We start from the raw sequence: 69,022 nt of genomic DNA on the forward strand, positions 1-69,022 counted from the left end.
AAATTTAGGAGGAGACAATGATTCATGTCGGTAAGGTTTCGCACACCAAGCCCGCCGTGTTCCTTATTCAGACACGCACTCTCCCAAGCCAGCAAACATTGCGAGCCGCAGAAAAATTAATTTTAAGGTCGAGTTTCAAGGTATCTGAACACACTATCATTATTTCACTTCTTTAGCTCCACACAAGGAATGTTTTCTGCGGGTTCTACACAAGGAATTATGAACTCAGACTCCTCGAAAAAAGAGAGGGAAATGGACATGAAGACTAGAGACCGATAAGGCCCATCAGTCCGACGTCAACTATAAGGCCCATCAGACCGGTTTGCCACGGATAGATAGAATGGGCCTCAGCCCAATTTGTACTTACTGGGACACAGTTAGCAAAACTGGTAGAGTTCGCAAATTTTGCAGCGCAGAAAAACCTTCGACGAGAAGGCGGTCTCCCCCATGCCGTCGGCGTCGTTGTCGGCGATGGCGTCGCAGCATCCGCCGCCGCGGCAGGAGCTCGACCTCGACGCGTTCCTCCCCTCCTCTCCAACCTCCTCCGCGGCCTCCGATGCCGACGCCGACCACCGCCGCGCCGTCGACGACCTCCTGCTGCTCCTCTCCTCGTCGGACTCCGACTCCGAGGAGTCCACCCCCATCGCCAGCACCAGAATCCGAGCCCCAGCCCGCGTACAAGCCCCGGCGCCGCCCGCTGAGCCCTCGCCGCTGCGTTCCCCGTCCGCGTCCTCGTCCCCGTCCCCGAGGAGATCCACATCCGCCTCGCCGTCGGAGACCCTCTCCTCCCTCGTCGCGAGAACCTTCTCCAGCAACAGCGCCTCCTCTTCCTCGTCGAAGCCACTGCCCTCGCTCTTCCGCGGCGTCCGCCCCAGCCCCAAGCCCGGCGCCGCGCTGGCCGCCGCTGCCGCGGCATCCCGCGCGGTCCTTACCCCGCACGCGGCTGCAATCAAGTCCCGCCGATCAGCCTCGGCGTCCATCGGGAAGCTCCTGGAGGAGGGCAGTGGCTCCGAGGCTTCCGAGGAGCTCCCTTCCACTGGAAGCTTGGAAGCAGAGGTAGAAGAAAAGGGGAACTCGGAAGTGGTTCCTGAACCAACAGAGCAGACTGTCAGCGGGAATGTGACTGATGAATTTGAAGACGAGAAACATGGAAAAGTGGAAATTGAAGAGAGCTCTGAGTCTATGAAGCTGGTGGAGGCGAGTACCCTTGATTCTGTAGTCCCTGACGATTTCAGCGAGTATGAGCAAACGGCTGAAAATGGCAATTTGGTGGAAACCGACAAAATTGAGAATAAAAATGTGGTTGTCTATGAGGGAAATGCAAATGACCAAACTGGAGATGATGATTATATGCAATCAGCTCAAGGTATGGATCCAGCTGGATCTGTTTCCGAGGAAAGTTTTGATGATGACCAGGAAGCTGACAGGTCCGTCGAAGAGCAAGTGGAATCTGAGAGTTTAATTGATAAGGTGATTGAGGAGAGGATGGAGCAGCTGGAGATCGGCAGGAAGGCTGAGAAGAATACAGAGAAGAAGCAGAAGGTGTCAATGAAACCGTTGGAGTGGGCAGAGGAGCTTGAGAAGAGGCAGGCCTCGTTTGGTCAACACTGGGAAGAAGGAGCAGCTGCGCAACCCATGCAATTAGAGGGGATTGGAAAGGGCCCACCAGCTATTGGTTATATGCAAATTGAGATGGACAACCCAGTAACTCGTGCCATGTCCTCCCCGTCATTTAGGCCGGACCATGGTTCTCCCCAGGTGCTGGCAGTTCATAGGAGCTATATAGCGATGGGTACGTCTAAAGGTGCTGTCATTGTCATTCCAAGCAAATACTCCATTCATCAAGCTGATGATACAGACGCAAAGGTTAGTCACCGGTGTTGATGCGAATAAGGCATGTTTCATTAGTACTATGGTATAGTTGCATATTTTGACTTAAAGATGATGTAATATTATGTGGTATTTGTAATGAACTTCGAGGTGATCATTTCAAAACATTGTGCACTATATATCACTATATTAGTCCATGTTAATTTATCGGTAATTTTAGCTTTCTTGTCTTAAGGAGATAACAGGAAGGCACAGAGAAGTATGGTATATTTTTGTTTCTATAACTACTCTATGTTGTATTTGTGCATCATCATTCTACAAATGAGTTCTTGTGATCATAATAGCACTTGAAATCTCGCTGAATCTGAATTTAGTTTGCTGGCAAACATATGGAGTCAGTCACTACACCAGAATCTAGTACAAAGACAACGTTTAGGTAGATTTTGCAGAAATACCTCAGATTCTAGATCTGGAGCAGAAAATGCAGGAAGTCCTTGTGAGGAAGCTGATTAAGAAACTCCCTTGTTTTTTTTTTGAGTAAAGGAAACTCCCTTGTTTGATGTACCCTTTTTAACATCAAAGGATTGCTACTTCATGCCATGCATCAGTGAATCATTGGAACATTGATCATTGTTTTCTCTTTCTTTCTACCTGATTGAAATGCTATTACCCCCCCCCCCCCCCCCCCCCCCCAAAAAAAGTTGACTTGATTAGCTGCTATATATTTGCACATGTTGCTCCTGCCATGTTTTTAGCCATAATATGTTCGCTTGCAATACTTCAATTGCTATTTCATAATTGGGCCAATGGCTGCACATATATATATCTTAGGAACCAATATGCAAAATGTTTTTGGATACTTGGATGAACCTGGATAACAATAGCTGTTCTAGTTTGGTCGTGTTGAAGTTCTATTAATTATGTGTATTGGCCTTTGTGGCTCTAACCATTGTTTTTAAAAAAAAAAAATCAGATGCTGTTCTTTTGGAACCAAGGTGAGAAGACTCAATCACCAGTGACTGCCATGTGCTTTAACCAGCAAGGGGATCTTCTACTAGTAGGATATGCCGATGGTCATATGACAATTTGGGACGTACAGAAAGGTACAGCAGCAAAAGTCATATATGGTGAGCATATGGCACCAGTAGTGCATGTTTGTTTTATCCGCCAATCTAAGGCCATCACTGGGGATTCAAAAGGGGTAGTTCTATTGCACACATTTTCCATTATCCCAGTAATTAACCGTTTGACTGTAAAGGGCACCCAGGTATGGAGAAACACCATTTCCCCCTCTATGCTGCATGTATTATATCACTAGCTTTCGTGTTGAACATGTGGTCTGACAAAAGGTATCTACTATTTGCCAGCGACTTTTTGATGGAAATACTGGAATTGTGCTCTCAGCCTGTCCTCTTCTAGTGGATGAATCCTTTGGTTTTAGCAACTCATCTGCCCAGGCAAACCAAACAACTTCCTCCAGTGGTAGTGGTCTTGGAAGCATGATGGGTGGTGTTGTTGGAGGTGTAGTTGGAGTAGATTCTGGATGGAAGTTTTTCAACGAAAGCTCCTCTACAGTGGAGGATGGTGTTGTGGTCATGTTTATTATGTATCAGCATGCTCTTGTGGTACGTACCAGTTATATTCTGGAAACATTTTCTTCGATTTTGGTAGCAATCAGATATGCCATGAATTCTTGGACTGAGCATAGTGTTCTACTGTTTGCCTGTTAGGTTAGACTCCGTACCAATATTGACCATGTTGACCATATTGAGACCTTCTCTAGACCAGATGGAGCACGAGAGGGCTCCATCGCTTATGCTGCATGGAAGTACACATCATCCTTCAGTGATTCATCATCATTAGGTAAAAGTAGGCCTCTTTTGCGAGCTCTTATTGGTGCTTTCTTTTTCGTGTCTTTTGAATTATCATGGACTAAACGGATGATACTATAGATGAAGAACGAGTATCATGGCTTGCACTTGCATGGGACCGTCAAGTGCAAGTGGCAAAATTTGTTAAATCAAAGATAGTTAAACACAAGGAATGGAAGCTTGATAGTGCAGCTATTGGTGTTGCCTGGTTAGATGACCAGGTATGCACTAGGTTTCATTTCTGTAATTCATTTAATATCTGTTCTCTACTTGACACTTGGTTATAAAATTAAATTACTGTTTTTTCCCTCTTCAGATGTTAGTTGTCCTTAATGTGAGAGGACAGCTCTGTTTGTTCTCTAAAGATGGCAGTGAGCTTCGCAGAACTACCTTTGTTCCGGATGGCCTTCTGTTTGATGACACTATATTGCACCATGCACATTTTTCTAACAAGTTTGGTAACCCAGAGAGGCATTTTAACAGTTCAGTAGCAGTAAGAGGTGCTACAGTGTATATCCTTGGGCCAACCTTTCTCACAGTTTCACGGCTTCTTCCATGGAAAGAACGAATTGAAGCACTAAAGAGAGCTGGCGATTGGATGGGTGCACTGGACATGGCAATGAGGCTTTATGATGGTCAGACACAGGGTGTTGTTGATCTCCCGAGAACAGTTGATTCAATTAGAGAAGCCATAATGCCTTACTTAGTAGAGTTGCTTCTATCATATATAAGCTATGTCTTCGAATATATCTCGATTTCATTGTCAAGTCATACTGGAAAGGGGGGAGAGACAGATGCTCTAATTGAGGCTGATAGATCCCTGCTGACACAAAGAGAGGAACAATATGCTCGTGTAGGAGGGGTTGCAGTTGAGTATTGTGTCCACATTGGGCGCAACGACATCCTTTTTGATACAGTATTCTCTAAGTTTGTTGCTGCACAAAGTGGAGGTAGGCTTATAATTCTTTCATAACAAACAGCAACCTTTTTTTTGGTTGATGCAAGCCCCCATTCTGCATTGGTTAGATCCTACTAGATCATTCTTTAGTGTATCATATTATTTTCCTTGAATTTTACCAATAAAACTAGAGAACCATGCAAAGATATTTCATGCTTCTGATCTAAGCTATCCACTTCCGTTGGATCCCTTTATGTTTTCGTGATCCATTAATCTTCCTTTTTTCCGGACTTTGTAATATTTTGGCTTGTGTGTTGAACTTTCATAGACTTATGTGTAACTGTGGTTGTAGAATCTATTTTAGATACATATTGAATATGCCATGCTGGCTTATGGGATGTTGCATGTACGCATATCATATCATTGTATCTTTTGCTAACTTGAAAAGTTTTAAATGACATGATAATAGGCATGTTTCTGGAGGTACTAGAGCCCTATATATTGAAGGATATGCTTGGTTCTCTCCCCCCTGAGGTGAGCAGCATCAGGATCTACCAGTGTTAGCACACCAATCTATACATGAATATGCATATATTTTATTTGCAGATTATGCAAGCACTAGTGGAGCACTATAGCGGCAAAGGATGGTTGCAGCGAGTTGAACAATGCATTCTTCACATGGATATTTCTTCATTGGATTTTAATCAGGTATAGGCAATATTTGTTCCGGTAATCTTCTGTATCGTCTTGTCAGTTATATTCTGTTGACTAGATTGACCGAGACTGTAACTTTTTAATTTGTTATTGGATTTCTTGCGGTCCCATTTTTGTAGCTTGAACTACAGTATTGTTTGAGGTTGCCAACACAATTTGTTATTCTTGTTTTGTGTGCAGGTAGTCAGACTGTGTCGTGAACACGGGCTATATGGTGCACTAATTTATTTATTTAACCAAGGTCTGAATGATTTCCGTACACCTCTAGAGGAACTTTTATCAGTCATTCAGAATAGCAACAGAAAAGATGCTGCTTCTACTGGGTATGATTCTGGCTCATAACAGTTCAATGTAACTTTTCCAGATAAGCTAAAGACCCCCAAAGCTGTTTATATATAACCAAATCATGGTTTCAGTATTCTAAAGTTCTTTCTTCTGGAAAACGAACTAATGTGAATCCTCTGATTTAGCAAACACCACCCCCACATATAAGATGATACAATATTTTGTCCATAAGTCGTGGGCTGTGATTTGGTTATGATTTCATTGTTTTGAAATTCTGGATCGAAGTATGTGTTTTAGTCTATTTTCATTAAACAGACTTCAATTCTAAGCAAACACCATTGTTATTCCTTACGTGGCTCTCATTTTTATTTGAAAAATAGACCAAATGAATCTTGGTTTCCCCCTCATTCTTGAGTGTCCGCATATGGACGATGCTTAATATTTTTGCTAGGTTTTAGTCTAATATTAGCATCGTACAGACATCTTACCCTCTAACGCTTTGTGTGAAACAGATACAGGATGCTTGTTTATCTGAAATATTGCTTTCAGGGTCTGGCATTTCCCCCAGGTTAGTGCCTTCGCCATTTGTGGCATACTTTGTTTACCATTTTCCATTAAATCAATGGCAGTTTAGTATGTAGTTGGACCCCAAACCTTGTTTTTCATGTGGTATGGCTTTGTTAGAAAATACTGTAGTGGAAGCATACTTGATTTCATAAAACTGGAGACATTGAATTTACCACATGATTGATGTGTTGCCAGTCAATATGACTATCGGCAGGTTCTTTTTTATAACCAGAAATAGTACATATTAGAACTCAGAGATGTGCTGACATGATTTCTTTTTCAGGGCATGGGATAATTCCCCGATCCCGCCTTCATTCAGTGAGGGAAGAACTTCTGCAATTTCTGCTTGAAGAATCCAAGTCACTTACTTCTGAAGTATTTAAGGGTTTTAGTGCTTCTTGTGGGAAGTGCCCAAACATATGCTATCTTCTTTGGATGGATACAGAAGCTACCTTGGAAGTTCTCAAATGTGCTTTTGCACAAGACAGCATTGAACCTAGAGATGAACTTTCTGGTACTGCCAACGCACCTGCCTCAGAGGATGAAGATGGCATTGTCGCTGGAAACCCAGGGAGTCAAAATAATATGGTACAAAATGTAATGGATGCTATCGTTGACATTGTTGGTTTGGAAAATGAGGTGATTCGGTCTGTTGTTATGGGTACAGCTGACTCAGAATTTTGGCCTTCAGAGAAGGAATTTGGTTATTTAATCGAGTTTGTGTCCTTTTTTGTTTCCCACAAAAGGGCTATTGCATCTAAAAGAGTTGTTATGCATATTCTCACTTATCTCACTTCGTCTTATGATGACACAAGAACAAGGACTCAGAAAGAAAAAGAAGTTATTCAACTCTTCAATGCAGTTCCCCAAAATGACTGGAATTCTGATTTTGTCTTGGACCTCTGTTCAGATGCTCATTTTCATCAGGTTTGTTACCACTGTTCTGTTTGAGTCATTCCTATGAAATTTATGTAGCACTGCTGCTCGAAAATACCACTTGAAAATTTGTGTAGTAACATTCTTGTTACTGTGTAGGCCTGTGGCTTGATATTTACGACCAGGAATCAGAATTTAGCTGCTCTAGATAGTTACATGAAGGATAAAGAGGAACCATTCCATGCTTTTATCTTCATTGATAAAAGGTTATTCAAATTGGCTGATGATGAAGCTTTGTCATTTCGTACCACAGTAATATCTCGTTTTCCTGAGTTAGTCAAGCTAAGCAGGTAAAGTTCTTTTATCTTGTACCTTAGTAATTATTTATTAACCAGATCATATTCTTCTCTTCCATTCTTCCTATCATGTTTATCTTTCAACTGAATCAGTATCACTCACGCCTGAATGCTGATAATCTTCATGTTTATCTTTCAACTTTATCAGGGAATGTGCATTTGTCTTAGTCACTGATCATTTCTGTGATAAGGTCCAGCAAATATTAGCAGAGCTTCAGTCTGATCGACACAGCCTCTTTCTTTTCTTGAAAACTGCTATTGAAGTGCACTTGTCAGGAAAACTTGACTTCAGTAAGCTTAGTGTAAGAAACAATCAAACTGTTGAACTTCAGTACTCTTCCACTGACCTTGAAGATTATCACCAGAGGTTATCAAATATCAAGTTAGACCACAATCCTGTTTCTATTGACGATGAGTTAGTTGAACTATATCTGGAGGTATGTGTGGTGACAGATTATTGAACTCTGATTCCTTTTAAATGGTATGGAGCATTTGATGATGACTGTATGTTTAAGTGCTAGCCGCTATACTGTACATGAATGTTATAAGAAAATCAGGCAGCTTATATAGTTAATTGCCAGAAATAGTAGGTTATCACAAAGCAATATCCTTTTGCATAGCGTAAAATTATGGGTTGTCATCTACAATTTTTTTTTGTAACTGTTGCAAATTGGTCTTTTTGAAAAATACATAAATAGGAAATAAAAATTATCACAGCATATTTCTCATGGTCTTCTTCTTCCCCCTCTTTGTTAATCTAACACATCTTCTTTCACAGCTTTTGTGTCAGTATGAGAGAAGGTCGGTTCTGAAGTTTCTGGAGACTTTTGACAGTTACAGATTAGAACGGTGCTTGCATCTTTGCCTAGATTACGGAGTTACAGATGCTGCTGCATTTTTGCAAGAGAGGGTTGGTGATGTTGGGAGTGCCCTTGCACTTATCCTGGCTGGACTTGATGAGAAAATCAGCGTATTCATCTCTTCTGTGGAAAATACTTTATCTGATGTTGCAGCAAAAGGTACCTCTGAGACTGAAATTGTTCTAGAAATGAATGAGGTATATTTCCCATACCCATTTGAATTCTCTTGGTTTTTAAGCTCTGCTGTATGGGTATTAACATTTCCCAAAAAAAATTTAAGGCTCATCCAGTTCTTGATGCATTACATGCCTCCATTGGGTTGTGCCAAAGAAATTCACAACGCTTGGACCCAGAGGAATCTCAGTCTCTTTGGTTCCAACTGCTTGACTCGTAAGTTATGCTAATACATAACACTTGACTCTTAAGTTAGCATTATAGTGTTACAAAAGTATTTTGTACGATGAATCTATTGACATTGTTTCCATCTGGTTAGTCACAGGCAGTCTTGCTACTTATGATCATAGTTAGAAAACATCAATGGCCCTGTTCTCTAAAATGACAGTATTTATGAGCAGAGTGCTCACGCATAATACCTATTGTTAATCCTTAGTTATTGAAACTTGTGATTAAGAAGTAAGAAATGACAGAAATATTTTCCAGGAAATTATCTGTTAGATTCAATAGTATATTTGGAAAGACAATATGAACCTATTGCTCTATGATAATTTGTGGAAGTTTTTTCCAAGCAGTTCTCAACTTTGTCATGCTCTTGGCTTGCTGAAGTCATATTTTTTAATTAGTCCTGTGGGATAGATACCATTTACTGCTTCCAACATTGTTGTGTTATTGATTCAGCTTTTCAGAGCCACTGAAAAAATTGTATGGAAGCAACGATGTAAATGAAAAAAGTGCCAGGTCCAAGGGGAGCGAAGCACCAATTGAACATCTGAAGGGAAAAGCACTATCACAGCGAATAAAGATTTCAGCTAAACAAAGGTGCCTAAATGTTCTGCGGAAAATATTTTCACAATTTGTTGGAGAAATAATAGAGGCAATGGCTGGGTATATACCCCTACCAGCAATCATGGCAAAACTTTTATCCGATAATGGGAATCAAGAGTTTGGTGATTTCAAACTTGTGATACACAGAATGTTATCTATGTATCTTTACGAAAAAAGAATACTGGTATGACTCTCATTTGTCTTTTACTTGTAGGCTGCAATTACTGGCTTCATTTAATGCTTTGTGGAACATTGTAGATGATCATTGGCATTTTTTGAATGGCACGATTACATATTGCAATAGAGAAAGGTTTGAAAAAATGCACTATATGCTGGTGCCTGGTTGTGTTGACTTGTATTCTCATCCTAAATGGTATATTTGTTACTCTGTTACTAACTGGCCTTGATGAATTGTCATTTCTTAATGCTACTGCCTCATGATGACTTAAATTAGATATATTCGTTCATGATCTGATTAATGTTCCCACACTGGCATCTTGAACCAATTTTGGAGGGAACATCTTGAACCAATTGTTTTCTTTCGCTTCAGTAAATCTAAAGTTGTTCCTTAAGTGTTGAGCTATCTACAACAACAACAACATAGCCTTTTTTCCCAAGCAAGTTGGGGTAGGCTAGAGATGAAACCCGAAAGAAATAAGTTCAAGGTTCAGGCACATTGATAGCTAGAACCTTGAACTTATTTCTTTTGGGTTTCATATTTCTTATTACATGCGAAATATCAAACAACTTGAAGGCCTAGTGCAACACATCACTGCTTTTATTTGGTGATCTTCCATAATTTGTCTTGATAAGAAAGAAGGCTTAGCTCGCTCTGATATCTTACGTACCTGTCTGCAGGAAACAGCGAAGTCAGTAATTGAGGACGACTCGTTTTATACCTTGAGCTTATTGAAGAGAGGAGTTTGTCATGGATTTGCTCCACAGACTTTTGTATGCTGCATATGCAACTGCTCACTTTCTAAAGAAGGTGCTATTTCAGCCATACGGTTGTTCAGTTGTGGGCATGCAACACATCTTCAGTGTGAGTCTGAGCAGAGCAGGTCATCCAGTCAGGAATCTAAAGATGGATGCCCTGTCTGTCTCTCAACGAGTAATACACAAGCCCGAAACAGATCGCATATGGTTGATAATGGACTAGTCAAGTTTTCTGGGACTGAACAGGAATTGTCACATGGCATCCATCAGACTCATGAAGTCGATCATGCTGAGAGATCTCGCGGGCTTCAACATATGTCACGGGTATAACTATCTCAGATAATCTCATTTTTTAGGCTGCATCCAATCCATAAATCTCTTCCCTTAAAACTGAATGCCTTTCTGACAATCGAGAAGTGAAATTGTACCTAGTTATAACCTTCTATTGTGTCTCTTCTCATCAATATGTAATCTGTGGATAATATTGCTTTTTGCAGTATGAAATACTGAGTAATCTTCAGAAAGAGCAGAAGTCCTTCCATATAGAAACTGTACCTCCATTGAAACTTGCACCACCAGCTATATATCATGAAAAGATACAGAAGAGGACCACTTCGGTGGGGGAACCTAGCAAACATTTAGTTAGAGGACAAAACCCCCGGAAAATATGGCAAATGAAGGAGCAAAAGTCAAGCGTATTCCGTGAGTTACTCCCATCACTGACATCATAGGCATCAATTTCATTGTGCTGATTTAATTATGGAATTTTGTTTGCCTGCTTACTTTCATTGATCCTCTGCAGGTTAATATAAGAATCAAGTGCTCTACTGTTTGTATGGTATGTAGTTCAAGATATACACCTTCAGTAATCCTGCCTGTATAGTGTTTCCCTTGTTTTAACATCTGTTACATCTACTGAGAATGTTCTCTAAGTTCAGTACTACATGTTTTGAAAAATGTTGAATCTACTCTTTCAAAATGTTGTTATAGATTTTGATTAACAATGAATTTAGTTCTCCCTCCGTTTTTATTTACATGTCGTATTAGGTTTGTCTTAAGTCAAATATGACTAACTTTGATTTAGTCTATAGAAAAATATAGCAACAACTATACTATCCAACATATGCAGTATCAACATATACTTCATGGTGGATTCAATGAAACAAATTTGGTATTGTAAATGTTACTATTTCTTTCTATAAGTTTGGTCAAAGTTTGCTAAGTTTGACTTAAGACAAACCTAATACTAATGTAAATAAAAATAGCGGGAGTACTTGTCAAAATGTTGAAAATCTATTTAGATGTTAAATCTAGTTTTTCCAAAATGTTGAATACAAAAACTCAGATCCATAGCATAAGATCGTTTATTTAGTGCACGGAACAGGTGTATGGCAGGGACAGAGATACTAAACATAAACAATATCCAATGCGCATTGGAATTTTGTCTATTAATCCTCTAGCCTAAATATGATTGAATGCACGATGAGACTGAACTTATCATCCAATAGCTGTTCAAAAGTGGCACCAAACCTCTGCCATTTGAATCTTAGGCTCTTAGCAAAACACCTGACGCCACTACACAGTTACATTTTCCTTGTCTCCTGACTTGGCACTGTATCTATTTTCCAAAACTATCTGTTGACTTATTATTTCTTTTATGCTACAGTATTTGTAGCAACAAAATTATACCTGTAGGGAGTACTTTTTAAATCTTTTTCCAATGAGATGAAAAGGGAAGCATGTATACTCTGAATAAACTTTAGAACTTTTACCGAACTTCACTTTCTATGATTGATTGGTGGATAGTGCTTCAAATTTAGCATCTAGTTTTGTTTGCATTCTCAATTGATAATGAACCTACTTGAATGATGTTTCTCCTTTGCTGGCTCATTAATAGTAAGGCTACCAACATTTCTTCTTGTTTGGCGCAGGAACCAATTCAAACTGATTGTTAATTTGCTTCATGACATCACCGCAATAGGATCTTCAAAGACTATTAATTTGCGAGCTGCTCATCAGTACATAATTTTCGTCTTTGGGATGCGTCTTGTCCTTTCGGAATCATGCAATTCTCCCACTTTATACCTTGATCAAAGGTAGCAACTTCGATTCTTTCAGTTTGGGACTCTTATCTTTGTTGCCTAAAAGTGTGTCATCTTTCTGTTATTTCAGGTTTTGTGGAGTTAGGTTGCTTTGAGCTAGGGAGGGATTCTCAACACCGATGAGAGCATAGAAATTAGATCCTAAAGTGAGGCTGTTACTTGGAGGTAGAGTTCCTATTTTTTTCAAAGACGAAGTTGAGTAGTTCGTGATAAGCCATGCAGCTCATCATGCTTACTTCCTGTACAGAAGCATACGCGTGGTGACAGGAGCCTTGTATAGTCTGTAAAATAGTCTAAACTCTGAAGTAACACAGGAGCGCTGGCATGTGTATACAGCACTAGAATAATGCTTGTACGCCCACATGAACTCCAACCAGCTGAGCCGCTATACTATCGGTTCTGATGTAAAGTCACATAATTTTTTTTTAAAAAAAATATCAATGCACGCAATAGCCTTTTTCTCTGTTGCAAGGGGATACAGAACTGAATCTCTGTTGCATCTTGTGATTATACATCTGCGAGTCTAGCAATCTGAAACCAGAAGTGTCTGAAGTCTGAACCGACTATGGGATCTGCTAGACTCAAGATCCTGAAAACAAGCTTCGAATTTGGTAGTAATCCAAAGCCTTTGGTGTTTAGGGTTTGCATTACATCGTTCTGTTCAGCCAGCAACATGCTGCTGCTCTGCTAATCACGATCAGTAGCCCTAAGCCGTAGATGATGACACCAAGATCGGCGAGCAATGGGCGATCTCGTCGAGCTGTGTCGGCCCTCAGAACACGTCGGGGCCGCGGAAAACCAGAACACGTCGGGGCCGCGGAAAACCTGGAAGCGGCAGCTGTCGGCGGCGCGCGCCTGGACACCGAGCGCGTAGTTGGCCGCCTCCAGCTCCGCCGCCTTCTTGAGCTCCTCCGCCGCGCGCTCCGTCTCCTCCTGGCACCGGTGCAGCGTCGCCACGCCGCGCTTGAGCACCCCGTTGTCGCGCTCCAGCTCTTCCTGGCGGCGGTGCTGCGCCGCCACGCCGCGGCGCAGCACGCTGTTGTCGCGCTCCAGCTCCTCCGCCCGCGCCCTGAGCGCCGCGTTCTCCTCCCGCAGCGCCTCCTCCGCCGCCGCGGCGCGGTTGGCGACGGCGCCCTTGACCAGCTTCAGGACCAGCGACGCGAGGCCCCTGGCGTCGGCCGCGTCGGCCGCCGCGGACATCTGCTCCACCAGGACGGCCGCGCACTCCTCCATGCCGCCGCCGCCGGGCCGCGCCGCGGCGCTCGCGACCCGGGCCGCCGCCGGGCGCGGCACGCCTCCACGGCCGCGTGCACATCGCGGCCGGACGCGGCGAGGCAGGCCTCGAGCTCTCCCGGGCCGGCGTCCGGGAAGACGCGGCGGAGGGCGTCGAGCGGGTCGAAGGCCAGCGGCGGCCGCTGCGCCGGGGCGGCGCACGCGGGGCACGGCGAGAAGCGGCCGCGCTTGGCGAGGTGCGGCGGCGCCGGGAACACCTCGTCGAGGAACGGGGTCGCGGCGCGCTTCCGGCAAGCTACGGCGGCGGCCATCGCGTCGGGATCGCCGCCCCGCGATGGGGGAGCTGCTCGTGTTTGGTGCTTGCCGCGGTATAGGGTCGCCAATATTTATGGTGGGGCGCGGTGAGCGTCCTAGTTCGAACCAAGATCGAGTTCGTGTCCGACCTGAATTCGAACTAGAATGGCCTCCGAATCAAACAGATTCATGCCCGGAATATCCGACGACGCCCCGGCTGGTCCCGACGATCCGTCTTGTTACGGACAGGATCGGCTTTCAAGGTAGCGATCCTCTCCTCTGGCTCGCGCCAGGGTTCCCTGTCACGTACGATTTGCTGGGCCGGAGCTCTGGCGGGCCGCCGGCTGCCGGCAGAGTGAGGCGTGTTGGGGCAGCGACTGACATGGAGACTCGAGAACATGGTCTTGCTTGCATGCTAGTGCCATCTGAAGGGAAGATGCAGAGGCAGGATGCGCTCTCGTACTCATGCTTGGCTTGCGCCACGGTGGCCATCTGAAGTGGCGGCCTGTCGAGCAGAGGAACGCTTCGGCGGACAGTGGCCTGGCGAGCAGCCGGACGGCGTAGTCGAAGCTCTGTCGTCGAGGCAAGTGTCGAGACCAGTGTCCACGGGAAATCAAAGTTCGACCAGAGCGCAATTTGTTTCACAATTTACCAGCATAGAAACAATTTACCAGTATCTATGCTCAACTGAATAAGGCAAAAAAAAACACTTATAATTCCATCTGCGTAGTCCTCTCTAGTTTGACCTTGAGATAGAAGGTTACATGAAACGAATTTATACATATATAGTTGGAATTCCTTCCCCAAATGTAAAGTACAATGATTTTTACCCTACTCCCTCTCATATTCGTTGACGGCCGGCAGCATATATACACATCAAAATGCTTTGCATCCGCTCTCTTCAGTCTCGATGGCATTTGCCCCAATTAACCAGGCATTGAATCACCTCTCCCTCCAATCTACGACAGTGAATCAGGGCGAGTCCAATAACCATATTGGCCAAGGCGGAGGACGCCCAGAAAAAACAGCAACTCTACAATGTCTTCCTCTGCCCCACGAATTTCCGCGCAACGCCAAAGATGACAGCCTTCGTCATGAGCCCTTGATCAAGGGTGCACGCCAGAGCGACTGCCCCGCCAAGCACGAGGAACCTCGCCACATTGCTTCTCACAGGTTTCTCTTCTGCTTCCACAATTTCTGATTCATCGCTGTTGGTCTCCAGTGACCGAACAAAGTTGTCGCCAACCTTAGTATTGATCCGGGCCATCAAGGCACTCTTCGATGCTGGCTCCCCAGCAGCCCTGGCCTCCTGATAGGCCCGGAGTCCAGGCTCAATTTTCTTTACACATCCCCACATTCCCTGCCGAATCCCAAGCTTTGCAATCTCGTACGGGATACCCATGTCCTCATGGTGAAACAGGAGAATCTCACAGGCTGTCAACCCTCCATTCCCTCTCTTTGATTCCACTGTTCCAATACCAGCCAAAAGAAAATTCTGAATTGGAGAAGAGCCCACAGAAACGGAAAGAAAAGGAATTTCCTTGCATTCAGTTCTAATTTTTCTGTTATGCAACTTCTATTGTTTCCCAGTCTCAACAATAATAAGCAAGGAAAATGATTACCTGCACGGATGCACCAGCTTGAATAATATAAGTCAACTCGTCTAGGTTTGTTGCGGCGTGGGATGGATGAGCATGGTATACCCTGCATCAAGTTACAAATACATCAATGGCTAGGCATGAACACATGGTAGTGATCTGAGCAATGCCAGCAGAACTAGCCTCAAGACTACCCCTCACTAACAAGAATATAAACAAATTCTTTCACCTGGCATCGGTGTAGAAAACATCTCTGTGTAGAGAACCATCCTATATTAACCACTGTATATAAATGCTCATACTCACGAAGCTTCGGGGTTCTTGTTAGATGCCCAAGGGAGAATAATTTAGGTCTAAATTGTAGTGGAAGCTTCGTGAGTAGCCTCAAATTATTTTCTCCCTTGGGCATCTAACAAGAACCCCGAGGGGCAACCATCACCCATAATTGAATGATGGAAGAAAAATAATAGTGACTTGTTCATATCAACTAACAGAAATTTGATGAAGAAAAATAGCGAAAGCATTTATATCAATTCAGTGAAGAATGATACAAGGAGTAAAATAAGGAAGCAGAGAAGTATACAGGCAGTCAAGAAAAATAGGAATGAGATAACATTTATTAATGGGTAGCTACTACTAAATGAAGGTTCCTTCAATAGTTTGTTTTCAGAGGAATAATGATGAAAAGGAAGAGTTGGAGACCTCCCTGTCAACAACTTAATATTAACATCAAAACTTCAATGATGTTAAAAGCCTGTCTAAGTAAGTGTACTCCAATGGTGGCCAAGTGGCCTCTGGTCGGTATCATTACATGTAGCCATCATGAAATATCAGGACTGGAAAACAGCCGCTGAACTTCCTATCAGTTACCACCAGGCAGCATGCAAAACTATGATTGCCTAGCCAAGCAATAAATCCATATAACCTTATGTCTGTGCCTGTTCCCAACTGAGTTAGTTGAAGGGCAACAGCATAAATTCTGTCAACATTACAGTGTGTATGTGGCAAAAGCTATATAGACCAAATTCACTCGAGAAAAAGGATATATTAGGGATCAAGCATAAGTCCCATACATCCTGGGATCAACCCCCAAAATAAGGAAGAATCATCAAAGAACAACATGTATTAGTTTTTCAAGTTTGCTTTACCTTTGTGACACAATAGTAGGCGCCCCCCAAGTTCCATATCCGACGAGCAATTATGTACTCTCTGTCACTGCAGAAGAAGGGGAACTGCAACAGCACGAGATCAAAGCATAAGCTGATAACTATAAAATCAGGAAAAATTATAGCAAATATACCATCTGAAGACCCCACTTACCTTCCGGACCCAATGCACTTTCATTGTCCCGGTTGTGTGGCACTCCTCCAGCGTCTTATGATAGATAAGCATATCATCCCACTTGTTGGACATCCGGAACTCATCGTCCCCGAAGAAGTCCCTCACTTCCTCTGGAGTTGCATTCTCAAAGATAGTACTACTCTGATATTGTGGAGGTCCAGTCTAATTTCATCCAAACAAAATTCAATCATTACACAAACATGAAATTAAGTAAGCAACTAAGCACATAAACACTTCAAATTTTGCAACAGAAAAGCTCGTGAAGATTCGTTCACCTGGGCATCCCTCCTCCACGCCTGGTAGGTCATGGTGGGCAGCGACTTCTCCATCATCTTGATCCAGGACGGGCCGCCGTCCCTGCCCTCCACCAGCCTCCATAGGTTCACCAGGTCGTCCTTCCCCACAGCCATCTCCTCGTTTGCCATCTCCGGCGACCTGCCAAGCACCACCATTCCGTCAAAGGCGGGCTCCCTTTCACACGCCAAATCCACCAAAGAAAACGGCTTAGACCACAACCCAGACCAAGAACCACAACGCATTTCTCCAAACAGTTTTCGCGAGCCTGCATACCCATGCGCGGTTGCCTCGTCCTCCTGCTGCTGCACGGCGGTCTCGGAGTAGCCAAGCGGCGCCCGGAGGCGGGCGGGGAGCTGGGCCTTCCAGAAGTCGAGCGTGGCAAAGGGCGGTTGCGCCGGCGCCGGTGCAGCGGCGTTGCCGTCAGCGGTGGCGACCAGGCCGGCGGCCCAGCGCGGGCGCCAGGCCCAACCGAGCAGGAGACCGAGGAGGGCCGCCGCCCAGAGGGGCACCGCGAGGAGGGACATCTCCCAGACCGCCCCCCACGCGGTGGGCTGCTCCAGCACCCTCGCCACCGCCGACAGCACGTACCCCATCGGAGCCGACCCGGCGGGCGGCGAGGCGTGGGGGGGCGGACGCGGCGGTGCGGGTGGGGTGGGGGGCGGAGAACAAAGGGAAGGGAGGAATGGGGGCTTTGCGCCAATGGAGAGGATTAAAGACTCGATTTTTTTGGATTTTTTTCTCTCTTTGGGGAGGGAAAAGGTGTGGTGCACGAGTAGAGACGGGGTCACTGGGGTGTGGTGTGGACATGGTGCATGGACCATCTCACTCTCTGCATATTTTATTTGTTTTCAAACATTGTTTTTAGACTTTGGAGGCTTTGGGATCCGAGTAGCTTCTTTTTTTTGAACATTGAGAGTTTTGAAAGTTGAGCAATCCTCTCTCTTTTTTATTTGGACTTTGAGAGTTTTGGGGATGCGTTTTTGCTCTTCTTTATAAGAAAAATGAATTGATGTGGTGGCAAAAGCAAGGAGTTGGGTGAGCGATTTGTTTGTTGGCTAGGAATGGTAGCATTTATGTAAAGGTGTTGGTTGCTGCTTTGATGTTCTAACTTAGGTTTCTTTTAGTAGTGTTCTTGTGTGCTTTATCACATCATCTGATTAGTTGTTGGTTGGGAAGTTGTTTTCTCAAGAGTTTCATGTCATCATGGTGTTCCTTAAAAATACAAATTACAAAAGGTGCTCTAAAGGAATCTAAACATGAATGAATAGAACTAAAGGATTGCACTCTAGGCTTGCCTAAAACTACGATCCATGTGTAGATGATCAAAAAAGGGGGTGCAAATGAATGTAAGCCCGTTTCTTTGTAGAGTAAGAAAATTACCATACAAGGTTTACATCAATTCCTACCAAGTCCGCACATTGAAGCAATTAATGCATGAAACTCGTTGCACTTGGAGTGTGTTACACCAGCAGGCTAGAACTGTTGACCGGTCAACTTGGTAAAACATATGTGCGTGCATACCATTGCTAGTTGACTAAACACATATGAGTGAACTTTGGCTTTCTTCTTTTCCTTCTCTCTACCAATAGTTTTTCTTTTAATCACCTCTCCCAATAGTAGTCAGTTTATGGGGCTGTTCGGCTGATCCAATTTCGACTTGTCTCGGCTTAAAAAAAATCAGTCAAAGAAAAACAAAGTTTGGCCATGGCCCATGTGAGGGCAGCTGTGTCCTGTGTGCGCGCCTGTGGACCGGGCGCAGTGACGTGGGTGGCCGCGCCCCAAGCGATAAGGGGATTTGGGGGCTGAGGCTACTGGTGGCGCGTATCGATTCCGGTGGGGGCCCAAATCTCCTCTCCGGCCAACCGCCGCGCGCCACGTCGGCCCGCGCCCCGGCCGAAACCCACCGGCGGCGACGGCTTGCCCCTATTGGCTCGCCGTTCGTGGGCTCGGCTGGCTCCTCTCCGGCGGCGCCACATCACCACCACGAACCAGAACCACTAGCTGCCGGTCAGGTCGGCATCGTGGTCAGGTCAGCTCGCCGGAACGGCAGGCAGGCCGGCGGCCGTGTTTTTTTTTTTTTTTTGCGTCCTTGTGGGGCTCTTTTCGAGTTTCTCTGATTTTTTTTTAATTTTGAGAAACGAGTTTCTCTGATCTCCTTTTTGTGCGTTTTCCCCTTTTGCTATGATACTCCTCCTAACATGCAATTTTTTTTGTTTTGGGATAAGCTAGCTGCTGCACGAGTTGACACTTGGCCGGGACTAATCCTAACATGATCTTGCTTGGCCAATGGCCATGGGTCACTTGTAATTGCAACCAATGAGGGAGTTTGACCCCATTTCTGCGCAGCTAGTTGCTAGGACTAATCATAATCTCTTTCTCTTTTTTTTTTACATTTTGCCAATGTGTTTTTTGACATAGATACTATAATAAATATGTGCACAAAAAGCAAGAAAAACACGTCTGTTAGACAAAATTACGTTTAACGTTGTCATCGAAAGAACTTTTATTTTTTAGGCATTGAAAGGAAAAGGTCTATAGAACAAAATTGTTGTCATCAAAGTTTGTCGCATGCTTAAAGAAAAAGAAACAAAATTGTTGTAATAATAAAAGTTAGTTGGTGAGGCGCATCTGGATGGATGCATGTCTGAGGTCAAAGGGACAGCTGCTGAGCTTCGCTGGCTGGCCGTGAGCTTCGTCCTCGTGTACTTGCTCCATCCTTAGGCCTCAGCCCGTGTGTTAAACGTTTGGGTCAGTTGGATCCATGCCACTCCAATTTCTTGAAATTGGATCTCATGTTGAAATCCATGTCATTGAGTGGCATGATTTTCAACATGACATCCAATTTCACGGAGTTGTGGTGGCATGAATCGAATTTTCCCTAAACGTTTGCCTTGACACACGAAACCGACGGCCACTGATGCTAAGCTAGCAGGACCACCATCCACTAATGTAATGATAATGCTTGCTGCCTTTTCACCGAAAGCATATGATATGAATATGATTTGACGATTTGCATCTCGGATGACATGATCTACTAGAAGCTCGCAGTCAACCAAAGCGACCATGTGCTTCTCTCCGTCTCCTCCGCTCAATAAATAAATAAATAAATCAAACCACATGTGCTAGATAGCTGCTCTCACACTCATAACGTTAACATCATTTTCGTGTCGTTTTTATTTGCCTTCTCCTCCTTTTTACCTAGTGCTACCGTACCCAAGTTTAACTACACACCATAGCTACTTTTTTTTTATCAAAACAATGTCGATCATGCATGCATGTATATATACCTCTTACCATCTTCCTCAGAGAACCAGTACCTCGTGACATACTCCCTCAACTTAATGTTATAAAGCTTAGTCGTTTCTTCATTATGACAAGTTTTTAAGTAACAATTACCCCTATGTGTCATTTATGCTATATAACATAATAACCTTTTTTAATAATAATATTAATTTTGTATGTCATAAAATTTATGTAACAATTGTAAAGGTCTTATCCTAATAAAACAATATACTCCCTCTAGCATGGTAAAATAAGTCGTTTAGGACATCGACACAGTCTCCAAGAACAACTTTGACCACTATATTTTTTCTACAAAAAATATAAAATATAGTTAATATATACTTTTACGAAACTACATTTCAAGATGAATCTATTTACATCACTTTCATATTTTCAAACTCAACCCGAAAAAAATTATTTATAGTCAAAGTTTAAAATGTTTGACTTCAAACAAACTCAAAACGACTTCCTTTACCAACACGGAGGGAGTACTTATTTCTATTTTAGAAAGAAATTTGTTGCGAGTATACACAACTAACATCTCTTCATATAGTTCCCCTTTTCCCTTTCTCTGAGGGGAACAACATGATTTGTTGGGAGACAGGCCTTTAAACAAACAAGTGAAGCTAATAATCTCTATGCATAAGTTCAGTGGTGACAACTAATACATGTACTTTCTTTCTCGAAAGAAAATCATACACGGATATCTTATACCGTACCTATAAAGCACACGTACCTTTCAATCATAACCACTTGTGATTAACTATACAAATGCGTGTGTCGTCTTCTATCTGCTTTCCCACAAAAACACAACGAAATAAAAGATCAACCAGTAGCCCGTCCTGCCGATCGATCTGAAAGCATATGCATACATCGGTCGATCTTATCCTCTACGGCCACCTATCATTAGAGCAAAGAATTCATATTTTCAAGCTTAACTTATACTATTCCATGATACAATAACGCAAAACTGTTTAATTCAAACAACTTTATTTATAACCATTTTCATCAACAATAACATCAATGGCAGTTCGAGTCCCACTATTTGCCCTAAGAAAATGTTGAAATCTAGGACATGCCCATTATTATTTTGGCGGGGAATAGGAAAACATTTTTTCACACTTGTGATGATGTTTTAATCGCCTAACATGAATCTAAAGCATTATTTACCATTACTCATAGATACTCCCTCCGTCCTGAAATAATTTACCCTTATTCATAGAGAATAAGTTATTCAGACAGACCTTTATGCATGGCCTTTTAAAGTTTCGGCACGAGATTATGCATGCTTCAGGAAAGCAGTGGAGCTAAGCTAATGGAACATGAAGCAAGTGGGCTCAATTTTGCCGGCGCCGGCCCAGCCCGATTCTTCTCTCCGGCCCAGCCCCCGAAGTTGTCGGATAAGCCGCGCGCGGCCGCGCCGTCGCCGCAGAAGCAGAACGCCGTCGCCATGGCGTCTCCCTCCACCGCGTTCGTCCCCCGCGCCGGCTTTCCCCTTCTCCGCGCAACGCCGCTATTCCGCGTCATCGCCTCTACCTCGGGCGCCGGGAGCAAGAAGAAGGGCAAGAAGCCCAAGAGCGGGGGTAGCAAGAGAGCCAGCCAGGACAAGGATAGCGAGGCGCTGGAGCCTCCGGCCCCCGTGGTACGCCGCGCCCCGGCGGGCAGCGCGTCGATCTTCCAGCAGCAGCAGCAGGCGGCGTCCAAGGCCGGGGGCGCCGGCGGGAAGGGGCCCACGGAGGAGGAGCTGCGGCAGCGACAGGCCAACGAGAACGCCTTCCTCCTCGCATGGCTGGGGCTCGGCATCATCATCCTCGTCGAGGGCATTGCGCTCGCCGCCTCCGGTAATATATTATATATACAGAAGCAATTTGGTCTCAAACTTACAATGCTGCATTCGCTTTGCTTATTGGTGCTGGTGGATGGTGATGGTAATTGGTAATTATAATTCAGTTTAGCACTCTGCTTGCACCTGCTGCCAGGGCGCATTACCTGAATGTAGTATTGAACATCCCCAAATGAGGAACTGTAGTTTTGAGCTCTGTGAGTACATAACTACATTAATAGACGATTAAAGATTTCATTGTGGCAATTGTTGATGAATTGAAGAAAAACTTTCATGATGCATTTTGGTTGCTTTCCACTCCACACCATCATTCTGTGCGCTGTCACGTGGCCAAACTTTATAACCCATCCTAGAGTAGATACTCGTTCAAATGGGGAACACCTAAATGAAATCACAATCTAATACTCCTGTCTCGAGAATTTTTCAAGTGGAAGATGTTGGTGCAGGAATGATCTGAGGAAGTGTAGTATGAAGCACAATAGTACCAAAGAAACCATTTAGCTTGCTCATCTAAATGAGAGAGAATGTCCAGCAACAGAAGCAATAATTTAGTTATGTTCGTGTCACCTAACTAGTAACTACTAGTTGAGTTGTGAGTTTGACTTAGCCAGTAATTATATGAAAAGGATTTTGATACTGCAGAACTGTTGAGCCAAGTTAGTCATCTCTTAAACTTGTACATGTTATATGCAGGCTTTCTGCCGGAGGAGTATGACAACTTTTTTGTCAAGTACCTTTATCCATCGTTCACTCCAACAGTTGTTCTATTTTTGGCGGGTACAGTTGGATATGGTGTCCTCAAATACTTTGAAAGTGAGAAAAGCAAAAGCTAGGTGACAACACAAAGGTGGGACTAGATATAATCATCTTGTGAATTTCTGTGATTTACTTATCCTAATTTTCTTCACGCTTTAATCTACATTTTGTGATATGCTATGTACTTCCTTGCCGCAAAAATGCTATTTTTTCCCTATAACTTGTTTCATGCGTGGAATACATAAATTTCCTAAATTAGATGGGATGTATGTTGAGGTATCAAGCAATTATAAATCCAGCACTTGATGAAGACTGAAATAAAGAAGCGATAAATGAGTACCATTGCACAGTAAAGTCCTTTAGAGTTAGATTCTGGATGCTACACTAGGAGCCAACTTTTTTAAGCAAAAGGAGGTTCTGAGGTTTATTATCATTACTATGCCTTTTTGTATTCATAGGTAAGATTACAATTACCTAAACTAGAGTTGTGACAATGTACTTCTTTATGGTTTCCTGACTTCCCTGATATAGTAATGCATCCTTGCAGTTTTCATTTGTCCAAAAAATCCATGTTCCATACTAAGTTTTTCATGTTTTGTCCATAGACCACGGCATATCTCTTTTGAGTCATTTCTTGCCTCTGTTGGACCTGCTAATTTTATCTGATCAGATGCAGCATAGCATGATAAGCTTTTCATGTTTTTGTTTTCTAGACCATTATATATGTAATCCTGCTAATTTTATCTGATATAATGCAGCATATATTTTGAACAAAGTTGAGATGCACGCTATGTATGAAGTATTACGGCAGAAGATGGGTGGCAGAGAAGTAGACTGGTGTTGTAATTTGTATGAAGTTCAGTTGTATATCGGTGTTTGGGATTAATCAGCTTGTAGAGGTTTTGTTGTGGTTGTGGATAGCATTGCTGTCAGAGAGTTTAACTTGATTAAATCGATCTATCGATGACATTGAAGGAGCATTTTCGTGATTATGCTCCCTATATATAACATGTATGGGTTTTTTTTGTACATTGTTACTGAATAAATGTGGCATATATAGTGTTTCAGGTCAGTTTTCTTTTGCACCAAATAAACATGAAAGCAGGCTTGCCATTTCCCCGTCACACTCTATCTCATATCAAATTTTGAACCATTCTAGCTTCATGAAAAAAAATTGGATATAAAGGCATCATACAGGAACCAATCTGAATATAATACACTGTCCATCATTGCCAAAACCCTTATAAAGAGTGTGTTGTAATGCGCCTCAGTCTTGCAACAATTTATGCATTAATTATCATATATCACAACACCAGAAGTGCCTGCAGTAACATTGAAGAGAGGTCATCTCCATCAATGTGTAAAATATTTTGATAGCACATAGGACGCTACTTCTCCGAATTTAGTTTGATCTTTGCATAAGAGGATGAACACAAAACCCCAACCATAAATATTTAAGTAGCTTACAATGAAATCGTTTTTTTTAATAATGAAATCCATGCATGGGATATCACATGTCGTCAGGGAAATGTAGATATATATATTTACAATAATTCAACATCGACGAATCTTTAGAATCCAAACCAAGAACTGATAATTAATAGCCTACAATTAATTATATTGTTTTTGGATGTCATTGACCTGTGGATATATATGTACAGACATCCATGAAATTAGCATAGTCTGGCGCCGGCAGCATATTGGAAATCTTCTCTTTTAGTACCTTCGTCTCCCTCAGCTTGACCACCTTCCTGTGGCGGTTCGAGTGCTTGTCACTCCGGAAGCTCGGGCTCGTCGACGGCCGGTACTCGGGCAGCAGCTTGTTCATCGTGTAGCGGAGGCCGCAGGCGTTGCATAGGGTGCCCGGCCCGTCCGGTCCCGCACGCCATTGCGGCGTCTCCGTGCTGTCGCAGTGCGTGCACGCTCTCTGGGTCCGCCTGTTCCTCGGCCGCGCCCCGAGCAGGCGCTGGCGGACACCGCCGTCAACGCTGCGGCCGCCGTCGTGGTCCCCGTCGCCGCCGCTAGCGGTAGCGCGAGACGCGGGGACGCTTGGCATATCCAGCGACCACAACCGCTTGCGGCGCTTGACGGACATGTCCCGTTTCTTCCTCGGCACAACGAGCCGCGAGACAGGCGGCGGCGGCGGCGACTCGGTCTCCAAACTGGACGTAGTCGTCGTCCATGAGCTGTCATCGTCCGACAGCGCGGCGCGCACCGGCGGCGGCAACCGTGGCGCGCCGTCGGAGCAAGCGCCCCCGTCCCGGTCACCAACGTCGTCGTCGGCAGCGTCCACGTCGAAGACCTCTTTGCCGCCCCCGGTGGGCAGCACTCCCCATCCCCGGTGCGGCGGCGGTAGCGCGGCGGCTGTGAAAAGGTCCTCAAGCAGGTCGGCGTTGAATAAGTCGGGGTTGGTCATGATGGTGTCCAGCGGGTCGTTGGGGCAGCAGAGCCCGGCGTGGAAAAGGCACGGGCCGCCGCCGCCGCCGCCGCCGCCGTACTCCGCGGCATCGGGAAAGTCGTGACGGGAGAGAGAGGGAATCCCGAGTTCACTCATGTTACGGATAGCCGGCCGGTCCAGTTATTAGGGTTTATGGACGGAGATCGGAGGAGGAGATAGCAACCGACCGCGTGAAGTCAGAGTTCAACATGGAACGGATAGAGTTCAGATATGTGCACAGTATAAAGCACGTTACATTGCTAGGGAGAGGCCGTCTCGAGCCAATCAGGACTCTTTGTACATATATCCATTGTATATATAGTAAGTTTGTAAGCTGCTAACAAACAAGTTCTGCGAAAACTCTACTTGAGTGCTGATGTGCACAATAACAACCATGCATACTGATTTGAGACTAACAGTTGCTGATGTGGACAGTAAGAACCATGCACAGTGCATACTAATTTTTGAACTAAACAACCGAGAGAAATCTCGTGACGGTGATCGTTCTCCCTGTCCACTTGAACGCATAAGTAGTGTTTTAGAACTAGAGGTAGCACTACACATAGGGGAGAAAAGCTGCTGCTGCTGGTATGTAGATGAATGCATTTTCCTTCTGTAACAATCATGTTTGTTCTTGGTAGTACACTGTAATAATGCAAAACCATGTGCATCCCGATTTGCAGTCGCTAGCAAGAAAAAATGCTTATTTCTCATCCAGAGACACGTCTAAATTAAGGTTCAACATAAAAAAAAACAGTACTAATACAGGCATTCTGTTACATCATGAACTCTGTGGTTTCAAGGTCGTTACATGAGGAAGTCCCTGGGATCTGTGACATACCCCGTCAGGGCCGAGGCAGCAGCGGTGTACGGGGACGCCAAGTAGATCTGCCCCTCCTTGTGTCCCATCCTGCCCGGGAAGTTCCTGTTCGTCGTGGACACACAGACCTGCATCCAGATCATAATAAGTTGTTAAAATATAATTCATCATAATTGTCATTGTTGACAAAATAGAATTTTGAGCTTGATGTTTGCCTTCACAGACTGACTTCAATCAATGATAAAAGGTTCCAATGCACATGTAGTTTCAACTGACGCAAACAAAATCTGTAGGGGGGGGGGGGGGGGGGGATGCAACCCCCCCGCCCGCCAGCCAAAGGAAGGGTCTAGTACCGAACTACTAATGTATTCTAGGGAGGAGCTCAGGCCTACCAAGGGAGCTTTTTTGTTTAGTGTTTCCAGCCACAATTATTGGGTTAACAACATTAGAACAGTGACTTAGCACGTAACTCAGACTATGGTAGCAATTCTGTACCCAAGTAAGCATAAGTGGGACATCAGGTAGCCAGTCAATGGTGTGAGATTTGTATGGGCAGAAGATAAATTATTTTATATTTAAATATTTAAGTTATCATACTAATTTATGGACATAAAACCATAGTAGCCTTGCCCCAGGTATACATTAAGTACCAAGCCTATTTTACACAAATTCTTCAAGATGTGCATAAGATTCTTACCATCGGTTCATTCATGCGTGCATATGTATCGCGAGGGCCACCTAAACAAGCACCACAACTAGGGCTAGCTGGTGTGTCGCATCCAGCCTCCTCAAATATCTGGGAGCAAGTTTTGCCACCAGATCCTGGTACAGGGAGGCTATATACGTCCATCCACACCTGTAAAGATTTCAAATTTTTTGTCAGTAAATATGAACAAGTCTATAGGATGTTACAGTGTTACTTCTGGATATTTTTACTCTAGATACGTAAATTTACCTTTTGTGTCGCAGGGACAAGGAACGTGGGGACTTTAACCTTCTTCCCCTAGATTAAGACAAAAATTTGCAGTTAGTCAAGTCATCATGGGATAAAATGATTTTAAAGGTAGTAAGTACATGCATTAAGTACAAGTTTCAAGTACACAACGGGTATCATCAGAGTATCATCCAACATGCATGCACACCATGGTAGGGTTCAAGATTCTTACCGAAGCTAAGAACACCTTTGCAGCAGCAAGGAAGTCCTCCGTCTTACCACCAGTGCAAGAACCAATATAGACTCGGTCAATCTTGACATCTTTGCATTCTCTTGCTAGAGCACGGTTGTCAGGTGAATGTGGCTGCAGTTCATGAAGATTATCACTTTTTTAAAGGAAAACTAACAAATCCAAGACAAAGATTTCCAATAGACTACATTACAAACCTTGGCAACTACTGGCTCCAGTTTGGATACATCAAATCGATAGTCACTAAAAAATCTGAGGAAGAACCAAAAAAATAAGTCGATCAAATTAGAGAACCAAGGGATCAATAGCTTATGCACATGCCATATCAAAAAAATCACACAGAGATAGAAGCTCAAAAGTTGCAACAGGAAAACTGTCTAGCTGAATGTTTGGTGCTGCTACTGTTAGGCAGTGGTTTAGCTGAATGTTTGAGATAGGAAAATCAATGTTTTTTGAAGTTAGGCAATGGCTTGGCTGAATGTTTGGTGGTGCAATCCTCAGCTGGTGTCCCCAGCAAAAAGTTGTGAAGGAAAACACTCGGCAACAATCTATTTCTTGTATATATATGCATAACATAATCAACTTTTCACTTTTCAGAACACCACCTGAACACAAGGACAAACTTGTTGAATAAGTATCATTCATCCATTTAATCTTGAATTTCAATGCTGTCTAACAAGGAGTCAAGTTTATACAACAACAACAACAACATAGCCTTTTGTCCCAAGCGAGTTGGGGTAGGCTAAATTTTAAAACTCTAATATGCAAATTAATGCATAGCATGAGCTAAAGGACAAGAAAAAGCAAGGGCGGTCTATAATCACCTGGCCTGAGCATCACTGTAGACAGGTTCATAATCAACGGATGTCTTGCCCTGAAATATACCAGTATGATAGATATGATGTCAGAACTATCATGAAAAATCATTTGCAACTTGTTTTGAGCACTCTCTATCTCATAGACTCATATGTTATTGGAATGTTATGAAAGAAAAGCACATCGCCTCAGTTTTATCAATAGTATTTCGGAGGTTAGTTCTGTACCTCAAGGTACTTAAATGTAGTTTCATCAGCAGGCACAACACCATTCTTTCCACCAGCTTCAATAACCATGTTGCACAATGTCATTCGCTCTTCCATCTAGCAAGTGTGTGAAAAGAATTAGTTCAATGTTACATAGTGTATTAGTGTGGGTAGGTATTAAGCTAATCTTGAGCTAGCAACGCACATTTAGACTTTCCACAGTTGATCCAACAAACTCCATGGACTTGTACGTTGCACCAGATACAGATATCTCACCAATAATCTGTAAGTAGCAATTAACAAGAATAAGAAATCCCAGCTACATGTAGATCCGACGAGATGAACAAAATTAACATAGCTTGTAGCCTTACTTGCAAAATCAGATCTTTTGCGAGTAAATAAGGTGGCATTTCTCCATCTAGTACAAACCTTATAGTTGGTGGCACCTGAAAAATAAGATTAACATATCAAAACACTGTGTTTATTATCCTGGAAGTGGCTGAAGTGCATCGACAATGTATGAGAAAGCAATAAGAGGGTGTACAATACAAAAATGGAACACATAACTGATACAACAATAGGGCTAACTGGATACTACACTCTGACTTTTCTATGACTGTTGTGTTTTGAGGAAATGCAAGTCAGTGCAAACGATAATAACATTTTACTGATTCAAGGAACCTATCTTTAATTTTGATTTATGTGAAACCAAGTTTTTTGGCTGATAAAGTCTCATTTCCTGAAGATAAATTTATGCAAGTATCCTGACACATCAATGAACTATAGAATAGAACGACACTTCAGCAAGCAACTGGACCTATACCCCACAAATAAATGTCTTTATTTTTTTATTTTATTTGTTCTGTAAGAGTGGTTCTCAAATTTATCTTGAGGTAATGAAAACATTGGGCATACCTTGAGAAGAGCCTTTCCAGTGCCCAGTACAAAACCTGCATCGGTGTTTCCAATTCCTGTTGCAAATTGGCCAAAGGCTCCAGCGTTGCACGTATGAGAATCAGTACCAAGGAGAACCTAGACAGCAATTGGAGTCAGTCATTCCTATATGACAAATCACAGATTAGCTGAACTTGGTACAGCCAGTAACAGCAAGGTACCTCGCCTGGTCGGCAGTGACCTTCTTGAGCAAGTGCAACGTGGCAGACGCCTTTGTAGTCTGGATTAGCCTGCAAAAAACTCGAAAATGTAACTTCTGCAGGAAGAAAAACTTCAACAGGAACTTTAATTTGATACAAGGCAGGCAAGCTAAGCTATCAATTGAATGAAACGACAAGCAAATGGGCTTCCATACCTTGAAATTGCTGAGATCCTTGATGTCATAGAAGTACTTGATGTTCTGCTCCATACAGAAGTCCCTGAGGATATCAACATTGCGGTTGGCCCGCTCGTCGCTGGTGAAGATGTAGTGGTCCGGGATGATGACGACCTTCTCGCGGTCCCAGACCTTGGCGTCCTCCCCGAACTCCTTCTTGAAGATGCCGATGGTGCCGGGGCCGCAGACGTCGTGCGTCATTAGCACGTCGACGTCCACCCACACGTTCTCCCCGGGTTCCAGGCCCGCGCGCTCCGACGCCCGCGCCATGATCTTCTCCGTCATCGTCATCGCGGTCTTCACCTGAGGCGAGATTCGGGAGAGGCGGCGCGTAGGTACAGTACATCAAGCGCGACATCGGGAGCAGCAACATTCAGAAGAGGCGCGTTAACAGTCGCGGGGATGGGATTCAGCGGGGCGTACCGAGCCGGTGGACGCCGGGGCGCGGGGCGCGCGCGCGGGTGAGGCGACGGCGCGCACGCGGCATGACTTGCTCCGGCGGCCCGAGCCCGCGCGGTGCTGCGCCGGCGACGGCGCCGCGGCGGCGAGCTCCTTCTGCGACAGGGGAGGGAGCCGGTCAGTGACGGGACGCGAGCTGGGAGGTAGGGAGGGGGCGGAAGAGGGGACAGACCTTGTGGGCGAAGGCGGCGGATGCCTTGGCGGCGGCGGAGACGGAGGAGGCCATGGCGTGGCGGCGCGCGGGTGGGGCGAAGCGTCGAACAGCCTGCGGGGGCCGGGGGCAGTCAGGTCAAGGAGGAGGGGTCGGGGGATTGGGGGTGGTGCGGCGCGTGTGTTTGGGGAGTGTCGTGTGCGTGTTGGCCGCCGTGGGGCCCCCGGGTGAGAGGAAGGGAGGAGGTGATCGAGCACACGAAGGCGAGGCGGCGGTAGCGGCGTAGTGGGACCCATTTATACTGGGAGACAGAGAGGTGAGGAGTGTGACGTGGAGCCTTGGATTGAGATCGGCGATGGATGGGTCTGCAAAACGAGCACGGCTTTGTTGTCGGTATGATCTATCTCATCTCAAGTGCTTAGGCCTTTGGTTCCTTTTCTCTCGGGACTAATTTCCTTGAGCTAAAAATTTTACTCTCTTTCTGTTTAAAATTAGGGACTAAAAGAGCTAAAAGTTATTAAATTAATTGTACAAAAGACCATGTTACCCCTACAGGGGAAGGTACAAGTGGAGCCAGCAGGGTAGCAACCGGAAAAAATAGGCCTTTAGTACCAATAAGTACCTCCAAGAGGATCTAATGGATTTTAGTCCAACATGCACTTTTAGACCCTTTTAATTACTTCTATTTAAATTCTTAGGGACTAAAGTGCAGAGACTAATGCATTAGTCCCATGAATCAAATATGGCCTTAAGCTTTCTTGCAGAAAAAACTGTTTAAGCTTTGTTTTGACTGAGGGGGAAAATGACACATTTACTAAGGATTTTCTAGCATCTAAAAGTGCATTTTTATAAGAAAGTCTTTATAAGTGTAATTTGATCTTTGTTTTTTTTGTCCATTGCTAGAGGAGCTCTACATGCAAATCTATTAATTTTATTCACTAAATTTGTGTATAACTTGATAATTGTTGGTAAAACATGGCAACATTTCTATTTCATCATTCTAATCAGCAATACTTTTTACAACGCCACTACACAAGTAGTAGCATGCATGCTATCTAAATTCTTAGAATTAGACGTCTGAATCAATGCCGGGGTTATGGTGAGCCACAAGTTGTTTTAGATGGCTTTAATTCCAAATTTCACTAAGAACTATACTAACAAACTTTACTCAGCTATTGGTAATATAAGAATGACACTCCTTGGTAACTGCCTGATTCATTTTTTGAGCGCATGGTTGCTTGGGCGCTACTCTCGAGGAGTCGAGTCTCTGATTGTTTATGTGCCCAAGCAAAGAAACCAGCCACACATGTTGATATTTCTTGGGTTTTCCTATATTATGTTTGGAAGAACGAGACAGGCATGAATGACATTTTTTTCAGCTGTGTGACAGTCTGGCCAAGCTCTAGAGCCATTTTCCAACACAAACACCACCAGATATGGACTACTCCTGGACAGCTTTTTCAAACTTGGCCCCTACGTTTGCTCATTTGTCAGCCCGTGAATACGCGACCAACTTGGCAGCCCACGGACGACCGGCCCAAATAAAGTGGCAATGACGGTTTCGATGGCCCGCTTTAGAACAGAAGCCCAGAATAAAACTAGGACTTGTTGCTTCTGAGGGCCTCCTCCTTGTACCGAAAGCAAGAATTCCGCTGGAATTCCACGAGAATAGAACAAGAAAACGATGCGATTTCATCTCGAAGTTGTGGAACTTCCGTGTTCTACCAAAAAAAAGAAGATTGTAAACCATATTATTATATATTATATTATTATATACTATGAACTTTGGATTTTTCACCACCACCGGCGATTATCCTATCCTAAGTATCACATTTGTGAGCTCTAGAGACAAAACAATCAAAACAAAAACAAAAAAAAAATCAATATTTGAAATTGCATGATTCCATAGGGATAGTCAAATGAAATAAAATATCACAACTCTCAATTTATTATTAAAAAAACAGCTATTTTGTATGGAGAAAAAAATTATAAAAGATAAGGACGTTGGGTAGGACTTATCTGATACATGCATCGGGGTGTAAACTAATGGGCAAACAGGAACACGTCATGTGGTCATGATTTTAAAAACCCTTTTGGCAGTGAGAGGGGTAACCATAACACGCCAATCAACATCATTTCCTTTGGAAATAATGTGATATACTATTACCACGTCACCCTGACTACTAAAGTTATATGAAAAAAAACAATATAATTTGCACCACCTAGATCATCCAAATCCATAATTCGCGTAAAATAATATACTGCAATATTGTCCTATTGATCATATCAAATTGGTCAAAATTTGTCCCCCACTATAATATAATTCAGTCAAATTAAGCCTCCATAGCTTAGCATTTTTTATGATGTGCTGGTTAGCTGGTATATATAATTTGGTTGCGAGAAATTGGGCCCAGATGCATGTGAATACTTTGGAAATCGTAATTAACTAAGCGCTTCTACACCCTTCCCGAATATACATAAAGAACTAAAAATATATAATAAACATATGCATTCTAATATTTTTTTTCAAAAATATTAAAAATCATAACATGATATGGAAGATGATACATATGGTGTGGTTTCAAATAAAATGCTTACTTTTGCCCTGATTGTTCGTCACTGTTCTTGCCGCATTACTACTTTTTCTTAGCTGGGAGTTGAGATGCACTCTGGCATGTACAGATGTACGTACTATGATTTGCCACTGCAATGGATTTTGCCTGGATCTAACTATGCACTATTGACTAGTTTGCACTGGTCAAAAATAATTTTGTCTAGGAAAGCACTTAACATACCTGTGGAAATAACTAGCTAGTTAGTGTGAAGTTTTGATTAAAAGAGTAGAACACTTAAATGGTCTCTCCTTTAAGTTTCTTTAACCAAAAGATTCAACTTTTCTTTGTGGGAATGAACCAAACTAGTTAACTATTGTAAAACACTTGAAATCGATGTGCTATTGAAATATGGCCATCGAATAGGATAATCTAATCATTGCCACTTGCGCTAAAGCTAGTTTGGCATGTACTGACTTTTTCGTGTGCAAAGATGATTTCTATATTTATCGGAAGGTGTTATCATCGATCCAAGCTTAAGATACAATAATATCATCATTTCCAACTGCCTCAATGATATATCTTGTAGTCATAACCAAGTAATTATATATTAACTCCATTTGGTCAATAATATGTCGATATTGGATAGGGAAATGAGATGATATTTTACCATATGATTATTGTCATGCAAAGCAATAATGATTTGTGACCAGGAATCATCTTATATCGATTTTTTTTTTGCAAATTACATCAATGTTATCTTTTACATAGATCATCTAGAGTGTGAAACTCTCAAGAATTTAAAAAGGGTAAGCGAGCACGGTAAGCCAAGATGACATGAGAGTCTATGATAATTAAATAGGATAATTAATTACTTCTAGCCTTCTTGATTGCCATCATTTTACACAATAAGCATCTGTGGTGCCAGCAAAAAGTTACCTATTACCAGTATTATTTTTTGTTTAGATAATTAATTTAATAGCTATCAAGTCAGATAAGAAGTAGTTAAGTGGTGGGCAAGAGCCTCTTTTCCACCAAAGAAACTTCACATAAATTATTCGTATAAATTTGTTTGGTTAATAAAAGTCATCCTTTTGCTTTCCACATATATGCCCTTTACATACATATATCTTAATGTTTCCGTCGCTAGCTAGGCTATAAATTAGAGCTTTAACAAAAGAAACATCAATATAAAGGGCTATTTTGCGGAAACGCACTTGTCTTTGTGCAATTTTAGGGAAACGTCAATATAAAAGGCTGTTTTGCTGTTTTGCAGAAACTGACTTGTCTTTGTGCAAGTTTAGGCCATGAAAGCAGTAGCCTAATTTTTGAACACCGGAATTAATTGCAACGGATTTGCGAATCATTTTAACTGTGAGCCATGTATCTGTTACGGTCAATATGGTTGAAAGACATATTGTGCACTTCAGTGCCTAATACATATAAATTAACACTCTTCAAAACACCATGGAGTGCACAAATTTGCTGTGAAATTTGAACTTGAAGCCTATGTGAAATCCGGAAGGGTTCAAACACCACCAACTCCTTCTCCGATCTGCAATTTATTAAATCATTAAGGACCCAGCCAGAAAGACACCAAAAACATAAATTAATTCAGCGTCACACCGCATATTTCGAAATTGGCACCACGGGGATTAAAAATTCGCCCTCTAGACGATACAAAACAAGGAAACGATTAAACAATAAACCCCACCAATATTTTTCCCAATAAAAAACCCCACTAATTTAACCCCAATCACCAAACCGAACAAACTTAAATTTTTTAAAAACTCCGTCCATTTGCAAAATATTTTTAAATACTTTCTGTCCTTGTTTAAATTAAAACCAATCGATCCCTTTTATTTCCTCGCTGCATTTCCCATCTCTTCGTCTCCAACCGAACCTCTCTCCCCTTGTCGCCTCTGTTCTTGAATTTCTCGCCGGAACACGGCCGGCCAGACGAAGCTCGCCGGAGAACCGCACCGGTTGTGTATCGGCGGCTAGCTTGCAGAGTCCGTCCTCCGAGTCTTCTGGGCTCTGAATTCAGGGTCGGGAGTCTGAATTCCAGGTGAGTTCAGGCCCTCAGCTTCGTGATCGCGCTCGTGAGAAGAAGAGGACTCTGATGGTCACGGCCCGACCAGGCGCGAGGTAGTCTTCATTAGAAGAGCCCACGATGGCGACAACGGAGGCTTCGCCGGCCGCGGCTGATGCCGAGCAGCCGGCGCCGGAGACGACGACGACGACGATGACACCGACACCGGCGAGCTCTCAGCCTGCGCCGGCTGCTCCTACGGCCGCGTCAGCGGTGCCGGCGGCTGTTGCTGGGAGAGGAGAGGGGAAGCGGAAGCGGGGGAGGCCACGGAAATACGGGCCGGACGGGAGCCTGCTGCGGCCGCTGAATGCGACGCCGATCTCGGCGTCGGTGCCGGACGACGCGGGCGGGGCGCAGTACACGCCGGCTTCTGCCGTCGGGTCCGTCATGAAGAGGGGCAGGGGCCGCCCGGTGGGGTTCGTCAGCCGCGCGACGCCAATATCCGTGGCAGTGACGGCCGCCGCGCCCACGGCTGCGGTGGTCGTGTCAGCGCCGGCGCCGCAGCCACAGCTCGGGCCACTCGGTACGTCCTGCTCCTGCCCTCCTCGGCTTCCTCGCATCTCCAGGACGCCTTATTACTCGTTTAATTTTGAGAAATTTTCCCCATAGTTTCGTTCAATTTCGATCTGAGATTGGAATTTGGGGTCAAATCTGAAAGGTCGCAACTTATTTTAGTCAAAGAAACTCTCTCCTTTGTCGGAGCATAGTTGGTGAGAGCTCTGCTATTCTAGGTAGGTGAACTGAAACTCTGAAAGAGACATGCAGCCAAGTTTCAGTTCAGGTACCAGTACTAGATATTTCGGTAGTGCTCATGTTCTCTGAAGACGTGGTGCTAGTTGGGTACCCATGTCATCTTTTATTTGTGGTTTGAGAGCAACTCCAACAGACCCTCAATCAAACCCTCTACCCCAAATTTAAAGGGTGAAATCAAGAAAAACAACTCCAGCAGACCCTATACTTGAGTCCCTAAACTAGAGAGGCCTCCAAATCTCCTCCTCCACCCCCTAGGCCTGGGTCTCTAGGGAGCCCTCCATCCGTGGGTCCCACTCACCAGCCCCTCTAGACTTGGATGAGGGCTCAAATATGAGGGCTTCTGCTGGAGTTGGATGTATTATTTGGAGGGTATGAGATGGGGATCAGCCCCCAAAACTTATATGAGGGCTGTGATTTGGGGGCTATTGCTGGAGATGCTCTTAGTGGTTTCGGGCTTGCACCCTTTCATCCTTCATTCTGTGACACGCTAGCAACCTACTTATGCAACATCCATCGAATTGATCAAGGGATGGTTGCAATTTTCAAGCCTTAGTTCTTGTGCAGTTGTACTAACACCTTATTCCAGAAAAATAGAAATACAGTGAAAGTGGAACTGCCATGCCTGATGCAGTTGGAAGTTTGTAGCCTCACTAGCGTCAACACTCATATTATATATGTGATTGATGTGTTGTCATAGATGATGCAATCGAGTGGCTTGGAAGCCTATTTATCTACTTGTAGTTGGACAGAAAATATGGCTGGTGGTGATGTTAAATAAGTTGATGTCTCTTGGAAGCATATTCCTTTGGAGGAAAACAGATATATCGTTTGGTTGCTTGGGTGGATAAGCATGTGTTACGTGTAAAATATATACCGCGTTTTGGAAATTATTTGCAATGTTGTCTTTTTGCATGAAACTCTTAGGTCGTTAACTGTTTGGAATGGGCAGACAGATAATTGATAGGATAACTCAATATATTTCTCTACAAAGGCCAGGGAGATTACTATAACATATTCTGGTACGTTACATAGTCGGTTCTGCTACAGTAACTGTTTGTTGCTGTTCCTCCTTGTTTTTCCTTTGGTGTTAGAACACTACGCATACAGATTGACCTGACCATCTGGGCATGAGGAAAAACAGCAGTTGTGAACTTATGATGCATTAGTTGAATAGAATTATTGCTTCTATAATAGGGCAGCCAGGTGTACTTCTTGTACCCCCTCCATGATTGATAAAATGAAGGCATGGAATAATTCAAAGTGAACATTTTCCTGATAATTTTGTCTCCCTCTATTTCAGAAACATGATATTCTTTTGTTGGTTGGCAGGTGAATTGGTAGCTTGTGCTTCTGGTGCAAATTTTACGCCTCATATTATTAATGTTGCTGCTGGTGAGGTAAGTATCATGTATTTCATCTACTTGATAAGTATTCCTATTTAATAGCTTGATGAACTATACTGTATATTTGCTTCTATATTGGTACCCATTGGTCTTGAATCCGTGGAATTCAGACTCTTTTTTTTTTCTGGAGAGAGTTCATAACCTTGTTTATTTATTAACTAGGATGTCAATATGAAGGTCATATCTTTCTCCCAACAAGGTCCAAGGGCAATTTGCATTCTATCTGCCAATGGTGTCATTGCAAATGTTACACTGCGTCAACAAGATTCCTTAGGTGGTACAGTTACTTATGAGGTCTGTTCATATTACCTTCTGAAGTTATATACATGTCAGCAGCTGAAGCTAATAGATGAAGTTTAGTTCTTACTTGCTAATGTTACTTCCATGTTATTAGCTATCATATTGGTGGGTCATTCTTTTATTTTAATTTTGCATTTGTTCCTTGAAGAGAATTTTTGTAGTTTATTTCATTTAAAGGGGAGGGAGCTATGGCCATCAATGGCCTCCAGAACTAAATCAATATTCTTCACAGCCTTATATGGTGATTGTGTTGTTTGCCTGTGCCTCCATGAAAATGGTTAGAAAAAACACTGATAGGTATTCAAGCATTCAACAGATAAAGTGCTGCATGTAAATTGTGCATGGCCTGTGTAAATGAGTAAGCAAACTTTTGTGGCTTTCCCTTTTAAAATTAATATCATATAGTCCTCTGCAGTTAATATGTACTGAAGCATCTTTGCAGATTTTGATTATTTAATTGCTCATCTGTAGTATCAGTTCAAAAGTTTAATAATAGCTTTGCTAGTAGGAGAAATGCTGATTGCAGAAGAATTCTACAAGGTACTGGTTTGCAATGTGTTGTATCCCACTAAATCTCAAATTGCATATTATCATAAAACTAAATTTAGTGGGAAATTAGTCCTCTGCATACGTGCATTCAATATCAGTGGCTATAGCAGCCCAGTAGGAATGCAGAATGCTACTGCAAATTGGGAGCAAGTACAAATTGAAAGTCACACCATGTATGTGTTGTTGTAGAATATTCGTGTGGTTTGACTTTGAGTGAATAGGGCTAAATCATGATCAGGACCTTTCCACTCTTTGTGATGAAAGGTAAATGCATGGAAATAAAGTGGATGGAAACTAGTAGCACATCCAGCACAAAGAAACTGCAGAGAAACTATACCCGTATTGAGTTATACATATGCTTTAGTCATGTGTCGTTACTTGTTAGAGTATTAAATAGTCGCGGGAAAATAATATGCCCAGCTGGCCCATTGTTTGATAGTGCTTATATGTATTCTTTAATGATTTTTTAGCTGACACTGCACCATGTTAAATCAGGGCCGGTTTGAGCTACTCTCCTTGTCTGGATCTTTCACTCCGACTGATAGCGGTGGCACCAGAAGCCGCTCCGGTGGGATGAGCGTCTCCTTAGCGGCCGCCGACGGCCGTGTCATCGGAGGTGGAGTTGCCGGCCTCCTCGTGGCCGCTAGCCCTGTCCAGGTACGTGAACGAATCGAATTGAACTATAAATGCACGTGAAATGAATTATATTATGGTTAATCACATGATTAAAGATATAGTCACTGGTCCATGATGACTAATCGATGCATGTTTGTTAATTTGCAACCTGATGGCGTTGTGCTTGCCAGGTCGTGGTAGGAAGCTTCCTCCCGAGTTACCAGCTGGATCAGAACGCCAACAAAAAGCAGCCGATCATCGAGATCACGACAGTGCCTCCGGCGCCGGCGACCGTTGGGTTCACGATCTCCAGCGGCGACATGATGGAGGACTCGTACGGCGGCCGCCAGCATCCGCGGTCCGGGACGGCGAAAGGGGGCTCGACGGCGGCGGTGTTCAAGGTGGAGAATTGGACGGCGCCTGCGCAGCAGCAGCCGGCGCCCGATCAGGCGAGGAAGACGCCGCCGCCACCACCAGCGTCCGAGGCCAAAGTCCCCGTCCCCGGTGGGTGAGGCTTGCAGATCGATCCCGCGGCTCGTCGATCGGCTTGGCTGCTCGCTGCTCGTCAGTCTCCATCACATGAATGCCGGCCGGTTGGATCGGATCACTTGCACCATGCAGCAGCCCGTCAGTCCCTGCAGTTTATAAGGAATACAGTATAATTCAGCAATTTAGCAACCCTTGATGATGCCATTTCAGTACAAAATGGATTGATTTACTTGCACATTGTCAGGCGCGTGAAGATATTATATATATAGCCCTTAGTACTACTCTAATTAGATGTTGGCATTTTCGGCTCATTTGTGTGCATGATGCTTCATTAATCATTTTTTTGAATGAACCGCACAAGATGTTAAATACAAAACTACAGTTCTGGGAGACCCGACAGAAAAAAGAAAAGAAACGAAAAAAAAGATACACCCGGTTGGATTGGGATGTCAACACGGGGAACTCCGCAACTCGACTCTCCCGAGAAACACCACACCTCAACTCTTACATGGTTGGATTGGGGAATCAACACGGGTAAACACTCAAAACTGCAGAGCCATGGCGGCCGAGCAAGCCAATTTGCCACGACAGTCAACCTTCTCCTCCTCTTGCCTAGGAAGTCACTATCGAAACATGATCCCGTGTTGATAAAAAAGTCGAGGAAAACAGACCGCATCATGCCGAGAAGGCCACCGCTATGCGGGACCTGTCGCCATAGTACCGTTGTCCCACCAAACACCATCTGACAGAGTGAAACCACCGAATCCGGACCTCTCGCAGGCTGTCTCGCCATCACCGCGATGACACAACACGCGGGGCCTCGCCACACCCCCCGCTGGACCTCCTCGCTCTCGTCGCCATGCAGAAGACACCGCATGCGGGGGCCTCTCCACGTCCGCCACAGTACTCGTGTCGCGGATCCGTTCCTAAAGTCGCCATCAGGGTGATGAATGGTGTTGCCCCGTGTTTGAAGATCCCCATCAAACAGTCGAACCGCGCCCGCCGAACGACTGCATCACGTTGCGCCACCCACGCAACAGCTTCGGCCGCCATACTAGCAAGCCAAGTTGTCGCTTGCGCCATCTTTCGATGATGTACCACACCGGAGTTGTCGAGCAAAGCTGAGCAACCCGCCGCATTCCGTTGCAAGCCAAGCCGTTCCACGAGCAAAGATAGAGGCCTGTTCTGTAAAGCATGCCTTGCTTGTTTGATAACATCTATTTTATCTCATGACAGATGACTGATTAAAGGATCCAGATTGTTGCTAGGTTCAAGCCCTGTGCTCATATATGTGTTGTTTTGATTAAGAAGCTTTTGTTGAAACAAATCAACATTCCTGGAAGGTTCGTTCCACTGCAAGTTTACCTCATCTTCTTGAGGATGCTAATCCAGCATTATCTCATCCATCTTTATCTAAATCAAGCTTTGTTTCCTTGCTTGCAGCGGACGGACGTGCCCAGTTTTCTTGAACCAATACTCTCTATCTAGGTAACATAATAATAATTGATCCTTACTTAAACCGCATAACTTTGAGTGGCATGAAGTACGTTTCCCTATACGTGCATTTTTAAGGTGTGCATCATTGCTAATTTTTACAATATTTTGCTGATCCAGATCAAATAAAAGCCGTGGAGATAATACAACGATCTGAGATATTGGTGTCAAGCCTGATGTTTCCTGCCTGATGTTTCGTGGAGGGTTAAGGGGAGAGCTGTGCTGAAGGATCAAAACACAGTGACAGATGGCACTCTGTTGGCCACATATACACACATATCAGCAGACAAACCCTACACATGGAAAACAAAAACTAACTGCATCAATCTGATATGCAGTATTCATGACTCACATTAACATTGGAGATGAAGGCTATAATTTAGAGCCAGAGAGAAATGATTATCTTATAGCTTAATGTCCATGATTTTGATTCTTCACATGCCATAGTTTTGCGAGACTCAGAATCTCAGATGATGATGTTGTCAGGTACTCCTACTCAGGTGTTGTGTCTTGGTGCTGCTGAGTTTCAGCAGTAGCACAATGTAACACATCGACAAGAGCAATAGCACAGCAACAGACAGACACACATACAGAGATTTATGAATGCTTTCTATTTAGCAAAAAAATAGCAATACATGCAGGCAGCAGTAGCAGACAGAAGCCAAGGAGGCAGTTATCTAGTACGAGTTTTCATGCGGCACTCGTAGTTTACACTCCTTGGAGGCGATGGGGCATCCGTCAAAAGGGGCAACTGCAGCCCCCATGGCACTGTGTTGTGCGGGTGAAGTTTCACCTGGGCGAGCCTAGTGCCGGTGGCGAGCACTAAACGGGCTGTTGTCCATCAAATTATTACTACTATATTGGATATTGGAGATGGTATATTAATATTTGATTCTTCCCAAAATAAGGAAACTAGGTGAGCTAACCACCGGTTGACACATGTCCTGACGAGTCACGACTCTTTGACTTCTTGCGGGTGCGGCTCAACCAAACCAGCCGGAAAACCCCACTCCCCCACTCACACTCGCCTCGCCTCGCACTCGGCGGATGAGAGCGATCTCCCCGGCTCCTCCCCGATAGCATTTGACGGTCAAGAGCTCCAGAAACTGGGTGATGTAGGGCGGTAGGAACTGGATCTGAGCAAACTTTGGCTTCATCATCACCAAGGTCGCAGAGGTCGTCCACGCGCTGGAAGCACACCAATGGGACAGATAAAATTTTTGTCTGGTTCAGATCGATGGATCAATGGATAAAATCAGAAAGGGAATCAAAGAGGGTACCAAGACTAGACTAGATCTACCCCTCAAGCTATCCTTCATCTCTATACTCCTTGCTTTATGTTGGGAATCGAGGTGGTCCTAATACCCACTATGCAAAGATCTACACCTCCTTTCGATGGCAGAGCCGCTTTCTCGCTTCTGGGAGGTAGAGCCTACCAACAGATGAAGCTAGCTTCCGAGAGATAAAGCCTTCCTACGATGAAGCCTAGATACTTTGTGATCCCGGATAACAGAGCCAGCCTACGATAGATTACAATTTATACACTAATTACTTAGAGACCGGGAGATTAACACTTACAAGAGAATTCAAACCTTTATTCACAACTCAACTTAATACAATATGAGATGACACTTGCACTCTTTATGTGACTATCCTACCATGACATCACTACACTACATAGCAACCCTGCCATTTCCTACTTGAAACCTCTTATGCCATGGTATAGTAATGGGGGACACCCTATTTATAGGACTCCATGGTTCATATGGTGTTGTCATGTGTCCACCTTGTACACTCTTCTACATTTTTAGAGTTTTCTTCATCTTTATCCGATCATACAAATATCTTTCCTCTAGAGAATTCTATACTTCACCATGAAGCATGATAACTATTATTCATACTTGCTCTCCACTCTTCTAGAACCTTCTAACTTTGGCATGATCTTATCCTTATGCATTGCAAAGTTAGTTTCTTGTGATTTCCACAGTCTTATAGAATGTTCCCAGTATGCATTGCATATTTCAATACTCCCCCTCAATGCATACTTGTCTCTGGTGATCAAACCACTACGCGCTGCCCCTTACATCTTCTGTGCTCTGCCATTCTGAACCTTCTTCTTATCTTGTCTTGGTGACACAATTCGATCTTCCTTCGACTCGTACTTCTCAACCTTTAGTTGGAGATTCCCTATAGACTTCGTGCAAATATGCATCTCCTTTTTCTTCTGTACTCTTCTAGTTGTTTGCCCTCCGAATGTTTTCTTGTATGAAGGCAAAATTACCTGAGTTCGTGACGTATTGGCATACATGAGATCTTTGCAACTATATCCTTCTGGAAGCTTCTTTCACCTCATCTCGTGTTTTCAAATTTTCATGGATCACCAATGCTCCCTCTGTGTCTGCCCTATACCCTTGTGGCTCATCTTCATGAAGACTAGACTCTATCTTCATATCTCTAGTATCTTCCCCCTTGTCGCTTAGAGTCTCCCAATCTTCATCATCACGTTCAAATACTATAAATCTAGTAGAAGTATATGAATCTCTTACCTTCATCACAAAACCAGCTTTTGCGTCCCATTCTTCTTCTTCTTCTTCTTCTTCATATTCTTTGGTAGAAATGTTGTGTAAGCATCTAGGCCCTCAAGGTATGTTTCGGTGATTAATGACAACCATTATTGTGACTAATGAGTTTGTGTAGCTTAATAGATCATTATCGCTCATTTGGTCATATGTCAAAAGAGGCCCCTCAATTTCGGTTATTCTAAAAGGCGATCTCGGTTTTCAACTTATATATATGTCAAGGCTAAGGATCTTTCTAGTCCTAAGTGTCACAAGGTTGAGAAGGACACTTAGGTTAGTATAGGTTTTATAGTTTTGTAGTGATCGCACTATTAAGAGGGGTTAAGGCTTAGTAACTTGAGCATGGACATGGTCATTTGAAAATGGATGCACACTATGGTCACTCAGGTTTCTAGAAGTTCAAATAAGTGGTTCTCAAACTATATCTCAAGAATATTTGGATTTCACTCAAGACTCAAATCAGAAAAGACAAAATCAGAAAAAGTCTATACACCGGTTTAACCGACGCTCTCAATTTTCTATACGTCGGTTAAACGAAGTCAGCAGAGTCTGGACAAATTCAATACACCGGTTAAACCGACGTGTTTGAATTTAACGTCGGTGCATTGGTCCAGAGTTGGTTTTTCCAGGGAAATTCAAGTTCTATTCACCGGATTAACCGACGCTGTTTGAATCAAGACGTCGGTGCAATTGACCAGTGAGATGGTTTTTCAGAGGAATTTAAAAGTTGTACTCACCGGTTAAACCGACGATAGGTTTGAGTTAACGTCGGTGCAGTTGTCCAGAGACTTGGTTTTTCAATGGTTCAGTGGACAACTACACTCACCGGTTAAACCGATGGAACGTCGGTTAATCTGCCCCAGTTGTAACGGCTAGTTTTCAGAAGAGGCAGTTTACATTCACCGGTTAAACCGACGATGACAATGGGGGGAACGTCGGATTAACCGGCGATACGCAGTTTTCTGGCAGCTTTTCTCCAACGGCTCTATTTGTGTGAGCTGCCTATATATACCCCTCCAATGGGTCATTTCGCCAACTCTTGACACCAGGCAACATCCAAACACTCATACCATAGTCAAGAGCCACCTTGAGCTTCATCATTCACATACTTGTGCATTCAATCAATCAAGAAGCAAGATTAAGGACTTGAGTAGAGAGAAGCTAGTGTGCATCCATTCTTGGTGATCGGTTCTTGCTCAAGTGAAGGCCTTAGCTTGTTACTCTTGGTGATTGGCATCACCTAGGCGATCTTGGTGATCGAGGTGTTTTCTCGCGGAGCTTGCCAAGGATTGTGGGAGCCCGGAGAAGAAGATTGTACGTGGCTTGATCTCCACCACGCCGGGATGGTGAACGGAGACTCTTAGTGAGCGCCCTCGTCTCGGTGACTTGGGAGGTGACAAGACTCTTTGAGAGTGTCACAACGTGGATTAGGGGTGTGTGCCAACACATCGATACCACGGAAAAAATCCGGTTGTCTCTTGTCCACTCTTTATATTCAAGCATTTTTTTTCATGCAATTTATTCATGAGCTTGACTTAGAGATCATAACTTAGCTCTACCTTGCTAGGCTTTACTTTGTTTTTATCTCTCTTAGCTTGTGTAGGTAGCTTAGTTATCCGGTTGGTGAATTGGTGCCCTACTAGCTTTGCATAGGTTAAGGTTGCCTTACTTTGTTTTAGAAATTGAAAAAGGCCCAATTCACCCCCCCTCTTGGTCCATCGATCCTTACAATTGGTATCAGAGCCTCGTTGCTCATTTGGATCATTAGGCTTCACCGCCTAGAGCTATGGCCAAGATGGGTGGTTCGCCGCCCCACTTCGAGGGCAAGAACTTTGCTTATTGGAAAGTTCGCATGGCCGCATATCTTGATGCGATTGCCCCCGAAGTGTGGTTGGCCACTAAGACCGGATTCACCGGAACTCCCACCGCCGAACAATTAAAATGGAATGCCAAGGCTAGAAATGCAATTTTCGAAGCCATTAGTGAGGAAGTCTTTGCTAGAGTTAATGGCATGGACTTAGCAAGTGATATTTGGAAGGAGCTCATTGAAATTCATGAAGGCTCCACTAAAGTTCGTGAGCAAAAATATCACTTGTTTAGAGCTAAGTATGATTCTTTTAAAATGCTAGCTCATGAAAATTGCAATGATATGTACTCTCGCTTGAATGTCATTGTCAAGGACATTAATGCACTTGAAATATCCAAAATTGACAGTGCCTCCATCAATCGCAAGATTCTCATGCTCCTCCCGAAGCCCAAGTATAACATTATCAATGCTATGCTTCAAAAGGAGAATCTTGACACAATGGAAGTAGGAGAACTTGTGGGCGAAATTCGTGCTCATGAGATGAGTATCCTTGGTATGTCCGAAGAGCCAACTTCAAGCAAATCAATTACTCTAAAGACCAAGGCAAACAAAGCCCGCAAGCTCAAGATGATCAAGCAAGATTCAAGCTCAAGCAATGAAGAAGATGATCATCATGAAAGCTCATCCGATGTTGAAGATGATGGAGAGCTCGCTCTTATGATGAGAAAGTTCACCCGCTTGAATGACAAGATCAACAAGAAGGGGTTCAACTTTGACTCTAAAAAGGGAATGTTCCGGCCAATGGATGTCAAGAACAAAATTTGCTACAATTGTGGAGAAAAAGGTCACATCCGTCCAAATTGCCCCAAGCCGGACAAAAGAAACAAGGATCACAAGAGCAAGCATCGCCATGATTCAAGCGATGATGAAGAAGAAGAAAGGAAGAACAAAAACAAGAGACTTGGGAAGAAAAAGAGCCATGACAAGAAGACCAAGCTCTTCCCAAAGAAGAAAGGGCACACCAAGAGAAGCTTCTTGGTGGAAAAACAAGAGTGGGTGACGGATGTCTCATCAAGCGAAGATTCAAGTGATGAAGAAGACATAGTCACCATCGCCCTCACAAATGAAGAACCATCACTACCTCCACCTCCAATGTGCCTCATGGCCAAAGGTAACTCTAAGGTATGTGAGAGTGAAGATGATAGTGATGATGAGCTTGACCCTAATGAGTTTGCTAATCTTATTAATGAGTATACATCCGTCATCAAGAGGGAAAAGGGCAAAGTCAAGGTTCTTGAGAGCACTCGTGCCAAGTTAGAGCTTGCCCACTCCGATTTGCTTGGCAAGTACAATGACTTGCTCAAAAAGCACAATGAGTCACTTGTACTTGCTAAGCAAGTTGAAGAGAGCCACAAAAAGCTTAAACAAGAGCATAGGGAGTTGGCTCACAAGTATCAAGAACTTGAATTTGCCTATGAAGCAATTGACCCAAGTCTTGAGAACTTTGCTCATGAAACTATTGAGAAGGTCAATGCTTCTACTTCATGTGATGACCTACTCATTAATGCAAATGCTACTAATGCTTTGTCCGAGCTTGCACCTTCTAGGGAAAAGGAATTGATGGATCAAGTTGCAAGCCTCAAGAGTAGTGTGGAGAAGCTCTCAAGAGGAGAATACATCCACAAGGAGATTCTCTTCAACAATGCCCGTGACTATGGCAAGAGAGGTCTTGGTTCATTTCCGGAGCCAAACATAGCTACTACTCCTTCTCCGGAGATCAAGATTAGCTTCATCAAGGAAGTTGGATCATATTGCCAACATTGCCAAGTCACCGGGCACCACACTAGGGAGTGCACTTTACCATCACGTCCTCTTCCTAAATTACCCAAGAATTACTCTTCAATGTTTGAAAATAACCATTTTCTCTTGAGTAAAGTGAAGGGCAAGGTGAAGGCCAAATTCATTGGCAAACTCACTAAGGAGTCAAAGAAGAAGCTCCCCAAGCAACTTTGGGTCCCAAAAGCTCTTGTCACACATGTGCAAGGCCCAAAGCTTGTTTGGGTTCCTAAAACTCAAAAGTGAATTCTCATGTGTGTAGGTGAACTACAAAGCCGGTGGAAAACATTGGGTACTTGATAGCGGTTGCTCTCAACATATGACCGGCAATGATAGCATGTTCACCTCCCTTGAAGACCCCGGCGATCATGAACATGTCACCTATGGTGATAACTCAAGGGGAAAGGTTTTAGGTTTGGGTAGAATAGCTATCTCTAAAGATTTATCTATTTCTAATGTTTTGTTTGTAGAAGCACTTAGTTTTAATCTCATTTCTATTGCTCAATTGTGTGATCTTAGACTAACGTGTACCTTTGACAAGAATGGTGTTGTAGTAACTCATGAAAAAGACAAGTCTTTGGTATTCACGGGGTTTAGGCATGGCAACATCTATTTAGTGGACTTCTCTTCAAAGCAAACAAGCACCATGACATGCCTCTTCACCAAGTCTTCTCTTGGGTGGCTTTGGCATAGAAGAATTGCTCATATTGGCATGAGCAACCTCAAGAAAGCCCACAAGAGAGGGATGATCACCGGCTTGAAGGACGTCACCTTTGACAAGAACAAGCTATGTAAAGCATGTCAAGCCGGGAAGCAAGTTGCAACACATCATCCCATCAAGACGATGTTGTCTACCTCCAAGCCGCTCGAGCTACTACACATGGATCTCTTTGGTCCAACTACATACAAAAGCATTGGTGGTAACCTCTATTGCCTAGTAATCGTTGATGATTTTTCACGTTACACTTGGGTTATGTTTCTAGGCGATAAGGGAGAAACTCCGGAACTCTTCAAGACATTTGCAAGAAGAGCTCAAAGGGAGTACAACTCCCCAATTGTGAAGATCCGGAGTGACAACGGCACCGAGTTCAAGAACATGAAAATTGAAGAATGGTGCGATGAAGAGGGCATCAAGCATGAGTTTTCCGCCACCTACACGCCTCAACAAAATGGAGTGGTGGAAAGAAAGAACAAGACACTCATCACCCTAGCTAGAGCAATGTTGGATGATTATGGCACGTCCGAGAAGTTTTGGGCGGAAGCAATCAACACGGCGTGTCATGCATCCAACCGAGTGTATCCCCACCGACTCCTCAAGAAAACTCCATATGAGCTCATCACCGGGAAGAAACCAAATATATCCTACTTTCGAGTCTTTGGTTGCAAATGCTTCATCTATAAGAAGAAAAGGCTCGGTAAGTTTGAAAGTAGATGTGATGAAGGTTTCTTTCTTGGTTATGCATCAAACTCCAAAGCATATAGAGTATTCAATCAAACCTCCGGGTTAGTTGAAGAAACATGTGATGTGGAGTTTGATGAATCTAATGGCTCCCAAGAGGAGGTTGTTGGCTATGAAAATGTAGGTGATGAAGAGATTGATGAAGCCTTGAAGAATATGTCCATTGGGGATATCAAGCCGGAAGAGGTGCATGAAGACAATGATCAAGGGGGAGGACCTTCCTCATCTACTCCAAGCACCTCCACGGCGCCCCAAGTGGATGAAGATCAAGAGAAAGATGATACACAACCTCAAGAAGGTGTGCCAACGCCAACACCCCAAGTTCAAGAACAAGAAGAGCAAAGTGTACCACCACAAGCACAAGTCACCCATGATCCACCCCAACAAGCATCCACGCAAGTACCGCTAGTGAAGCATGGTCGCATCTCCAAGGATCATCCAATTGGTCAAATCATTGGTAGTCCATCAAAGGGAGTAAGAACTCGCTCTAAACATGCTTCATTTTGCGAATATCACTCGTTTGTTTCTTGTATTGAACCCACTAGCGTAGAGGAAGCGCTTGAGGACTCGGATTGGGTGATGGCCATGCAAGATGAGTTGAACAACTTCACCCGCAATGAAGTTTGGGTCCTCGAAGCTCCTCCGAAAGACAAGAACATCATCGGCACCAAGTGGGTCTTTCGAAACAAGCAAGATGAACATGGGGTGGTGATACGCAACAAAGCAAGACTTGTGGCAAAAGGGTTCTATCAAGTCGAAGGTTTGGATTTTGGTGAAACTTTTGCTCCGGTCGCAAGACTTGAAGCTATCCGTATCCTTCTTGCTTACTCTTCACATCATAACATTAAATTGTATCAAATGGATGTGAAAAGTGCATTCTTAAATGGCGTTATTAACGAACTTGTTTATGTTGAGCAACCTCCCGGGTTTGAAGATCCGAGGAATCCTAACCATGTTTATAGGTTGCACAAGGCACTCTATGGGCTCAAACAAGCTCCAAGGGCTTGGTATGAGAGGCTTCGTGACTTCCTAATCATGCAAGGCTTCAAGATCGGGAGGGTGGACACCACGTTGTTCACAAAAGACGTCAACGGGGATCTTTTCATTTGTCAAATTTATGTTGACGATATTATCTTTGGCTCAACTAATGATTTACTAAGCCATGAGTTTGCTACCATGATGTCTAGGGAATTCGAGATGTCCATGATTGGCGAATTGACCTTCTTCCTTGGTTTTCAAGTCAAACAAATGAAGGAAGGGACATTCATCCATCAAGAAAAATATACTAAAGATATCTTGAAGAAGTTCAAGATGGATGAGTGCAAGCCAATCAAGACACCCATGGCAACCAATGGGCATCTCGACTTGGATGTGGACGGTAAACCGATTGATCAATCCCTCTATCGTTCTATGATAGGGTCTTTGCTTTACCTTACCGCATCTAGGCCCGATATAATGTTTAGTGTGTGCTTGTGTGCCCGCTTTCAAGCTAACCCAAAGGAGTCACACCTTTCGGCTGTGAATAGGATCCTTCGGTATCTCAAGCACACTCCTAGCATAGGCTTGTGGTACCCCAAAGGCGCTAGTTTAGATCTCTTGGGATACTCGGATTCGGATTTTGCCGGAAGCCGTGTGGATCGCAAGAGTACCTCCGGGGGTTGCCACTTGCTTGGGCGTTCTCTAGTTTCTTGGTCAAGTAAGAAGCAAAATTCCGTGGCTTTGTCCACCGCGGAAGCGGAATATATAGCGGCCGGTGCATGTTGTGCCCAAATCCTATATATGAAGCAAACCCTTTTGGACTTTGGTGTGAAACTAGATAGGATCCCACTCCTTTGTGACAATGAAAGTGCCGTAAAAATTGCCAAGAATCCGGTTCAACACTCTCGCACTAAGCACATTGATATTCGCCATCACTTCTTACGTGATCACGAAGCCAAGGGGGACATTTCCCTTCAAGGTGTGAGATCCGAGGAGCAATTGGCGGACATATTCACAAAACCATTAGACGAGAGTACCTTTGTTAGGCTAAGGAATGAGCTTAATGTGTTAGATGCGGCAAATGTCATGTAAATTGCCATGTCATATAGAAAAATGCATACATATAGGACACTTGTCTAACCATGGTAAGATAGTGATGAGCAAGGGTTTAGCTAGAGGTGGTGGTCCACTTGTTTTCCTCTAGGCTTGTAGAAAGGCTCATCATGAAGAAGCTTCCCGTGGGTTCAAACTTGATAAGTAGATCTTAATTTCTTGTTATGCATTTCTTGTCATATAGATGTGCACTTCATGTTTACTTTACTTTCGCATGTGGTTGTAGTTTGCATCATCATTGCATGCGTAAGGGTCACAAAGGAGATCACTTGATGAAAATGAGACTTGTTTCATATACAAGATCTTAATTCATGAAAAGTGAAAAGAGCAAAGTGTTAGGTGCGTTATTGCCTAGTGAGCAATGTCATGATGAGTTTGAAGCTTTCTATCTTCAATATTCCTATGACATGGCTCATACATTTTATTTGACGCTTTGTCTCTCTTGCGGCCTTTCCTTTTTGTTTGAAAAGAAAATTATTTAAGCAAGTGTGCTATCCTATTTATTTTGAGGGGTAAAGTCGCCTATGCAAGTCCATTAACTTGAGTTTATTTGAATCTTATAAGTTTATTGGACTTAGCATAGAAGAGTGAGCTGAGTGAGGGGTTTTTGGCTTCACCGGTTAAACCGACGTTCAAAGGATTTATACCCATCGGATTAACCGGCGTTACTAAAGTTTGTCTCAGCTCAGTCAAGTTTCAGGCGTTCAACCGGCGTATACAAAAGTCAAAGCATCGGATCAACCGGTGATCATAAATGCAAATCAGACCTAGCAATCAACCGGTGTTTTGATCAATCAACCGACGAGTTCATTTTTGACAGCATCGGTTCAACCGGCGTTCAAAAACGGATCTGGTAGAGTCTCGGGTGAACTACACCGACGCAATCAACCGGCGTTCAAACCCTACGCGTCGGATCAACCGGTGTTGAAGAAAATCGCGGGCCCACCTGTCATATATGTGTCTTGCCCGCTCAGCCGGTCTCTGCTTCTTTTTCTCCCTTCACGCCGCCGCCGCCCGACTCAAGCCTCCACGCGCCGCCGCTCGCGCCGCCGCCGCCGTCCCACTGCGCCGCCACCTGCTCACCGCCTCAACCGCCACATCTCGCCACCGCGCAGCAGCCCTTCTCCTCTGCGCCGCCCACGCAACAGCTCTGCGCCGCCCGCACAACAGCTCTGCGCCGCCGCCTGCACGCGTAGCCGCCGCCGCCGCCGCACCACGCCCTCACCGCCGCACGAGTCTCCCTCGCCAAGCGCCGCCGTACTCCACGCCATCCTCGTGCTCAGAGCCGCAGCCCCGTGCCGCAGCCACATCCGCAGCACCTTTTCACCCAGTGCTCGCCAGGTGCTCGACGTTTTGCCTGAGCCGTTGCTTTCGCGCCGCGTTCGTGTTCCGCACACCGTCAGTCAAGATGGGTCGCGAAAAGAGAAAGGGGAAGGAAGTCGTGGTCGAGAAGCCCGCTCGCAAGCGGACTCGCGCAGAAAAGGAGGCCGAGAGGGCCGAGATGGTGGCCAAGGCCGCCGAGGAGCAGGCATCAGGCCGTGCTCGTCCGTTCCAGATCAGGGAGGACCCCAGAGGCAGAAGCAGAGGCAGGGGTATGGGTAGAGTGAGAGGTGCCAGGGCCACCAGAGCCGCGACAGCAGCAGCAGCAGAGTCAGATCAGTCAGATACAGCTGCAGATTCAGATTCAGAGGCAGAGCAGTCTGAGCAGTCTCAGGGGCAGAGCACACAGGAGTCACCGACTCTACGACGGTCTGGCCGCACTCGGCAGACATCCCCAGCAGCAGAGACTTCACCAGCGACCGAGCGTCGCACTGGACCGAGGACGCGAGGAGGTCACCAGCCACAGGAGCCTCGCAGGTCCACAGCTGCAGCAGCAGCAGCTCGTAGAGCCAAGGCCCTAGAGGCCGAGCGCGCAGTGTTCCGTATGGACACTGTTGTGCGTCTGGAGCCAGGTGTGCTGCTCCAGAACTTGACCAAGGCCAATGCGGCGAAGGTCAAGAGGCTCAGGTGGAGTGTTCAGGAGGAGGACTGGTTCCCCGTGACCCGTGACAGCCGAGTTGACCGTAGGTTCTGGACGCTTCTTCAGGCCAGTTTCTACGAGACCTACCAGAGGCGGGGTCACAGGATCTTCCCGCACAGAGTGCTTGACTGGGTGTCTCTGAGGACAGCCGCAGGGGGAGCAGATGTCAGAGAGCACTTCGCTCACTTCAGGGGCCTGCCCAGGTTACTCCAGATTGAGCAGAACAGATATATTGAGGACTGGGTCAGAGTCTTCTATGCCACGGCCTGGATTGCTCCCGAGCGTCGAGCAGTACACTTTGTTTATGGAGGTCAGGTCTTTGGTTTGTCGAGAGCGACGATAGCAGGGATTCTCGGAGTTGACTTAGTTGACGTCTCCCTGCACGAGATGGTTTACGGAGATGCAGATCCACCGCGCAGAGCGATGATTGGCGGGATTGCACCCTCTCATGAGGCGATCTCTCAGTGTTTCCGCCAGCCGTTCCCTGCCTCCTACGCCAGAGTTCCCAGCCTGCTGACCCCAGAGGCATACGCAGTACACATGGCACTCCGGAGGACTATGCTACCGAGGAGTGGCTACCCAGAGGGGTTTACAGGACTGCAGCAGCTCCTGCTTCTACACATCCTCACTCACGAGCCGTTTGACATAGTTGACTTTATTCTGGCTGAGATAGAGGATGTGATCACAGACGGGATGGGTGTGGTGCGACAGTTTCCCTTTGCACACTGGATCAGCTATATATGTTCTATGATTGTGCCAGCAGAGTCACCCATCAGCGCTCCCTACCGTCACGACGAGGCTCCCCGGTTCCCAGTTTACCGACCGACAGCTCCACAGGACCGGAGGAGGGGCAGACAGGCAGAGAGAGCTGCCATGGCACAGTTGTCACCAGAGGCACAGGCCCGTGTAGCACAGGAGGACGAGGCACTGCTTGCCGCCGAGGCACAGCTTCCCGGGGGAGAGGATGAGATACACTGGTCTGAGCTTGAGTCAGACTCCTCCGAGGACGTAGAGTACTTCCCTGCAGCAGCCCCAGCTAGTCACGACCACGAGGCAGGGGGGTCTAGAGAGCTAGCTCCAGAGTCACCAGCAGCTGCTACAGTCTCTGAGTCTCAGGTGACTCAGCCGTCCGAGCTCACTTCACTTCTACAGCAGCTCGTGACCCAGCAGAGGGAGGACAGACTTGCTCAGGAGGAGGCCAGGAGAGCCCATGAGGCTCAGATTGCTGCTATTCAGAGAGAGGCAGCCCGAGAGCGTGCAGCGACAGAGGAGCGTTTTGTCGGCCTCATTGACAGAGTTTCACAGAGGACAGACGCTCAGTTCCAGCAGATGCAGCAGGGCATGATGGCGATGTTCGGGATGATCTCACAGCTTTACTCTCACACCGGACTCGCCCCGCAGCAGCCAGGACAGCCAGGCCTTCAGGGTGTTGGAGCACCTCAGCTTGCCGTTACACCAGCTCCAGCCCCTACTGCAGCTCCAGCTACCTCAGCGACACCGGAGACCACGTTCTCGATGTCCGCATTACTTGGGTCTGCTGGTCGTCCACTGTTCTCTCCACTGCCAGCGACCACACTCTTTCAGGACTCACCGTCAGCGGTTCAGTCGGTCGCCCTCCCTTCCTCACTTCAGGCAGCACCTTCAGGGGGATGAGCAGTAGAGGAGTCCCTGCTTCCACAGTCGACGCAGCCGGCAGCTTCAGCAGTCACTTCTTCGGATATTGATACTTCTTCCGCTGGCCCGGTTACGACTTCAACGGACCCTCTACCAGGCAGTGCCAGCACGAGAGCCTCCACGACAGTCACCCCCCCAGTGAGCTCAGACCCAGACCAGCAGCTTCCGTCTGTCACCGAGGGTGAGAGTTCTCCGTCCGACGACGACGACCCGGACCGCTTCGTCGCCGTACCACGACAGCACGACCCGTAGCTCGCCTTTTGGTGCTTTGATGCCAAAGGGGGAGAGGTGTTAGGGGGAGCACCAGAGTTAGGGGGAGGGCAGAGCTAGAGAGAGCTCGTAGTTATCAGGACTTTGATTCTTTGTATCTCATTTGGTGTTAATTCATGGATATGTACATTTGTCGCTTGAGTATGCCGTTCTTTGAGACATATCTATGGATTTCGTTTGAGCCGTTGAGCTCTTTGGTCCTGCTTTCGAGTTTGCTTGTGTTTATCCTTCTTTATCTTTCTCGCTCTCTCGTTATTTATGTTTGTGTTGTCATCAATCACCAAAAAGGGGGAGATTGTAAGCATCTAGGCCCTCAAGGTATGTTTCGGTGATTAATGACAACCATTATTGTGACTAATGAGTTTGTGTAGCTTAATAGATCATTATCGCTCATTTGGTCATATGTCAAAAGAGGCCCCTCAATTTCGGTTATTCTAAAAGGCGATCTCGGTTTTCAACTTATATATATGTCAAGGCTAAGGATCTTTCTAGTCCTAAGTGTCACAAGGTTGAGAAGGACACTTAGGTTAGTATAGGTTTTATAGTTTTGTAGTGATCGCACTATTAAGAGGGGTTAAGGCTTAGTAACTTGAGCATGGACATGGTCATTTGAAAATGGATGCACACTATGGTCACTCAGGTTTCTAGAAGTTCAAATAAGTGGTTCTCAAACTATATCTCAAGAATATTTGGATTTCACTCAAGACTCAAATCAGAAAAGACAAAATCAGAAAAAGTCTATACACCGGTTTAACCGACGCTCTCAATTTTCTATACGTCGGTTAAACGAAGTCAGCAGAGTCTGGACAAATTCAATACACCGGTTAAACCGACGTGTTTGAATTTAACGTCGGTGCATTGGTCCAGAGTTGGTTTTTCCAGGGAAATTCAAGTTCTATTCACCGGATTAACCGACGCTGTTTGAATCAAGACGTCGGTGCAATTGACCAGTGAGATGGTTTTTCAGAGGAATTTAAAAGTTGTACTCACCGGTTAAACCGACGATAGGTTTGAGTTAACGTCGGTGCAGTTGTCCAGAGACTTGGTTTTTCAATGGTTCAGTGGACAACTACACTCACCGGTTAAACCGATGGAACGTCGGTTAATCTGCCCCAGTTGTAACGGCTAGTTTTCAGAAGAGGCAGTTTACATTCACCGGTTAAACCGACGATGACAATGGGGGGAACGTCGGATTAACCGGCGATACGCAGTTTTCTGGCAGCTTTTCTCCAACGGCTCTATTTGTGTGAGCTGCCTATATATACCCCTCCAATGGGTCATTTCGCCAACTCTTGACACCAGGCAACATCCAAACACTCATACCATAGTCAAGAGCCACCTTGAGCTTCATCATTCACATACTTGTGCATTCAATCAATCAAGAAGCAAGATTAAGGACTTGAGTAGAGAGAAGCTAGTGTGCATCCGTTCTTGGTGATCGGTTCTTGCTCAAGTGAAGGCCTTAGCTTGTTACTCTTGGTGATTGGCATCACCTAGGCGATCTTGGTGATCGAGGTGTTTTCTCGCGGAGCTTGCCAAGGATTGTGGGAGCCCGGAGAAGAAGATTGTACGTGGCTTGATCTCCACCACGCCGGGATGGTGAACGGAGACTCTTAGTGAGCGCCCTTGTCTCGGTGACTTGGGAGGTGACAAGACTCTTTGAGAGTGTCACAACGTGGATTAGGGGTGTGTGCCAACACATCGATACCACGGAAAAAATCCGGTTGTCTCTTGTCCACTCTTTATATTCAAGCATTTTTTTTCATGCAATTTATTCATGAGCTTGACTTAGAGATCATAACTTAGCTCTACCTTGCTAGGCTTTACTTTGTTTTTATCTCTCTTAGCTTGTGTAGGTAGCTTAGTTATCCGGTTGGTGAATTGGTGCCCTACTAGCTTTGCATAGGTTAAGGTTGCCTTACTTTGTTTTAGAAATTGAAAAAGGCCCAATTCACCCCCCCTCTTGGTCCATCGATCCTTACATGTTGTTTGATAGAGCTTCACTTAAGTCTTCCACGAAATAGGCTCCATCATCTTCAGCAGCGATGCATGCCTCTGCATCCCACTCTTCTTCACTAAGCCGGCCACTATTGATGATGTCATTCATAGTAGCCATATTTCCTTATGCGTGCCTTCTTGGAGTCGGACAGTTCCTAGCAAAATGCCACTTCTGGCCACAGTTGAAGCACTCACCTTTTCTTCTCCTCTCATTCTTGACCAACTCCTGGTCATCTTCGTGATTGCTCTCTTATTGAGCTCCCCCTAAATAGCTGTCTTCTTTATGCAACGCTTATCACCTCTTGTCCACTCTTTCGGCTCCTTCGCCTCTCCTCGGCTTCTTAGTGGACCCTTCTTTCTGATGAAGAGCGCCTCCTCCTCATCCTTCTGGTGATACTGCCCATCTACTTGGCTAATGCATCTAGATTAGCCAATAGATTCTCTAACTCCACCAAAAATGGTTGTGTTGGCCATCCGCTCACTGCAGCCATAAACCCACTGTACTCGGGTCTTAGGCCATTATCGATGAGCCTTCTCATCCGAGCTTCGCCGACCTTCTCCTTCGGATCAAGCTGGAATATCTCTCGGCAGATATTCTTCACCTTAGCAAAGTCTCACGCCGTGGGCGACTGACAGGCGGTCCCAGCCTATCAGTCTCATGCCCAGGGAAAACTATTCCCTATTCTCCTTCCTTCACCACGCCGCTCTCCCGCTCACGTTCCCGCTCCGCCTTTTCCGCCGGCCACCTGACACAGCCTACCGCGCTGATGCCTGCTTGTGCCCCCGGTCGGCCACAACCCCTGCGCGAACTCGAACCCGGCTTGGAGATGCCCTAGATGCGCGCCACGTACCCCTCCCCGCGCTCCTGTTCCATCCGTGCGGTTGCTATGAAACCCTAGAGCGAGCCCAATTAGGGTTTCCCCTCGCACCACCACCGGAATTGGGAGAAGAGAGGAGGGGAGAAGAAGAAGAGGGAGTCGTCGTCACCGGAGATCCTCTGCCGAGCCTGCGCCCGTACGTTGATGTAGTTGCGCGGCACGGCACAGCTCTGACACACCTGCACCACCTCAACGCTGCAGCAAGCCCCGACGTCCCCGAGCCCTCCGGTGAGCACCCGCCGCCACACCTTGCCTCCGCCTCCCCTCTGCTCCGGTGAGCATGAGCCAGAAAGGCCGAGCCCTAGCTACATCCCCTACCCTTTGTGTGTCGCTTATAGGAGCCCAATGCTGATCTGCCGCCCTAACCCCGCCGGTGTCGTGCTTGGCCTCCGCCATGGCCGACGACCGAGCACAGCCGCTCTGTCGCGGTCACGACCTGTGTGTGCTGTGCACAGATGCGCCCAGGGGCACCCAAGGCTGGCCCTTTTGGCCGCCTTGGCGCCCAAGCCGTCGCCGCTGCCCTACAGTGAAGGGCTGCGCCGCCGCCGGCTCAGCCATGGCCTCGCCGTGGCCACGCCGGCGCGCGCACCGGAACCGCAGATAGCCGCCGCACCCTGGGCCTTCCCTGAGCACGCGCGAGCCCAAGACGGGGCCTTTGCCCCGTCTCGCCGCCGGGAATGTCCGCCGCCAACGACGAGCCTCGTCGCCAGGCTCGCATGCGCGCGGAGCATGCCGCGCGGCCAAAGCCCGGGCTTTTCTGGCCTAGGCACATGCGCGTGCCTTATTGCCGAAGCGCTGTGGCCGCGCCACCGTTGCGCCACAACATCGCATGCACAACACGTCCCAGGCCCCCACACACACAGACACACACAAGAGGAGGCCGCTCGGGATCTGGAAGCCGCCGCACGGTATCCCGAAGCCACTGACAGTGAGAGGAAGGGGAGCAAAAAGAAAAGAAGAAGAAGAAGAAGGGAAGATGGGCCGCGGCCCACCAGCCGCCGCCGGACTAGGCCGGCTTTCGAGCCAGGAAAGCGTGAAGAGAAGAACGGGCGGCCTCGCCGAATTCAGCCTATGCGCACAGTCACCTTTTTCAATTTCTTTTCTTTTTTTAGCACTGACACGTGGGGCCCGCCGGTGAGCGACACGCAGAGGCTGACATGTGGGCCCGTTGGACCCACAGACTGTTGATCCATTAAGCACTCAACGCTGACGTCAGCAGAGCCGAGCCCTGGTGTGACATCATGCTGACATCATCATGCCACATGGCATGCCCAGAGGCTGCCACATGTCCCCCATTTTCTTTTTAAATTTTCGAAAATCATTTATTAATTCCAAAAATCCTTTTTAACTTCAAAAATTCATAATAAATCAACCAAAGCTCCAAAAATTATGAAACCATTTTCATAATTTGTCTAAAAACATGATCTACACGTTAGAATAGGTTCATGTGCTATTTGGTTCTTATTTGAGAGTTTTGTGCATATTTGCACTTTGGTCCCTATACTTTTACGTAATTACGAATAGGACCCGCCACCGAGGAGCTGATCGAGGACTAGGAGTACTTGGAGTTCCTCGAAGAAACACTAGGTTCACGCCCATCTCTGATCTTATCTCTTATAGACATCGCATGCTAGATCTGCTATCGCTTTATATACTGTTGAGTGAACCTACATGCCCCGTTTATATACCTACTCCTTGACCACCTACTCCACCATTATATGGTTAGGAGAACATGAGTGTATTGTGGGATACTGGGATATGAATTTAGTCTTGGCGTGAGTGGAGTGCTTTATACAAGGAGAAGGTGGATAGAGTTAGACCGCGGGAGCGAGCAGTTTAACTCGATCGTCGATCGAGGGCCGGGGGCATGTATTGGGCATACCCTGCGAGTACCTATGCCAGGTACAAGTGTTCCTGTTGGGGGAACTAATCCTTCGGGGTCCGAGGTAGTATAGGAAAGGCGTATGAGGGGCAATACCTGTAATGGGTGCCATTCGCGGACCGTTGCAGCGGAGATGCACTTGTGACGAAGATGCTCATTTCGGCAAGTAAGGACCGAGTTAGCTGGACCTAGTGACGAAACTTTGTCTGCGTGCACACCACTTATCCTTTATGAGGAAGGATCCGGTCCGAGCTAGCTACGCGCGGCACCAAGCCGCTGGAGGATAGAGATCAGTGCAGGGTAGGGCCAGTACTGGTGTGAAGGGGTATTGGTCCTCACAAGCCCTGATACAGCAGGGAGAGGCTTCACAGTCCCGGAACGGTCTCTCGTGGGAGATCGTACTCAGACTCGGGAAGGCAGGATGGTGGCCGTAGCCGTTAGTTTCGTGACAGTAGACTGGTGTCTCGTTATCTGGGAGGGTCATTCCCGACTGGCTACAATTCGAGTGGGTCTAGGTGTACAACCTCTGCATAGTGTAAATTTATATGTATAGCCGCGTACTCGGTGATGTACAACTCTTGATCCGGCTTCACTAACTAGAGTAGTGTTACTGAACTTCTATCTCCCCCTAGTAGCGTTTTTTTTGCCGATGTGCAGCTGAGGTGCGAGGAGAGGGAGTTCTCGTACCGACTGGGTGAGTGGGAAGGTCTGGAGGTGTGAATAATCTGGGAGTCCGGGATGCCGGAACGACCTGTGATGGGATGTTGGATGAGTTGAGTATCTATTTGAGATACTTTTGTGCATAAGAAGCCCCTTACATTTTCTTGACTATAATTTTATACTGATACATCCACAAAGCTTGTATATGGGTGGTGACGAGAGCATATCCCGTCCTCGGGGATAATTTGGCAAGATGCTGGATCCGAGAAGAAGTTCGACACCAACGATGATGGTTGGCATGACTGAGGCTCGGGCTACGCTCAAGTCTGCTTGTGGAAGAGGAGACCCAAAGATGGAGGTCCTGAAGACTTAGTTCCTCAGTCGCTTTCTATTTGCTCTAAGAACTTAGCTCAACAGGCTTGTAATGTGAGGACTAGGTTGAATCCCCATGATTTATGTAATAATTAAACCCATGTTTGTTCTATTCAAGAGGTATGACTGTGATATTGCTTGAAATGATGAATCTATATATGATAGCGTTTGATCCATAGACTATCACGATGATACAGGCAGTCGGGATCGCCCTACGGGATCCCGGTTCGTTTCATATAACCTCATGACCCTTGTTCAGTTCAAACTGTTGTACTATCGACACTATAGTGATCTGCAATTTGCAGTGACAGTCTGACAGAAAGTTCTGAACACCAGAGCGTTTAGGAACAAAAACATATGCCTTTTCTTTCTCTCTCAATCAGAAAGGAGCTCACTCAGGTTTCCAATGCCGTCCAAAAAGTTGCAACTTGCAACTGCCTCCAGGTGCTAGCTGCAGCACAAGAATTAGGAGTAGCTTGCATTACCAGAGGACCAAAGAAAGGCTTACAACAGTAGTTGAGCGTCGGAGTTGAAATGTAACACTCGTTCAGAAAGCACAAGCACCCTCTTGCATTGGTGACAGACCGACATTTCATTACAGACGGAAGACTTCACAAGTTTTACCTGACAGAAACCAAATCGATCGACAGCAGCCCTTCTCTGACTACACTCGGAGCCCTGCAACCCGTGCGTTTAGACTGGTGCATCTTGATGATCTGCACTAAGTGAATCGATCTCATGCCTGGGCCCTGGCTGTGTCTGACTGATGACTTCGCATAGGTTTAGCCTCCAACTTTGTTTAAAAATAAGGGACGTGGTTGAAATTGGGCCTATATATGCGGATGGGCCTTTGGCCCAGGGAAATGCTGTTTCTGCGGCTCAGTCCAATACTTTATTGCACCGTCCTTGCTCCACTCTCTGTTACACGGTACATACATAGACGCTCATAAATCCGTACATGTATATCGTCACATCTACATAAACATCTCGATCGATAAACTACAGATGATGTTCGGAGGAGTTCACAGCAGCTAGCTGATACCAATTAAAAGAGATCGAGTGCTCTAGCCTAAGAGAGAGGGGTGAATTAGGCACTATTAAAATCTTAATCTATGGCTCCAACTAGTTTGCACAAAACTTAAACTAGATCAAGCTATCTAGATGTGCACCTACGGTTCACCTTAGTTCGAAACCCTTATCCCAAAAGAGTTTTGCAACTTATAGCCAATCCTAACAAGATACTACACTAAGAAAATAAAGGCACACAAGTTGCAATATGAAATGCGAAAGCTTAAAGGTAGGGATGAGAGGAATCGAACTCTCGACACGAGGATTTATCCCGTGGTTCGGATTGCCACAAAGACACCCCTACGTCCACGTTGTTGAAGCACTCACGAAGAGTATCGCTTCCCGGCAATCAAGTCTCTTCCGTGAACACAATCACGGTCACCTTGATCCCGATCTTCACTAAGGGAGATTGCCCACGAAGGAGGGGTCTCCGTCCCCCGCACAATGTCGTCGACGTCGCTCCACACCAAGCCGGAGGGTCGTTGACTTTGCCGGCGAGCCACCAATTGCTCCAAGGGGCCGGCGCACCGTAATACAAGTGTGGTTCACTCTAGAACCAGTCACAAGGATCTCAATCTTGCTTGTTCACTCACTCAAGAGCTAATCTAGCACTCACACTTTACAAAGTAGTGCTAAAATCTCAGGATAGGATCAATGCGCTCTTGTATGGCTTGAAGGTATTCTTGGGTGTGTATGAGATGTCTTGGGACTCCAGCAAGCTTCAAATGGCCGGGGGAACACATATATATAGGCCACCATGTCAAGAGAGCCGTTACTAGTCGTTGGCCAGTTTTCTGCGTAGGCATCGGAACTTCCGGTGCATAGAGCATCGGTTCTTCCGGTCACTCTGCGCTCTGAAGTAACCGTCGGCCTCTCTGACACGCTGCAGCAACTTCAGGGACCATCGGATGAACCGATGCTAGGGCGTCGGAACTTCCGGTGACACTTGTCCTTCATATAGCCGTTACACCTTGTTGACGTCATTGCACCGACGCATTACTCCGGTAGCCGTCGGATCTTCCGGTGCTGAAGGCTTGGCTGCTGCATACTTGGCATCGTCTCTGGAACATAGTACGTTGAATGCACCGATGCTTAACTTGGCCTCGTCGGTTCAACCGGTGCTTCACTTTTTCTTCACTTGATCTCCAGAGGTGCTCAGACTTGCACGGATGCCAGGGCGTCGGATCCAGAGGTGCTCAGACTTGCACGGATGCCAGGGCGTCGGATCTTCCAACAACCATCGGATGCACCGATGCTTAGGCATTGGTTAAACCGGTGCCCCTGTTTTCTGCCAAACTCGTCCAATGTATCGCAGCGATCAATTGGATCCTTCAAATTTATTCTATCTCTGGATTTCCACTATGTTTTGACATCTCTACGGCGGATTAATTGCTGACGATCGACTGTTGCATGCATCGACCATTGGTAGTATATGCAGAGATTTTCCTCACTCAAGCCGTCAAGCGACTTGTTATGCATGTAAATTTCGTTCGAGGGTACCTATATATAGCTGCTGCTAGCTGTTTAGGGCTTAACAAGTCGAGGAGCTAGTAGCTGGCTCCATCAGGCTTGTGGAAAAAGAGGAGAAACTGAACTGCCGGTAGCTAGCATTGCTAGCTTGTGTCGATCGTGATCCTTTCCTTTTAAGAAAAGGCATGGTAGATGACAGTCTCTCTCTAGGTATCATATATATGAGTTCCAATTGCAATGACGATCGAGCCAGCGTGAAAGCAGTAAAATTTAAAGTAGAAGAACATGACATGCGTATACGACAAAAAGACAAAGCGACAGATAATAAGATCAAGAAAGAAGAAAGTATTAACTAACAGTGATGTGGATAAGCTGCATATTCGATCGCCAGATAGCTACATGCGCCCATGCACGCATGCTGATTTCTGGTCTGGAAGTCGACGAGTAAAAAATAATAGAGCTCTAGAACAGCTTGCTCAAGACTAGGCTAGGACTATGTATGGGCTGAAATGACCATCACTCCATCAGTACCTAAGCTAGACAGTAACATGCACAGCAGATGAGACCGCCGATGACGATGCAGCATGATTCAACAGATCAATCACTATTATATTCATGCTAATTTGTGATATTATAGTGACAAGTTCATCTATGAGGCTATCTCAACATTACTTCAGAATTTGAGAGCTGAATTTGCATGAAAGGATTTGGGTGATTTGAACTACTTCCTTGGCATTGAAGTTAGTAGTTGGACTCAGGGAGGCCTTCTACTGTCACAAGAGAAGTATGCATCTGATATTTTGACAAGAGTTGGGATGAATTGAAAAGAAACACCCACTCCATTACCAGCTTCCGAAAGGTTGTCATGGAAGGATGGAGGACTATTATCACCAGAAGATGGGGTACTCGGACAAAAGCATTGTAGGGCCTTTGCAATACTTGACTCTCACACGACCTGACCTAGCTTTTGCTGTGAATAAGGTGTGCTAATTTATGCATAGTCCCACGCCTGTGCACTGGTCAGTTGTGAAGAGGATCCTGAGGTATATCAAGGGAACTATTGGCATTGGGCAGGTATTGTAGATGATAGAAGGTCAACCGAAGGGTTTCATCTACTATGGACCAAATTTGATCTCCTGTATGCAAGAAAATTAAACAACCAACGGTATCTTGTTCAAGCACAGAAGCAAAATACTAGTCGTTAGCAAAAATATATACCACTGCTGAGACTATATGGATTGAAGCTCTACTAAGTGAGTGAAAGGATCGGGTGCTCTAGCCTAAGAGGGGAAGGGGGTGAATTAGGTGTTAATAAAAAACTTGACCTATGGCTCCAACTAGTTTGCTCAAAACATAAACTAAAACAAACTATCTAGATGTGCAACTAGATTGCTCTAGTGTGAAACCCCTATCCCAAAAGAGTTTAGCAACCTATAGCCTTTCCTATCAAGAAACTATTATATGAAAGTAAAGGCACACAAATTGCTAGTATGAAATGCGGAAGCTTAATGAGCGGGATAGGAGATAGCAAACTCTTGACGCGGGTGTTTATCCCGTGGTTCGGTTAGCCACAAACGCACACCTACATCCACGTTGTTGTAGCACTCACTAAGAGTATTGCTACTCGGCCACCAAGTCTCTTCCGTGAACACAATCATGGTCACCTTGGCCCCGGGGTTCCACTAAGGAGCTTCTCCACAAAGGATGGGGGTCTCCACGTCCCCCGCACAAAGATGTCGTCGCCGCTCCACACCAAGTCGGAGGGTCGATGACATTGCCGGCGAGCTTCACGCTCCAAGGTGCCGGCGCACCACGCTCTTGTTTTGGTTCGCTAATGAACCACAGCACAAAGGCTCGAAGCCTTGCAATCTCACTCACTAAGAGCTAATCCTTTACACAACACTCTCAAAGTGTGCTGAGGGCTAAGGATATGATCTTGATGCTTTTGTATGGCTTGGAGATGTTCTTGGGTGTGTGTGGGATGTCCAGCAACTCCAGCAAGCTTCAAATGGCCGGGGTGAGGCATATATATAGGCCACCAAGTCTTGTAGCCGTTGCTCCAACGGTCAGCAGAAAATCTGCGTATCATCGGATGAACCGATGCCTCTGGCATGGGTAGCGTCGGTTCATCCAGTCACTCTAAGCAACTGAAGTAGCCGTTAGCTTCTCTGACACAGTTGCAGTGACTCTTCTGCTGACGTCAATGCACCGACGCAATACTCTGATGCACCATCGGTTGAACCGGTGCTGAAGAAACTTCTCCTGGGCACTTGACATTGTCTCTGGTACATAGTACGCCCAATGCACCGATGCCCTTTCTTGGACCGTCGGTTCAACCGGTGCCTATAGGCTGACTTGGCTTCGATTCCCTTCTGCACCAAACATCATAGCGTCGGTTCTTCCGACAAGCGTTGGATGCACCGATGCTTAGGCATCGGTTCTTCCGGTGCTCCTGATCCGAAGAGCTTTCAGGGCGCTGCCCTGAGACCCGCGAGGGGCGGCTCCCCCTCGACCCCCGTCCGCTAACAATCATATTAACAATCATATTAGTCCAAGTGTTGTGTTGTCATTCGATCACTAAAATCACTCGAAATGGCATAAATGGTGCCATGTTCGTTTCAGTGAGTTAGGCATAAAATTACAAGAGCCTCCATATTTATGGTGTGACAATATTGATGCTAATCAGCTAATCCAGTGTTCCATATGCTTTGCTCGAGCATGGAACACTGGATTAGCTGATAGGCAGCCACGTTAACCAAATTGCCGTGAATTCTTTCAACCTCTGCTGCATCGACCATTGGTATAGATATATACTATATGCAGTGATTTTCCTCACTCAATCCGTCAAGCGACTTGTTGCGACTATGCTTTAGCTTTTCCCTGTAAATTTCGTTTGAGGGTACGTATAGCTGCAGCTAGCTACTTAGGGCTTAATTAACAAGTCGAGGGGCTAGTAGCTGGCTCCATCAGCTTGTGGAAAAAGAGGAGAAACTGAACTGCCGGTATGGTAGCTAGCATCGAATGAACTGAAGAATTGAATAGACCAGAGATGCAGGTATAGCACGGATGAGACATCCACGAACGACACTCTATCGCATTCAACTGCATCTCTGCTGATGAGCGAGCAACCCTGCAACCCGTGGAAAACTTACGCACGAGCGAGCAAGTCTGCTGCTAGCTGCTAGGGGCATCTCCAAGCACGCAAGTTCCTGAAAATTTCATGTGCAGAGACCAGAGAATGAAAGTGGCGAGCGTGTTGCTTTTAAGAAAAGGCCGGGCAATGGTAGATGAGAGTCTCTCTCTAGGTACCTTATACAGTTCCAATAATTGCAAAGACGAGCCAGCCAGCGTAAAAGCAGTAAAAAAAGTAGAAGAACATGACATGCGTATACGACAAAAAACAAAGGGACAGATAGTAATAAGATCAAGAAAGAAGAAAGCAATAACTAAAAGTGTTGTGGATAAGCTACATATTCGATCGCCAGATACGTAGCTACATGTGTTGGGTTGATCTCCACCAGTTGGCCCAACGGTCAACTGGGCCTTTGACTCGTGCTCTGATCGGGAGCGCCCAGCCCAAGATAAGGCTGGTGGGCCCCCATCGTGCAGCCCCATAAAGACAGGATGGGGACTGGCGGCTCAAGGCACGAGGTTTGCCGCCGACCAGTTTTCCCCACCGAAACCCTAGTCACAAACCGATCAGCGAGGGGCTGAAGCGACGGGAAGCGCCACCGGCACCAGCTACTGCACTGCGCGTCGCTGCCCTAGCGCAGAACTTCACCGACGAACCTATGGTGGCTCTGGATCAAGAAAGTAACCTCTCGATCTACACCCTAGTCTATCCAATAGTTCTAACAATGGCATCAAGAGCCAATCTAGTGTGCAGATTGAGATAGGGAAGGATTCGTTTCACGAATCGAAAGAACCAGAAAGAAATCGATCTCGAATCGACAAAGTTAAAGAAAAAAATGAAACCCTAACCCTAAGGGATCGAAGCTGGCGGGCTCACCTCCACCGTCGGCCAGAGCCGCGTAGTAAGCCCCATGAGCCGCCGGCTCACCGGTGCTCCACCGCCGCAGAAAAGCCTCGGCCGAGCCACAAGCTCGCCTGGTAGAGAGAACCGCCGCGGGTTTTCGCCTACGCGCGGCAAAGCACCGACAAGGAGCCCCTTGACGGCGGCGCGCCCACACTGTGGTGGACGCATGCGCCGGCGAGAGGGCCCATGCGGGAGCCGCCATCTCCTCAGGCCGCCATGGGCGGCCGCCGACACTGCCGCCCTGCTCGGTGCGGCGCAAAGAAAGAAAGAAGAAAGGCGGCGCTGGCTGCCTCCTCTGCCGTGCCTCCGTTGGAGAGAGAACAGGGGAAAGGGGCCCTGCGGCGAGCCGCATCGGTGCACAGAGAGAAAAGGGAGGAGAGCGCCAGAGAGGAAAAGAAAGGGCTCGGGGTCGCGCGACTGTGGTCCACGTCGCCGGCCATAAAGCCAGTGGTCGGGCCCAGTGGCGCACCGGCGGGAGAGACCCGGCGGCGCCGCCGCCACCAAGGGCTAGCCGCCGCTCGGTGGCTACAGAGTGAGGAGAGGGAAAGAATGATCTAGGGTTTTGGGAGGAGCCGGTCGGAGTGGGCGGTTTTGATCCAGCGACAAACGTGGAGGACTATCCGATCAGATTCAACGATCCCGATCGGCCGGCCGCGGCTCGGGCTGGATTCGGCCCAGGTGGGCGCCATGCGCAGGCCGAAATCCCGGCCCAGGCCCAGGTTGCGGCCTAGGCACGGGGGTGCCGAGCGCCGGGACAGGCCCCGTGCTTGCTGGGCCGCCATGGAGGGCTGACTCCGGCCCAAGAGCACGCGCCATGGAGCGGGCCGAGCTGAACGCAAAGAGTTTTGGGCCATGGGCTATTCCCTCAGTCGGGCCACAAACATAATAAAGAAAGGAACTCAGATTTATCCTTTTCAGAAGCATTTCTTTATAGAATTTTGTTTGGTTTGACTCTCTATACAAATTTGAACCAACGAGATAATTTGTTTTAGAGAATTTTTTTCCACTGCAAAGTTTAAAGGTGTTACTCTTAATTTCAATTCAAACCAAAGGGAGAATTAATTTTAAAAGCATGATTAAAGAACTTACTTCGAGTGAGTTTGTATAGTTTTATCTCTATTCAATTTTGAACCAACGAAATAAATTGTTTTGAGAGAAAATGAGTACAAAGTACTGTTTCTGAAAAGGAAGAAAAGCGTTCCGCTGCCATAAAGAAAGGAAAAGATTTCCGTTGTTATACAGTTGCTATCTTTCAATTAAGTCGGAACCAACGAGAAGATTTAATTGGAAAAATAGTCTATAAGTCTTAAATGAGTTTTTCTCCTATGGGTAAAAGATAGAAAAGCTTCCGCTGTTTAAAGTCAAAGTTAAGTTTTGGTATTTTTATGCCATTTGAAGTCTCAAAGTTGAGCATCACTGGAATCACAAAGATAATTCTCAAGGAAGAGAATAAAGTTAATTATGGTATTGTTATTTTCTGACCAACGTTGATGATAACAATACTATAATTTTTAATGAGTCATCATAGCTCAAAGTTTAAAGTCTCTGGTAAATGTTGCATCAAATTGATCATTTTTAGAGAATAGATAAAGAACTGCTCTCAAACTAGAGAAATGTTTTTTTTTCCAGTTTGCACTGCAAAAAAGTTGATTATCCTCTAATTAAATTCAAACCAACGGGAGAATTTAATTTTGAGGAGCATATATATGGTTTTAAATTTTATTGAGTTTTTCATACGTTAATTCCGTTTCTGCCCAATGGTGATATGGAATTAATGTAAAAGATTATTCTATTTCTGCCCAACGGTGACATAGAATAGAACTTAAAGTTTTAATTGTTGTCTTTTTAGACAAAGATTTGCATGTAGTCCTTCTTCAAGGGACAAAAGAAAATGAACTGAGTACTTGCGACTCAGAAAGAAAGAAGGACATTTCATGAGAAAGTGTCTTCTCTATAAAGAATGGCTTGAAAAGAAAGGACTCATGGATATTGATACACGAAAGGCAGATAGAGCAATAAGTGTTCATTTTGAGAGATGTCTCTTATGTACTCTCTATCAAGTAGAATTCATTTTGAGTTCATTCAAATTTGTGATGAGTCATATATGTTTAATTTGACCAACGTCGGACTAAGCATGTGTGTCATGGAATATTCAAATTTATTTATGAACTTGATGTGAGCCAATCCTGACATTTATGTCTGGAAAAAGTATGAAATAATATCCGCATGATGGGGTAAAATTGGTATAGTGCTAATCATGCATGGCGGGAGAAAGTTGTGATGACTCATGCGCTGGTTTATCCCACAATGGGAGAAAAGTTTGGAGTAGCT

At 45.4% G+C, this 69,022-nt stretch overlaps 6 protein-coding genes across 15 annotated transcripts; 3 read left to right on the top strand and 3 right to left on the bottom strand.

Annotated features, from left to right (window-relative positions):
- Nucleotides 1-389: 389 nt before the first annotated feature.
- LOC120654510 lies at nt 390-12,763 on the top strand. 7 transcript variants are annotated; one of them, XM_039932062.1, is made up of 21 exons: nt 390-1,866; nt 2,804-3,097; nt 3,198-3,455; nt 3,561-3,693; nt 3,783-3,922; nt 4,018-4,651; nt 5,069-5,133; nt 5,206-5,307; nt 5,494-5,636; nt 6,111-6,166; nt 6,449-7,092; nt 7,201-7,391; nt 7,546-7,834; nt 8,176-8,454; nt 8,538-8,647; nt 9,113-9,443; nt 10,118-10,519; nt 10,693-10,897; nt 10,998-11,033; nt 12,127-12,291; nt 12,368-12,763. In XM_039932062.1, the coding sequence occupies exons 1-19, from the start codon at nt 448-450 to the stop codon at nt 11,000-11,002; spliced, it is 5,700 nt and encodes a 1,899-aa protein (XP_039787996.1). In that variant the 5' UTR covers nt 390-447; the 3' UTR covers nt 11,003-11,033; nt 12,127-12,291; nt 12,368-12,763. The 7 variants fall into 7 exon arrangements, with proteins under 7 accessions (XP_039787996.1, XP_039787999.1, XP_039787997.1 ...); XM_039932065.1 differs by having other exon boundaries at nt 9,113-9,253; XM_039932063.1 differs by having other exon boundaries at nt 12,344-12,760.
- Nucleotides 12,764-14,512: 1,749 nt separating this feature from the next.
- Nucleotides 14,513-17,772, bottom strand: LOC120654511. Of its 2 annotated transcripts, none has more exons than XM_039932068.1 (6): nt 17,334-17,772; nt 17,039-17,234; nt 16,743-16,925; nt 16,571-16,654; nt 15,447-15,528; nt 14,513-15,291 (listed from the first exon to the last, which is right to left on the bottom strand). In XM_039932068.1, the coding sequence occupies exons 1-6, from the start codon at nt 17,651-17,653 to the stop codon at nt 14,858-14,860; spliced, it is 1,299 nt and encodes a 432-aa protein (XP_039788002.1). In that variant the 5' UTR covers nt 17,654-17,772; the 3' UTR covers nt 14,513-14,857. The 2 variants fall into 2 exon arrangements, with proteins under 2 accessions (XP_039788002.1, XP_039788003.1); XM_039932069.1 differs by having other exon boundaries at nt 14,517-15,291; nt 17,039-17,198.
- A 3,951-nt stretch (nt 17,773-21,723) lies between these two features.
- On the top strand, nt 21,724-24,013 carry LOC120654513 (protein LOW PSII ACCUMULATION 2, chloroplastic-like). Its single transcript, XM_039932070.1, has 3 exons — nt 21,724-22,183; nt 22,879-23,032; nt 23,700-24,013. The coding sequence occupies exons 1-2, from the start codon at nt 21,793-21,795 to the stop codon at nt 23,016-23,018; spliced, it is 531 nt and encodes a 176-aa protein (XP_039788004.1). The 5' UTR covers nt 21,724-21,792; the 3' UTR covers nt 23,019-23,032; nt 23,700-24,013.
- Nucleotides 24,014-24,574: 561 nt separating this feature from the next.
- On the bottom strand, nt 24,575-25,495 carry LOC120654290 (GATA transcription factor 7-like). Its single transcript, XM_039931797.1, has one exon. The coding sequence runs from the start codon at nt 25,493-25,495 to the stop codon at nt 24,575-24,577; it is 921 nt and encodes a 306-aa protein (XP_039787731.1).
- Nucleotides 25,496-25,961: 466 nt separating this feature from the next.
- Nucleotides 25,962-30,584, bottom strand: LOC120654514 (3-isopropylmalate dehydratase large subunit, chloroplastic-like). Of its 2 annotated transcripts, none has more exons than XM_039932071.1 (14): nt 30,366-30,584; nt 30,158-30,289; nt 29,714-30,037; nt 29,520-29,588; nt 29,320-29,436; nt 28,776-28,850; nt 28,610-28,687; nt 28,426-28,521; nt 28,207-28,256; nt 27,580-27,634; nt 27,365-27,496; nt 27,154-27,201; nt 26,896-27,054; nt 25,962-26,326 (listed from the first exon to the last, which is right to left on the bottom strand). In XM_039932071.1, exons 1-14 carry the CDS (start codon nt 30,417-30,419, stop codon nt 26,186-26,188), a joined length of 1,530 nt encoding a protein of 509 aa, XP_039788005.1. In that variant the 5' UTR covers nt 30,420-30,584; the 3' UTR covers nt 25,962-26,185. The 2 variants fall into 2 exon arrangements, with proteins under 2 accessions (XP_039788005.1, XP_039788007.1); XM_039932073.1 differs by having other exon boundaries at nt 26,163-26,326; nt 30,158-30,286; nt 30,366-30,530.
- A 4,162-nt stretch (nt 30,585-34,746) lies between these two features.
- Nucleotides 34,747-39,408, top strand: LOC120654515 (AT-hook motif nuclear-localized protein 2-like). 2 transcript variants are annotated; one of them, XM_039932074.1, is made up of 6 exons: nt 34,748-34,964; nt 35,038-35,511; nt 37,071-37,138; nt 37,307-37,438; nt 38,489-38,650; nt 38,800-39,408. In XM_039932074.1, exons 2-6 carry the CDS (start codon nt 35,070-35,072, stop codon nt 39,118-39,120), a joined length of 1,125 nt encoding a protein of 374 aa, XP_039788008.1. In that variant the 5' UTR covers nt 34,748-34,964; nt 35,038-35,069; the 3' UTR covers nt 39,121-39,408. The 2 variants fall into 2 exon arrangements, with proteins under 2 accessions (XP_039788009.1, XP_039788008.1); XM_039932075.1 differs by having other exon boundaries at nt 34,747-35,511; nt 37,322-37,438.
- The last annotated feature ends 29,614 nt before the right edge of the window (nt 39,409-69,022 follow it).

This window comes from Panicum virgatum, chromosome 1N, assembly GCF_016808335.1.
Source record: "Panicum virgatum strain AP13 chromosome 1N, P.virgatum_v5, whole genome shotgun sequence".
Taxonomy (NCBI): Eukaryota; Viridiplantae; Streptophyta; class Magnoliopsida; order Poales; family Poaceae; genus Panicum; species Panicum virgatum.

Excerpts from the sequence above, each read along its gene's own strand:
- LOC120654510 (XM_039932061.1), top strand. The coding sequence starts at position 448 with ATGCCGTCGGCGTCGTTGTCGGCGATGGCGTCGCAGCATCCGCCGCCG. Across the intron at positions 5,308-5,493 it reads CTTCATTGGATTTTAATCAG|GTAGTCAGACTGTGTCGTGA; the intron begins GTATAGGCAATA and ends TTTTGTGTGCAG. Across the intron at positions 8,648-9,112 it reads TGGTTCCAACTGCTTGACTC|CTTTTCAGAGCCACTGAAAA; the intron begins GTAAGTTATGCT and ends TTATTGATTCAG.
- LOC120654511 (XM_039932068.1), bottom strand. The coding sequence starts at position 17,653 with ATGGGGTACGTGCTGTCGGCGGTGGCGAGGGTGCTGGAGCAGCCCACC. Across the intron at positions 16,655-16,742 it reads AAGTGCATTGGGTCCGGAAG|TTCCCCTTCTTCTGCAGTGA; the intron begins GTAAGTGGGGTC and ends GTGCTGTTGCAG. Across the intron at positions 15,292-15,446 it reads AAGCTGGTGCATCCGTGCAG|TGGAATCAAAGAGAGGGAAT; the intron begins GTAATCATTTTC and ends GTATTGGAACAG.
- LOC120654513 (XM_039932070.1), top strand. The coding sequence starts at position 21,793 with ATGGCGTCTCCCTCCACCGCGTTCGTCCCCCGCGCCGGCTTTCCCCTT. Across the intron at positions 22,184-22,878 it reads CATTGCGCTCGCCGCCTCCG|GCTTTCTGCCGGAGGAGTAT; the intron begins GTAATATATTAT and ends TGTTATATGCAG.
- LOC120654290 (XM_039931797.1), bottom strand. The coding sequence starts at position 25,495 with ATGAGTGAACTCGGGATTCCCTCTCTCTCCCGTCACGACTTTCCCGAT.
- LOC120654514 (XM_039932071.1), bottom strand. The coding sequence starts at position 30,419 with ATGGCCTCCTCCGTCTCCGCCGCCGCCAAGGCATCCGCCGCCTTCGCC. Across the intron at positions 30,038-30,157 it reads CCCCGGCGTCCACCGGCTCG|GTGAAGACCGCGATGACGAT; the intron begins GTACGCCCCGCT and ends ATCTCGCCTCAG. Across the intron at positions 28,522-28,609 it reads CAACTGTGGAAAGTCTAAAT|ATGGAAGAGCGAATGACATT; the intron begins GTGCGTTGCTAG and ends CACACTTGCTAG.
- LOC120654515 (XM_039932074.1), top strand. The coding sequence starts at position 35,070 with ATGGCGACAACGGAGGCTTCGCCGGCCGCGGCTGATGCCGAGCAGCCG. Across the intron at positions 37,439-38,488 it reads GTGGTACAGTTACTTATGAG|GGCCGGTTTGAGCTACTCTC; the intron begins GTCTGTTCATAT and ends ATGTTAAATCAG. Across the intron at positions 38,651-38,799 it reads TGGCCGCTAGCCCTGTCCAG|GTCGTGGTAGGAAGCTTCCT; the intron begins GTACGTGAACGA and ends TGTGCTTGCCAG.